This window comes from Lactuca saligna, chromosome 9 (assembly GCF_052625555.1).
Source record: "Lactuca saligna cultivar CGN05327 chromosome 9, ASM5262555v1, whole genome shotgun sequence".
In the NCBI taxonomy this organism is placed as follows: Eukaryota; Viridiplantae; Streptophyta; class Magnoliopsida; order Asterales; family Asteraceae; genus Lactuca; species Lactuca saligna.
This window is the reverse complement of record NC_136425.1, coordinates 1,375,447-1,447,535: the sequence shown is the minus strand read 5'-3', so window position 1 is coordinate 1,447,535 and position 72,089 is coordinate 1,375,447. Positions and strand designations below refer to the sequence as shown.

Here is a 72,089-nt window from a genome sequence, read left to right as displayed (position 1 = left end):
TTGTTAACAAAAATTCAATCTTCATGAATATTAAATAGTACTTAATCATTTTGGTCATCGTTTTTTCCAGGTACAACAACATTCACGAAATTCATAACAACCATATTTTCTGTTCTTACTCTCAATTCTGAGTCTTATCCGATTAAAGATTGGGAGTACCACCCAAATACTTTAATCTGAAAGTGAAACCACAATTCTCAGGAATTTCCAAGCCTTTCTATACCCCAATTTCTTACACTATTTGCTCTATTTTATCTGATGCGAGAGAAGTCTTTGTCTTAATGACATATACTCCAAATAATATGTCATTGCGTTCATAAGGGTAGTAACATCAATAATGATACCCATAGTCTTACCATTCTCCACAAGAATCACCAGCGAGGATAATACTTGGAACCAGGCACCTCTCATAGTTTCTTTACTACCCTAACAACACACTTAAATATGGGTAGGACTTCACCAAGTTTCTTCCTTATGACCTTGTTACACAAGGCTTCCTTTTCCAGTCCAAAATTGCCAATGACCTTTCTACATAATTCAGACACTCATTGACCTGAATGTCGTCTAATGGAACCACTGATGTATCATCTACCAAGCTCGGAGGTGAAAGACATTGAAAGTGCTATGAATCTAGCGAAACTCCTGTGGTAAATCCAATCGGTAGGTTTTATTGCCCACCCTGGCCACGACTCGAAATAGTCCGATGAATCTAGGGCCCAACTTGTTGGATATATGTGCCCAAGAATCATTGAGTGATATTGCTAATAATATATGATCAGATAGGGTCACACCTTAATGACATTGACATATTTTGTAAATTTATTATTAATATGATTATTAATAAATAATATCAAATCTTGTATATAATTAGGGAATAATTATTGTTTTGTGAAAATAATAATTAAAAGAGACTATAACTAGTTATTATATCATATAATATGATTTAATAAGTCATGTACACAGTTTTGTATACTTTGGTTAACCATGATCAAATTTGTGAGTTTGTATACCATGGTCAATAAAGTAACAAACACATTTTGTCTCTTATGAGACCATACTCACACAACTTTTAAGAGGTAGGGAGGTTGCTTGTCAACCTATATACCTTATCTCCCATGCCTCTCTTTGTAGAGTATTTTTTTTTTGAATAAAATAAGAGGTAGCATTTATGCATACATGAGATATATAAGAAAGTGTTTTTCTCAAAAGTTTCTAATTTTTTAGTCTTAATGTTCTCTCATTTTAGAAGAACTCGTAGCCTCCTTCTTAGTCCCCTCCTCTTTCTCTTTTGATGCTAGTTTGGTGAATTAAAGCTCCATTGAGTTGTGTCATTTAGTACATAGTCGAGTTAAGTGCTTAAATGCTTAATACACTCAAGAATATAAGAAGGAACTAGAATTCCAAGTGTCATGTCTTGATGGCAGATACTTGTAGAGAAAATCACACACTTTGATTTTTCTATGTTCATTAACACATTCTCTAATCAGCTAGATCCTATTGAAATCCTTTACGTTTTCTTCTTGTTAAATTGTTTTTTTAATCTCAACAATCCAAAGAATATTTTATAAATAGTTAAAAGTGATATATTGTATAATAATTATTATAAATTGGTTAATAATGTTAAATTAATGCAAAAACTAAATTCTAATAATAAATTAACTTAACTAAAATATTAAAATATCATATTTTACTTCTATTTATAAAATTATGACTTTAGCTTTTTAAAATATTATAGTTAACTTATTAGTTTAGATATGTTGTTGTATGTGAGCAATTGTCTTTTTAACGTCTCAAATTTTGTATAATTTTTGATTTTATGCAAAAAGATAAATTATTAATTTCATTATAATGTTAAACAGTTAACTTAAATCAAAATTTCAGTTATACTTGAAAAAATAGAAAGACTATTCTATAAATTGTTAAAAGTTATAAATGATAGTGTTAAACCTAAATTATAATCCTAAATTAACAAAAAAAACCATGAAACTATTTTTTATAATCATTAAGAATTTTCAAATAAGTTGATTAAATATAACTTACACTACGAATAGTTAAAAGTAATATTATATAAAAAATTATAAAGTTATCTTTAAAAACGAAAATAATTTTTGTTGTTTTAAATAATCACAATAAAAGAAACTAACAATATTCATCAAATAAATTTAAAAAAATTTCAATTTTTGAAATTAAACTAAAATAATTAAGAGTTTCCAAATACGTTTTTTAAAATAACTTACAACAACAATAGTTAAAGGTAATATTATATACAAAAATTATATTGTTACCTTTAAAACAAAATAATGTTTGATATTTTAAATAATTACAATCATAAAAATTAAACTCTTGAGTGAACAAATGTTTTAAATTAATTAATCATAATAAAAACTGTAAATGTCATTAAACAATATATTATATTTAATTTTATTCATTAGTAATCCGCAAGTAGAGATCATTGAGATAATTAGGATTACAGTATTTTAAAAGATGTCTACATTATCATATAATTCAAAACAAACAATGTTTATACTAATTTATTATAAGATTTATTAAATGAAAACTAACACCAATGTCATTGATATATTTAAAATATATATATTTATAAAGATTTCAAATATATTATTACTGCGCAACGCGCGGGTATCCGTTATATATATATATATATATATTAAATGAGTGGGAGTTGGTGATGACCGATGAATTATGTGAATTGAATTGAATGCCGTCACCCCGGAAAGTGTGTAAAGAAATTAAGAAAGTGGATGGATGGGCAGAGCCAGAGCTTTTGCATTTTTGTGTATCCATGATTTCCTTTTTTTTTTAATTAGCTTCTCACTTTTATCCTCTTTTTCTTTTTTTGTTTCTGCTACTCTTTCACAGTTTATAGATTTTAGATTTTACTTCACTTGCTTATATTACAACAAAACAGGGCGACTATTTAATTAGTAAATGTACGAAACAAGTCTCACAAAAAGAGCCAAAGTAACCATTTTTACTTAGTTTAGGTGGTTTCTCAAGGAGATGACCATTTTCCGGACATCCATTCCTTTGAAACAAGGGATGACCTTACGAAATAGAAAAAAACCAACTTGGTTTTTGTCCATTTTTTAAGATACCATGGTTATCCGTTATATCTACCATTAAAAGATTGAGATACTTATAATTTGTAACATGGTTATCCGTTATATCTACCACTAAAAGATTAAGATACTCATAAGTCACAACTATATCCCTCTTATTGTTTGATTATTAAAATAATATATATAATTAAATTGTAAAGAGATGGAGAAAGATAGAAAGAGAGAGAAAAAATTGTTTGAGTGTGGTGGTCCGTCCTACTCATCATATCCGACTATGAAAGTTATCTATCACTAGCCACCACTAAAAATAAAAACTATATTGTTTTGAAATTTCAAATGTCCTATTTTATGCATTGAAAAAATGGTTATCAACTTCAAAAAAACATATTTATCAAAAGCCAACTTATAGGTAATTATTTATAATTTTTTTTCAGAAAACAATATAATTTCAACTAATAAAAATATTTTAAAAATTATATAGGATATCTAAATGATAAACTATAGTATCTTTTTAACGAATCCCTCATTTCTTAGGATTTCATGAGATTTAAAAAATTACTGTCACAACCTCTTTAGATTTTATTTTTACTTTTTGCATCTTCTTTATCATCTTATACGTTTGAAAAGTATCAAAATGCCGAAAAAATATGTCATACATATGATCATTATTATTTATTTTTGTTGAAAATGGTGATCTAGCATATGGAAAAATGTTTGATTGTTTATATTTTATATTCATAGATATTGTGGAGGATTGTTTGGTTAAATCGATGAGTACAAATATTCCTTTGGTTGTGTCGTGTTGTGGTTGTGGCATCAATTCTTATGGAGAGGTGAAACTTAATTTATCAAAACTTTTTATAGTTTTTGGGTGGTTGGGTTCATTGTATACAATCGTGTGACGTCGGCAATTTTGTAACTTGCTTTTACCTCTCGTAAAACGGGATTTCATTTTCTTTAAAATATATATTTGAACTTTTTGAAACAAAAGTTAGTTATTTTAGTGAAAATTTGTCTAACATAAATGTATGATTAATACCCAAGTTATACTTTCATGCGTATAAGCTAATCTATCATTGTATTTATTACAATATAATGTTTGATAAAAGTTATTGATCGACTAATAAGTTTTTTAAATATGCATTTATCCTTTCTCTCCCGAAAAAGAAAATTATCAATTATGAGAAGTAAAATCTTTCCTATTTTTTTGATTGACCTCCTCATTTTTTTGATACTATACAGAAGGTCAAAAGTGCTTCAACCGAATTCGATTGAAGAAGAACCGAATCATGCTCTGTAGGATTTGAACATACGACATCGGGTTTTGGAGACCCACGTTCTACCGAAATGAGCTAAGAGTGTTTTCTTATCATAAAAGTGGGTAGATGAGTAGTCAAGTAGAGGAGAGCGATTGGAGGTGGAGAAGAACATTCTCAACTCTTGGCTTTCTTAAAATTTTTGGAAGCTTTCTTTTGTAGTGAACAACCTGATTGTTAGAGGTGGATTATATCTCCTCATAGTATGTTCACACTTAGTGACACAAGGAGATGAATATATGGTATAATTTTGCCGAATGTTAATGCTCAAACTCAATGGAATCCTTATGTTCCTAGGAAGGTAAACATTCATATTTAATGTGTCTTTTTGGATCATATTCATACTAAGGGAAATATGGAACTTTGCGGTATGGATATCTCCATTGGTATTGTGCCCGTTGTACTCTTTGGAAGTTGTGCAGTTAAGCATTTATTTGTGAAGTGACTGTTAGAATTTGGAATGAGATTTTTAATTGGTTAGATATTGCACCTATGAGTGTTTTGTTGGTTAGGATATATTTTCGTGACCGTGAAAAAGAAGAAGAAGGTGATCGAACTTGTGTTTTTCACAAACGTATGAGTGATTTGGAGATTTCAAAATGTTATGATATATGATATAGAAAGATTAGAAAAAAAATATTATTATTGATTATATTAAGGATTTTTTTTTTTTTTGATTTTTAAATCTTAACAGGAAACTGAGTTTCGATTTTAATGGTCAAACCTGAAAAGTCATATTCAAAGTCAAATTCGGAACTCAAATCACCAATGATACGAATATAAAAGTTCAATACATATCGATTGAAGGCAAACAGACAACAAGCTGCGCCGCTAGCCCTTTCTGGATGGCAAAACCAATTCTTTTGAAAACAACATTTGTGGATCTAGGAGATATGACATTAGAATGCATGACCCGTTGGACTCTATTAAGGAGCTCCACCGCCTCTGGTGCGAGAAAACCAAATGTATCAAATTCAAAAGGAACAAACACATGTTGATTTTCTCTACATGCATTCTCGTGCTTTACCACTTTGCACGCAACGACTTTCAAAGCGGCATGCCCAGCTGCAAAACCCCCGCTCCCCAAACTAACGAGAGGAGAGACCCCAGTAAGATCCACGCACGCATGCTTCCCTCTTATCTATCCAAAGACCAAAATGTCAGCCGATCTAAGTGTGGACCTGCCATCCTGCGGGTCCGTCAAAAATTTCACTGGCGCTTCTTTCTTCATAGAAATACCAGCACTCCGACAAACATCAAAGAGAACATCCCGAACCACATCATGTCTATACTTGAAACCAGGGAGCTCTCTACAATGAATCGCGTGTTCCCCAAAGGTATCCAAACATGCCTTGCGACAAACTGGGCATATCTCGTCAATTGGGAATATGGGAATCATGAGGCGGTAAAGAAGGATAGTTCGGTACTCCAAAAGAGACATATGATGGTTGAGACCATCAATAGGGATAGTTAGTAGAAAATCCTGAGCATGAGGCACCCGCAGACACTCAAAGACTGCTTTCTGTCTGACAGTCATGTCGAAGTCGACTTCCATATCTTGGACGATTTTGCTAAAAAGGGCACACGCCAAAGCTTTTTGGGTTTAGGGGGGTCGGTGTCCTTATTAGTGATACCGCTACAGTTAAATCCTGGAATCGTATCGCGAAGACGAGTCATAGCACATAGGTGATCCGAGTCCATGCCACATATGCCACTGTCATGTAAGATGTGGTCTTGTAATGCCCAAGATTGGGCCCTCGAGGCTACAAATGCGTAGGAGGAAACCTCGTAGGCCGAGTACAAACCCAAACCACTTAAACGAATAGGTAAGGAAGCCAAGCGCCACTGAATGTCTCCAAAGAAGGGGCCTCCACATACCACCATATCCTCGATAGACCTGCGCAATCCTTTATCAAAGAATAACGTTGCCTCTTCTATGTGTAACGGCTGGCATGTCCTTAAACCAAAGAAAAGTTTTGCAATGCCCATACATGATCGAAGCAAAAGGAGCTCCCTCTACGGGTCACATAGTTGTGGAAGAAGGCCCATCAAATCAACAACATTGACCGCTCTCTTCATGGCCAACCCACTAATAAACCCCGCGTCTCTACTAATAGCCCCCTAAGGAGCGTCACCCCCAAAGAAGTTCTTCCTATATCCGTTGGGAATAAATCGGCACGAAGCTTTCTACCATCACATGAGGGCCAAAAAATCTCCGTTTTCTTGATGTTTAACTCAAGACCCAAACCTGGACCATGCAACCGAATTATGTTCGACACTCTATCCACCTCCTCTAAATCCCCAATGACAGTCCCATCATCTATATACCAAGTATGGAGAAAGAGCTTACAATTGTCTCTAATCTTGTGCACAAGCGGGTGCAAAAGGAGGGCAAAAAGAAGAGGGCCCAATGGGGTCACCTTGCTGCACCCCAGTGGCCGACCATATATACTAGTCTCCGATATAAAGTCTCGGTGCTTGCCCGTACAAGAAATTCACTCACAAAGAAATGGAAGGGCTCATCTTCTTAAATTGAGTTGTCTGGTTAATTAACCCAATTAATGCTTTGTGATCATGGAACTCGTTGTTGGTGTTTGTTTTAATTGAATGTTTTCCTTTTTCTAAATGATAATCTTTCTTATAGGTTTGAATGGAGCGAATTTGTGTTTGCATGTTTGGTTCACAAAGGCACCAGGATCTTAGATATTAACTTAATATGTTTTTTTATTTTTTAAAGTAATCTAAATAAATGTGGTAATAGCATTTGTTAACGTATGATTAATCAATTTGGTAGAGGCTTTGACTTTTAGATTGAGGTCCTGAATTCCAATCCGCATTTTGTACTAACTTCTAATCACTAAGCAACCTATATATATATATATATATATATATATATATATATATATATATATATATATATATATATATATATATATATATATATATATACTCATAAAATATTCAATAGACTTTATAATATATACTGGTACTGCATGATTATTATGAAGTATGAGATTACCAAGTTAATAAATACTAGTCGTTTTAAAAACGTCTTTTGTTGGTAATACATTGGGTTCACTTACGCCTTATGGTTACCGTACTATATAAGTAGGTCACGAATGATTAATATAGTCCTAAAATGATAATTTTATTAGTTTTTTTTTTCTAAAATTCTATTTATTATTATTATTTTCCTCATACTTTTCCATAATCAAATCATGAAACAAATTTCATAGGTTATTCAATACTTAGGTAGTTTAGCCTTCCATTAGGCTAATACAAACAAAATTATAAATTATGAACAATATAAATTAGATAAGAGACTTATAAATTATAAGACTCTCAATAGAATGTTGGTACTCCAAACTTCAATTATTTATTACAAACAAAGAAGGGTTTTTATAAGAGAAATAGAAGGGAGGTCAGAAAACTCTCCCTTAAAATGAAACATACAATTTCTTATATAAATGCGGAATTCAAACCAAAATTAAAACTAATTTAAACACTTACTATAGAGGCCTTATCATATGGCCGACTAAATTATATCTCTGATAAAATGATTCCATCTAGTATGCTAATGGAGAGCATTATAATAGTAAAGTTTAATTATTAGACTTTACTTTTCTTCTAATAGGGTGTATTGTGATGTTGATCATTTATCTTTTGAAAGATTATTTCTGAGTAAATTTTCTGATGATATCAAACATATAATCAAGGGGAATTGTCTCCTCCATTTGAGATTCACCAGCAAAGCATTGAAACTGATTCTCATCTTTAGTTGAAATCATTGAGTTGTCTGATTTTGTAGATTTGGGTTGATCAAAATTTTGATCAAGTCTTCTTTGACTCGTGCAAGATATGCTTTAATCATATCTTGTTTAGATGGAACCTTATAATTCTTGGCTTTTAAATTCTCTTCTATTTTTTTAAAAAGATTGTCTTGATCGTTATCTTTATTAGAGAATTCCTTTATATTGTTGAATTTTTTGTTTGATATTATCAACAGTTTGTTTGGAATTTAATCCCTTTGTTTATGGATCTTTCCGTAACATTTTTTTGCCAGAATTTGGTGAGATATAACCTTTGTAATGAAATGAATTTATTTGGACTATAATCCACTTGAGGAATCATTTCCATATCCATGGTATAGAAAATACAATAAAGAAATGTAAAGAAGATATGACATATGTTCCACCCTTGGTTTGGATTGAAGCCTCTTTATATTTAGGAGAGATTGAGATCCATTCAGCATATAATTGTCTAAATGGATCATCAGGAAGAATATCAATACTTGGACCATATGATATTCACTATTTTGGTCAAAAATCGACTGATGAGATATCAACCAAAGTGTATGAGATGCTGTGGAGTTGTAAGTGAAGTTATTAGCGAAATTAGAACAAGATTACACAAGAGATTTACAAGGAAAGCCCTTCATCCTTGCTAGGATTTCTAACATAAAACCTTGGGAGGTGATAATGATCACCTGCCTTAATGATTTTATTGATTGAAGGGAAAATGTAATGAATACGAGTACAAGTGTTAGTATACTGCCAAAAACTTGTGTGTTGTGTGATTAATACAAGTGATATATATAGTCTAAAGCTAATAATAAGAACTCCGAAAATTCTAGGATCCTCTAAGATTAGCTTATAACCGTTTCTTGACTTGGTCCTCCAGGTCTTTGGCATGGTTGTGATGACTATTCATTAAGAATATGACTTTGACTAGTTATTTCTGCACATGTGAGAAAGACAAGAATATATAGCCGTTATAAATATTAAAAAATATCAATTAGGATCCTAGAGTATATTTGGGATCCTGAGATTCGAAGATCCTGAGTTCTTGAGGATCCTTAGACTTAAGGATCTCATAGCAGTTTGGAGATCCTAACCCTAACAATCCCCCGCAAATTACTCATGAAAAATATTTTGGAGTTAGTTTGCCAAAATTCAAAGGGATAATTTAAAAATAATTGAAAAGATAAGTTAATGGGTAGGTTAAATTTTGAATTCCAACGGTTAGAATTCTAGCCGTTTGGAATGGGTCACATCAACCTTTTACTCCTTTGAACTTTCTATATAAATAGGACTTCCTTGTGACAACCCGAATCTTTTTCTGTCACCGTTAGACAATTTCTGTTAAATAAATTATGTATTTTATTTAAGTCCCGTTTAAATTCCTATGATTTGGAAAACCATTCAGTTTTATGATAAAATTTTATATATGAGTTGGACCCAAAATCGCACGTAAGACCCGAGATTTCCCCGAGAAAGTTAACAGTTCAAGCCTGATCGGTGTTCACGACCGTGAATCCGATCACGACCGTAAACCCGATTACGGTTGTGAACCCAATCACGGTTGGACCCTACCACTGACCATACTCCCAGCCTATATATACGTGACTCCTACCCTCATTTATATTTTGCTGGCTGCGAACACCCTTTCACTCTCTAAAAATCATCACCCGAAAACACAAGAAAACGTAAGATTTCTCTTCATCTATCACTCTATTCGCCTTGGAACTCATTTTGGAGCGTCAAAACATTTATTTTTTTTATTAAGATCGAACATTGTTGTTCTTGAATTCACGACTGTGAACCCTTCGAATCCTCATAAGTCTGGCCATGAACCATTCAAACTTTCAAAGACCATGAACCAATCAAGGGCAGTGACCAGTTCACGACCGTAAACAGTTCACGACCATAAATAGTTCACAGCCGTAGTCCCCTTCACGACCACAAACCATCCCAAAACCGTGAACCGTGGCTGAAAACCCGCTTGGTCCGATTTAATCGAGTTTTGGTAATATTCCTTAACCGAAAGCAAGTGTTTTTCTAACACTATATCTAACGAAATCTCTAATTTAGATGCATATTATGTATTTATTTGTTATTAGGATTCCGTTAACTGCCGCATACATCAACTCGAGGGTCTTCATTTCCAGTGTCACTGTCCAACGCTTTCGCACAACAAACAGTGAATTCATACCCCTATGCTTTTATCATTTCTAACGTTTTCAGGGTGAGAATACAAGCCAAACACAAATGATTTTGTGAATTTATACAAAAAGATTTCAACACACTTAAAACTGATGCAAATATTATAATTATACAGTTTCCACATCTTTATAAAATATATAGATATTTTATCCCTTTTGTAACATGTTGTGCATAAGGGACGTTTTCAACTTATAAGCATAATTGCTTAGTTTTTTCGACCAATCCATAAATCAAGTACGTAACATACATACAAATTATAATATGTATAGTTTGGGAATTTAATACACGGTTTTACATATACGGGCACACACAGTATTATAAGTATACAGTTGTAGGGAACGAAAGCATTCTGTTTATACACTTATCTGTTATTTATAAAAAGGATTTCGAATTATTACTTGTAAAGTCGTTAATATAGTTTGAGTGACACATCTTTGGGTACTTATACATGTACTAGTGGAAGACTACCCTTATGAACTAGAGTCTCCTCGAGGGAGAGCGTGAGTTTGTGTATATATCTATACGGGACTGAGTATCCCGCACCTTGCTACTAGCTACAGTAGGACCGATAGGTCTACGGGTGACAAAGTCATTAAGGATATTGGCGTTCGATTCACATCGTATCATTCAGTATGGTCATAAAACTCACAAAGAGATATCAACGATATATTTACGTAGTAATATACTTTTCATGAACGATACGTTAATAACATATGTATGGAAAATACATGGTTTTATTCAGAGTTTCACCTTAAGTAGTAGAATATACTATTCATGTTAGTGGTAGCCAGGTTTTTCAACACAAAACATACTATACATACTATGGTAGCCAGGGTTTTCAAACAAAATTCAGTAACAAACATACATGTTAGAAAATGTTGGATTTTCTTGGAAACATACAAACTTTTTCATTGATTCATTAACAGGTTTTCAGTTCAAAAACATGCTTATGAACTCACCAACTTAAATGCTGATCCACTCTTTCAAAATAACTTGTATTCTTAAGAAATCAGTAGACAGGTACTCCCGCAGCTTTTAAGAAGACAGAGCATATAGAGTCACGTCTTTATATTTTGCTACTGTTGATGTATATGAATATAAATTAAACAGATGTAAATACCTTTTATGTATTCAATGTGATGGTTGTGTTTACTTTGATTACTATGATGCAATTGTTGTGATACTACACATGACGTCCTCCACCCCCAAGCGTTTCCGCCGTTTCGATTTGGGGGGTGTGACATTCCTGTAACTCAGTTTTGCCTTACTCTTTTAGCTCCCACTTTTGACATTTATTGAATATTACTAGAAGGTACTTTTCTCATTTTACTTTCTCGTTTTATTTAATCTCAATCGTGGGTAAAAAAATCTACTCGATCTTGTGGAACCATCATTGCCATACCTGATGATGATTTCATAGATCAAAAGATTTTGTCCTACGAGGAAACTTGCACTTTTCCGACGACGGCATTGAGATGTTGAATATGTCTAAAACTTTTCCTATTGGCACCATTTTTAGGACCTTTGATGCTAAGATCCAACCCGATTTCATTTCTTCTACCTGGGTTTGTCTTCTCGAGTACCCTTTCACCCTTGGGATTTCCTATCCTTTCTCCAGAATTTTTTCTGAGTTCTTCGAGATCATAAAGATCTCATATATCCAATTTATGCCAACAATATGGATGATCCTCTATTGTATCGATCATTTGAACAATTCTATGGATCTTTCCATCGATCTGAATGCATTAGCTCACGTTTACGATCTCACAACTTTTGGAAACTCCTGCTTTTAGTTGAAGGTCAAAGCCGATAGATTTCCCCTTGTATTTAAGTTCAAGCACAATGAAGGTGCTTGGAAAGGGAAATATTTATTTGTCAGACATGACTCCATTCCCAATGGGAATCTTTTACCTCAATCTTGCGTTAGAAATGATAGGATTCTACATTTCTGTTAGGAGGATCCCAGATTTCACTTCTCTTATCTTTTTTGGTGTTTTTGCAGCCGTTAACTTCGACAAGCAATTTCCTCCTATTGAAGATACAGAGAACAAAATAAAAGCGTTCTTCACTTTGTTTGAATCAGAAAGGTCTTTCAAGCTTAACCAACTCGATCTTCAAGAGAGCTCATCTAACACCACCTCCATGTCGAAAGGTAAAAATACAAACTTTTCCTTTGTTATTTTCATATGAGGGGTCCTGGCTTATTTTTCGGTTCAAGATCCAAAAGCACTCGTTATGGCGGTCATTTTACCATTGCAGATTTGGATACAACGATGTCTAGTGGTTAGATGGTGGTGAAGAAAAAGAAGAATTTTCCCTCCATTCCTACTATGAGAGCCGCTATAGATTTGACTGTGAAAACTCCATGGTCTCAAAAAAGAAAGACTTCTGAGGTTGTGGATATGTGCCTTGAGAACCTCAGTATCAAGGATTCCCTCGGGATATTGACTTCCTTTTCTCAAGATGTGAATTAATTTAATTATATAGTTATTTTTATTTACCTGTCCTCTCCTTTACCTTTATTGGAGTTATACTTATTTCAAGTTTCTGTTCATGTTTCTCGGTTCACCACCGATCTTAGGATCTGTGCTGAAATAGCTGAACATGCTTTGAAGGAAAAAGAGAAGCTCTGGAAGGCAACTAATGAGGATCTTCTTCGGAGGGTGGAGATGCTGAGCAAACAAAAGGCTGAGAAGGAGGAAGAGAATATCTTGGAGATCGTGGGGGTTATTGCCAACACAAAGACAAGTGCTACGGTGGCTATTTAGGAGGCCAAGATCAAGATAGAGGAGGTTCTTGAGAACCCAGGATCTTGGAATATAGTTGGATGATGCGTGGAATTAGCCAAAATAACTGGCAAGCCTGCCACTGCTACTGAGGATACTATGTCGAATCCTGCAGAGGAGGAGAAGGGAAAGGATGCAACCGATAATGACCAGGTTAAGGTCTAGGCTTGCAAAAAATTAGTTTGAGTAGATTTTTGGTTTCGTCAATAATATAAAACGATTAACTTTTTGTTGGGTTGGTGCACATCCCATTTTAATTTAATGGTTGTAGTTTTCTTTCATATTCCTTTCTTGATTATCTTGCATAACTATTATGGTACTATGATCCTTAAATAACTAGGATCCTAAAATCTTGGTTCTAGCGAACAATCCTAAGGCATAACTCTCTTAGTAAATAAAGTAACCCTTTTAAACTCAAAGACTTAAGTTTTGATAAGCAAATAATTACTATTTGGGATCCTAAAAAGTTTAAGATCCTCATACTTTATTTAGATTTTTTCAAAAATAAGAATAGATGAAACCTGATGATCATAGGAAAATTTTGAAGTCATGAATTCCCTACCTTCGTATGATCTTGATGTTATCATGTGAAAAGATCTTTGCTTTAGAAGCTTGTTAGGAAGGATCTTCATTTGTCTTTATCTTGTCAAATTTCATGAAAGATCCTTAACTTTAGCTTGAGGAAAGTCTTTGCATGATAACGTTATGAATTCTTGTTTATTTTTTGGGTCCATCTTCATCTAATGTCATGGCAAGTTTCCGGAATTAATCCAAAATTAAGGTAACATGTTAATTTTACAATCTTTGGTGAATTATGGGGAATAATCCCAAACGTATGACCAAAATGTTATAAGCCTAATGTATTTTTCCGGGGAGGATACCAACTTACGAATCATGTAAATGTTATAAAAGTTAGAAATTTTCTTGGGAAGATCCCAACTTAAGATAACATGTAACTGTTATAAACCTTAGGAATTTTCCGGGGTAGATCCCAACTTAAGATAACATGTAAATGTTATAAACCTTAGGGACTTTCTAGGGAACATCCCAACTTAAGATAACATATAAATATTATAAACCTTAGATTCAAACTTTAGGATCTTAACTTATGTTAAAAAAAGAGGGTTGCCAAGTCACTATGGCGTGAAATGACCCCCTTGTTCACATCCCATAATTAGATATTGTGCGTCCAAGTGAGGTGTGTAAACCTTAACTCGTGTGAAAGAGGTAATTAACTCTTTAAACCTTATACGGGATTAAGTATCATTATTCGTAGGAGAGATGATAAGTATCTATTCTTAGGAGATTCATACCGTGAATCGTCGGATGTTTTCAGTCACGGGGTTCTTGCATGCCAGCTGTCCTTTCGATATCAGGATCTCTATACATACATCTGTCAAAATCCTTGGAGGCCAGGATCCTTAAGTGTCAGAATCCTTAGAATCTAGGATCCTTTAGCGTTTGGATCCTTAAATGTTAGTATCCTTAGAGGTTAGGATCCTTGAGCATCCAGATCCTTTAGTCTCTACATGCAGCAAACGTTAGCTAGGGGTGGGCGTTAGCCTAGCTAATGCCCCTCCGATGCTTAAGTTAGTATTGATATTTGAAGAAAACAAATAATGAAAAATAAAGGATAGAATGAGTACCTTGAGCGTATCAGGAGATAACCAGTTTTACTTACATGAAATAGGTTTTGAAATATATAGCATTCTAGGATCTTGGCAGAATATTTCCATCTAGGGTGGCTAACCAATATGCCCCCTTTCTTGCTTCAGCATCTATGCGATATGGCCCTTTCCACTTAGGTGCCAATTTACCTGCACTAGGATCCTTGGTATTTTGGAATGTTTTCCTTAGTACCAAGTCTCCTATTTGGAATCTTCAGACGGTTATATATTTATTTTCCGCCTCGGTGATCCTCTGTTGATAAGCAGTAATACGGATCTTGGCAAGATCCCTAATTTCATCTATAGCGTCAAGATCCACGACTAGGATCCTATTGTTGTCCTTTTGGTTTTGGAGTAGGTATCTTGCTGTGGCGATCACCACTTCAGTAGGGATCATTGCTTCTGTTCCAAACACTAATGACTATGGGGTTTGGCCCATAGCTACCTTGGAAGTGGTTCTATTTTCCCATAATATGAAAGGAATTTCTTCAGCCAATCTTTCTTTCTTCTCATCCAACCTTTTCTTCAAATGGTTGACTATGATTTTATTGTTGAATTCTTCTTGGCCATTGGCTTGAGGGTGGATAGGAGTAGACATCACCATCTTGATTCCCCAACTTGTGCAAAAGTCCTTCATCCTTTTTCTTATGAATTGGGATCCATTGTTACATATAATTTCGGTGGGAATCCTAAACCTGGTTAAGATGTTACGTTTGATGAAGGATAGTACCGTTTTGTCTCTTACTTGGATGTATGCTTTGACTTATATCTGTTTTGAGAAGTAGTCAGTCATTCCTAGCATGAAGACTTTTCTTCCAAGGGCTACTGACAGTTTACCTACTATATCCATTCCCCATTTCATAAATGGCCAATGAGAAATGATGGCATGTAGAGGTTCTGCTGGTTGATGCAGGATATTGTTGTATCTCTCACAGGCATCGCATTTCTGGGCATGAAGGAAGAAGTCTTTTTTCATGGTTGGCCAGTAGTATCGAGTCCTTAATACCTTGGAACATAAGGATCTACCCCCAGTGTGGTTGCTGAACTCTCCTTCGTGAATATCCTTTCGTACATCTGCATCTTCGTGATCTTCCAAGCACTTGAGGTATGGTCAGCTATAGGTTTTTTTTGTACAACTTACCTTGGATTATAAAAAACCTTTAGCTTAATCCTTCTTGGATACAATTCTTATTAGTTTTCCATAAGTATATTCTTCGTAAGGAATAATAGAATTAGAATATCTTAATTGTTTTCTAACTCTATCAACAAATAAATTTGGTAATCCATCAATAAATTTTGATTTCCAATATACACTATTACAATCTCTTAATTCCATAACTCTACTTAGAAAAGTATCTTTATACCATCTAAAAGATGTAAGTGTTCTACACCTTAGTCCATTTAATAATGATATAATATTTTCTGAATTATATAACCATCTTCCTGTAGAAGGTGCAATTATGTTTACCATTAGAGTATAAACTGCCTTTAAGATAGCAATTCCATCTTTAATTTTTACTGTATTTAATATTAGTTGTTGATCTTGGATACTCAAATAACTATCCCACCATCCTTTTAATTGACTTGTAAATCCATGTATTAGCATTTTAACAACTTTTTTATCATCATTTCCGACATTTCTAGCAATTGTGCTATACATCATCATTCTATGTGTCATACTGTATATTTCTCTTTTTGTATAACCATCTAAATTCCATTCATAAATATTTTTTCCTTATAAGTATTATTTAATATATATTCTTCTTCTTCATGAAGAACATCCCATGGAGTTGGCTTAGGGTAATAGTGTTGGATTAGTGTCTAAGTCCATAACTATTTTGGTATGTACTTGACCCGATGGTGCATGGTCCTTTTGGGTTGCCTTCACCAAAGCAACTTGATTGGAGAAATGAATAAAGAGAAAGAGGATAATATGATTTATTAATATGTTATAAGAATAATATATTAAAGGAGAAATCATATTTGTTTAATTAATATTGGTCAATAATTAATTAAGAATTAGTTTTGTGATCAAATGTAATTAATTAAACTAGAGGGGCTGATTTGTAATTATGTGATAGTTACAAAATAAGGTAAGGATTATCTTATTTATATGGTGGACGAATTTAAGGTTGGAAAGCCTTAGAATTCGAGTATGATAAGGATTCAAGGATTATCTTATTGGTTGCTTAATGGATAATCAACTAGATAAGGATAATGACTGAAACCCTATCTCTACACCTATATAAACACCCCTAGGGTCATGAATTCGTGAATCCCTTCCCAAGAGGTCCTAGATACGAATTCTAACCTCTCACCTCTCTCTTTATACCTTCTCCATTTGCTTATGGTGTTTGTGAGCCATTAGAGGAGTGACACTTGTGACTCTAAGCATTCCAAAGTCAATACAAGGAGATTTGGGATTGTTATTGCTACATAACAATCAAGGTATGTTCTTAAACCTAATTATATGTTAATGTCAATTTCCATATGTTAGAATTAGGGTTTATAGTCTTGGATTCAAAGCATGTACAATTGAGAAACCTAGATCCAAGCATTAGGGTTTGTATGAGCACATAGGATGTCTTATGACCAAAACCCATCAGTGGTATCAGAGCCTAGCTTGGTTTCAATTGTATTGATGCATTGTATAACTGGAAAATCATTTTTTTTGGGCTTTATGGCTGAGAAACTCGACGAGTACAACAGTGTACTCGGCGAGTAGACCTCAACTCGGCAAGTACAGTGTGGTACTCGGCGAGTTCGAGCGTCAGATAATGCTTATCTCGGGATTTCTTGCTGTTTTTGCATTTGGATAGTTACCTTATCATGTTAGATCAATATAAATCTGATTTTATGATATATATGACTATATTCTTGATCTAATTAAAGATAATTATCAATTAAAACGATAATTGTTTCCTTATAAGATAATTGATTAATTATTTTGAGTAAATTGATAAATTGTTTTGCAAGAAATCATTAAACAAATGAAATATGGATAATTATGTGATTAAATGTTAATTTAAAATTATTTGTTATTTGATCCTTGTTGTTATGAAAGGTTTCATATTTTCCCCTTTAGGTTTTATAGTTTAAATTTGAACCCAAAAGTTTTGGAGTTTTGAAATTTAAATAGTTAAAACCCTAATGTTTTGAAAAAGGTTTCAAAATCTGCCCTCGAGTTTTGGAATTTAAAGGTTGATTAAAAGTTTAATTAGAAATGTTAAATTCTAAAACCCTAGTATTGTTTTGAAAAGTTCAAATCACACCCTTATGGTTTTATTAATTAATTAAGGTGTATAATTAAAAGAGATTTAATAAATCCATAAAAGTTTTGGTTTGCAATTTAATTGAATTAAAGGTATAATTATTAAATTTGACTACCTAGTATTTTAAAAGTATAAAATACACTCTATACTATATATAACATTAAAAGTCTAACATTATATATATGTATGAGTAAAAGTCAGTCTTACCGTTAGTATGCCTCATTCACGAAGCTGGTCTATAAGGGGTGTTTAAGGAAATTGCCTATAAAATGGCGATTGAATGGGTATCCACTCTTACCCACCGCACTCTTGACTAGTGGAGGGTCGTTAGCCGAACGGGTAGGATAAGACGAAACCTTCCATTATAAGTATAATGAAATACAAAGTAACTAAATGTTTTTCAAATTCCCAATCTTAGTTACTTAGGCAAAAGTGAATTGATGCAATTCCATGAAATTACACTTTGTGCCCTTGCGAAGACGTTAGTGGAGCGTGTGTGGTTTACCGGCACACTAAATGGTTCTAAGCAAAGGTTGCAAAGGGTGACTCAATGTTTGTCATAGTTCGGTGGAGCGTGTGTGGTTTACCGGCACATTGAATAGGTGATTGTAACATGTGAGGGCACCATGTAACTTTGCATGGTTATTCACACCCGCTTTGTGATCCTCGGCATCCCAGTCACAAACAAGAGGGGCATATCGAGATTTAAACATGCCATTGAAATGTTCAATGAATCTCAAAGGATCTAGGAGTTTTCATAGATTTAAAACTTAAATTTCTTTTTCGTTTTTCATGGTGGAAATTAGTGAATCGTCATTCACTTACCTTCAAATGTTCTGCAATTTGGGTTACGGCATCCCTCTCCCGAGTTGTAGGATATTGTGTTGGGTCCTAGCCTTGGAATTTCATTTGGGTGATTTACCAAGGACTCAATCAATCAACTAACTTGAATTCGTTTTTCTCCTGATGTCAAAGTTCGACAACTATGGTCTTCTCAAATCCCGTGGAACAAGCATTCCACATGAAGATGATATTCCACGATTCGATTGAGGAACAAGAATTCATGCTTCACATCCTCCTCCTCCTCCAATTATTCTCCCTAACCCACAAGATTGTAAAATTGAAAGGTTCAATATCACTCAATCCCTTTTGGCAAGTAAACATAAAGAGGGCAAGTCGGTGTGTGCACACGTCTTAGGGATGAAGTCACACATTGATAGGTTAAGAATGTTGGGATCCGTTGTCTGTGAGGAAATGGCTGTTGATTGGGTTCTTCAGTCACTCCCCAACTCATATAGTAAGTTCGTAAGAGGGTACTATATGATGAGCTACGACGTGACCTTATTGATCTCACCTATATGCTTGTTGCTGCTGAATCAGCAATGGTTTGGCGCAATAGAAAAGCAAAGTTGATTGGTAAATCTGCCTTCAAGACCTCTATGGATATAGACAATGGCAATGAAAGACATGCAATGATCGAAAAGTTTGATCATAAGAGAAAGGCGATGTCTGAAGTAGTTCCATGTGTTGTTCCAAAGGAGTCAATTTGCTTTTATTGCCAAGAGAAGGGGCATTGGAGACGAAGTTGCCCTATTTACCTAAGAGATCTAAGAGATGGGAGAGTCAAAAGTATGACTACGCTTTAGGTAAGAATCCACTATCTAACTCCATTAAGTTCCTATTCATTGATTCTTAATACATTGTGTGATAAGATTACATTTGAATGTTGTGTAGGATCGGTGAAAAGAAAGGAAGCTTGATAAGAGAGCAAGATGAATCTAATCACAAGTGATGGATCTCGATCTCATGGACTTGAAGATTGGATTTTGAGCTTAGATAGTTATGATAGAGTTGTTAGAAATTTTCCTTTTACATAGTTTTTCAATGGATTTTGCATTGTAAGGACAAATGTTTTTCCGCTGCTTTTATAAATAAAATAAATTTTGACTCACTTATTTATTTGATTATTTCCTTGCAATGAAATCGTTATGAAAATTGATGTTTGAATATTTCTACAACGAATGGATATGATTCTTAGTTATGTTATTTATGGAAATGTCAAGAATTTACCAAATAGGGAGAGTTTCTCACCGCCCAAGTTTCAATTGGACAGAAACTTGGAATCACGCAACTTGGTTGCATGATGACTGAGAAATTTCATATTTGGAAATTAGACTAATTCATTGACAAAGTGTCAAGTGAAGGACTAGGAGATCGAGTACACAAAGTTGTGTGTTGATCGAGTTCACCATAAGAGTAACAAATATATTCGTCATGATTTACTAAAGGCTTAGTAAATATGATTACACTTACAAGATTAAGTGTAATTTTGAATTGATTAAAAGGTTTAGATCAATAGCAAAACGAATAAGAAGAATCAAGTAGGCAGAAAGATAAGAGTTTCTCCATTCTAAGAAGAAGGGAGAGTAGCTTTTATGCTTTATGATAGGTCTTAATGATTTAGAACCATATCTCAATTGATCCTCTAAGTGAGTCTTGGTACAATTGTATGTCCAAGAAGAGGAATCAAAGATTGAAGAAATGGTCAAATCAAGCAGTCAATCATACTTCGTTCCAAAACAAGTCTTAAAGTCAAGATTGTGACATTGAGTGAATAGTATTAAGAAGGTTTATAACATTCATCAATTGTGGAAAGTTGTGATGTCTTGGATAAGACAAAGACCAACTAAGACCATTTTATGAAGTGTTTTGATAAAAGCTACACTAACTCCTGAATATTTGGTTGTCAACAAATGTTTATTGACAAGAGAATCTTATATGTCAAGGAGTCAGTGGGAGTCTTAATGGTCTTGAAAGGTTTCAAGAACAAATCAAATAAACCTTATTGATTATCACTAGCACACGAGTTGAGGTTTACAACCTATCATGAAGACATTATTTTGTTTCTGTGCCAATCCAATCGAGTTAATTATGCATGTGAGTCCTATGAGTTCTCATCTGAATGCATAAAAGGCAAGGACCTTGATCAATGGAAAGTACATTGATAGGAAAAGGTGAGCTGCTTAACTACTTGGAAAACATGGTGGGCAGCTGTGCTACCATAAGGCAAGAAATCAAGATTAAGAAAGTTCGATCCATATGAGTTTGAATTTGTCGTAAACTTTGGTTTTTAACAAATTCACATGGATAGGAACACATACACCGTTTAAATCTAAGTGTCATAAGATTTCCTCCTTCATGAAAATGATTGTGAGAAAATGCTTTCACTAAGAAAGATTTTTAAGATAGTGATTGTAAAATTGCATTCTCGAATTCGATCATGGTTACGGCATCCCTTTCCATAATTTGAATTGCGAGGTTTGACAATTAGTCTTAATTGTTAAGACACACATATGAACTATCTAAGGCAAAAGTGTATAAGTTCAAGAAGTCTTGATAAAAGATTATCAAAGCACTAAGTGTTAGAAACATGAACTTAAGAAATTCAATAAGTATTGTTTTTCTGAAAGTTAAGATGTTTATGAATACATGTCGAAGCTAGTGGGAGCATAAGTGTTATGTTTTATAATAATCATCATGATAGTGGGAGCATAAATGTTATGATTATTAAGGCACGTATTGCATTGTTGGCAATATTAATTATAGAAAACAAGAGTCAAACTTTGCAAAGTTGTAAGGGTTGTATAGTTGTTTTGCTATAATTAAGGGAGAGAATATTATGCTTCATTTCAAATCTAAAGGATTAGGTTGTGGAAATGTTAATAAATTTAGTCAAAGGTACATAGTGTGTTCTTAAAATTTTGATTATGATTATGGCATTCCTCTTCACAATTCGAATTTTGAGAACATAGAAAATAAAACATTGTGCGTCGTGTCCGATACGCTTCGGGTATAGGATCGATTGCAAATGATTTAATGTTTAACCATTCTAAAATTTTCCAAATGTCTAGTGCATTTAGAGGGAAAAGGGACTAGAATCGGATTTGACTAAAATAATTAAACAACTATCAAAGGACAATCCAAAGTTCGACGAGGATTGGTCGCTTGTGAGTAGTTGGAAGTATAGTATTGGAAATTATGGAAATGTTTCCATATTGGATGGACAATATCGACATAATTACGAATAGATAAGATTCTATTAAGAAATGAGTTGTCATATGGAAAATATGGAAGCGCGTCCATATTGGGAAGTAAATATTGAAAATCTATGACTAGATTAGAAACCTTTATGCAAAAGGATATTCAAAGGAATGTACTTTGAGTGAGAGACATCGTATCTAAGGAATTGTCTTGTAACAATCTCCGATAGAGGACTTTGTAATATCATTGGCAATAGTCTTTGAGACTTTGGTGCAGTGACATTACAAAAGGATCGTTTCATAAAGTGTTAGAATCTAGTAGATACTATAAGTTACAAGAAATTTGATATTCTTACACTTAAGAAAATGGATTTGGAGTTGTAAAATGAGAATGATTGGAAACGTGTTCAATTTCTCTATTTCACAAAAGTAAGAACCATAGGTAAACATTGTGTGCATGCTAAGAGCATGGGACAAGTGTAATAATTCAAGTAAAAAGTTTATTACCCGAAACGACAAATAATGAGTAATCGATATGGTGATAAATAAAACGTGTTTTGTTTATACTCAAAGGTTTGAGGCCATATGGGATTAGTATTATTCTTGTGTTTCACTTTGCATGTTTTGACTTCCAGAATAATTGAGCTTATTAAGAATAATCGAATTATTCAAACGGGCCACAGTCGTTCATATGTTGGAAGTAGATATGAATGAAGACTGTCGTGAATTGGTGTGTGGATTGTCTAGAAGAGTATTAGACATAAGCAAATGTTTGCTGCAACGTTCATGAGTGCTTATGAATATGATTTGAGCATTGGATTAAACCCACGCTCACTTGGATCACTCCATGAATTGTATTACGAGTGATTAGTTAGACGATAACATCTTATATTCTTGAAACCGAGATGTGTGAGTTGTATCTTGCGAATTGGTTGCACATTGATAATATGTAAACGCACCAGTAACTTGGTGTTATAAAACATATTGTTGTGTGTAATTCGGTGAGTGAGTGCAAGCGAGCATTGTATCAAAGTTTATCCGTTCCTCTTATCCAAAGTAGGATAAAAGCGATATCTTTGGGCCCCTCGATGGTTTAGTGATGACATACGTAAATGCTCGGCCGGGCTAGGGCTAATTTGATTTGTTCAGTTAGTCTGTCGTCATAAATCGGAAATCGAGATATAGTACAAAGAGAATGATTTGAAATCATATCTCATACGATATCTAGAATGGAGGAATATATGATCCCTTATCTAAGGACACACGTATCTGATAGGATCAGAGTTGACAGCGGCTTTGGAAAGCTACGATTGCAGATTAGGATCTGAAGTCATACGCAGAATAGTTGTTAGACTTATCCAAGTGGGAGACTGTTGGATTAGTGTCTAAGTCCATAACTATTTTGGTATGTACTTGACCCGATGGTGCATGGTCCTTTTGGGTTGCCTTCACCAAAGCAACTTGATTGGAGAAATAAATAAAGAGAAAGAGGATAATATGATTTATTAATATGTTATAAGAATAATATATTAAAGGAGAAATCATATTTGTTTAATTAATATTGGTCAATAATTAATTAAGAATTAGTTTTGTGATCAAATGTAATTAATTAAACTAGAGGGGCTGATTTGTAATTATGTGATAGTTACAAAATAAGGTAAGGATTATCTTATTTATATGGTGGACGAATTTAAGGTTGGAAAGCCTTAGAATTCGAGTATGATAAGGATTCAAGGATTATCTTATTGGTTGCTTAATGGATAATCAACTAGATAAGGATAATGACTGAAACCCTATCTCTACACCTATATAAACACCCCTAGGGTCATGAATTCGTGAATCCCTTCCCAAGAGGTCCTAGATACGAATTCTAACCTCTCACCTCTCTCTTTATACCTTCTCCATTTGCTTATGGTGTTTGTGAGCCATTAGAGGAGTGACACTTGTGACTCTAAGCATTCCAAAGTCAATACAAGGAGATTTGGGATTGTTATTGCTACATAACAATCAAGGTATGTTCTTAAACCTAATTATATGTTAATGTCAATTTCCATATGTTAGAATTAGGGTTTATAGTCTTGGATTCAAAGCATGTACAATTGAGAAACCTAGATCCAAGCATTAGGGTTTGTATGAGCACATAGGATGTCTTATGACCAAAACCCATCAAATAGTACATTTTTTGGATCGGTTTTCTAGCATATTTATCCAGTATATTAATTTGGTCACTTAATATGTATGAGTTATACCCAAAATTATTTTTTTGATATATTATAATTTTCTGACTCTTCTTTAACTACATATATACTTAATTTATTCATTTTAGAGATCAGTGTTTTCACGTGATCATATATTATTTTTTCTAATTGAGTATAATCTTTTAATTTATAGTCTGCAATATTAGGAAGTGGTTGGATTGTAGCTGATATCTTTTATATTTATTAATAATTTTTTCTTCATGATTTAAAGAATCTTGTAATGTTTTTTTTGTTCATTTGATTAGTCTTTTCATTTAAATTTAATATTTTTTCTCCTAATATAATAGAATAAAGATTTATATAATTTGTTTATTGTACAAGTTTATTTATTTGTTAAGTTGTAGATATATTATTTTCAATATTCTTTTGATAAGCTGTAAATTTGAAAGTTATGTCATCTTTGGGAAAGCCGTGGTGGTGGAAATATTCATTTTGAAGTTTGGGTATTAATTAATTTATATTCTCTTTGAATGATATTTATATGGTTCATACCATATGTATTAACAAACCTAGGAACAAAATACATTATTTTGTTTATTGGAGATAAATAATTATAAAATGTTTATTGTATTATTTTTAATTATTCTTTTGAAAATTTTTTAAATAATCACCTTTTAAATGGTTATCATTCTATTTGATTGATTTTTTTTTTGGTTCTTGCCATTGCTCATGGATTAAAATATATTGTTTCTTTAATATTTATTAAATATAAAAATTTGCTGTAAATTTGAAAGTTATGTCATCTTTGGTAAAGCCGTGGTGGTGGAAATATTCATTTTGAAGTTTGGGTATTAATTAATTTATATTCTCTTTGAATGATATTTATATGGTTCATACCATATGTATTAACAAACCTAGGAACAAAATACATTATTTTGTTTATTGGAGATAAATAATTATAAAATGTTTATTGTATTATTTTTAATTATTCTTTTGAAAATTTTTTAAATAATCACCTTTTAAATGGTTATCATTCTATTTGATTGATTTTTTTTTTGGTTCTTGCCATTGCTCATGGATTAAAATATATTGTTTCTTTAATATTTATTAAATATAAAAATTTACTTCTGAAGCAGTAGGATCATCATTTTGATATATACATTGCATTATATTATTCTTAATATTTAAGTGGTTAGTTTTTTCATCTACCTCTTCTCTCATTTGAGAAGTTAAAGCCCTTGATGGCGTTTCAGTCCTATACTCTATTATTCTATTGGAGAAATGTAAGAATAAGATGTTCTTTGAGACCTACTTCTTCTAATTAAAGTATTTTCTTCTATTTCTTGTTTTCCTTTTTAAAATTTTATATTAACTATTCCATTTGATGTTTGAATTATATTTGTTATTTTGTTACTTATTATTGGTTGATCGGGAATTACTCTATCTAAAATCTAATTTTCAGGAAACTCAATTTCATTCCATTTTATAGCTTCTTCTAGTTGTTTGTAACGTCCCAAAAATACTTAGTAAAATTTCAATTTTTAAATAAATGAAAAACATTCATTCATTATCCCAAAAGATGATCAGAGTAAAAATATTCCCAAATAACATAGTAAAATCATAAACAATCATTACAGAATAAATCTATAGGGGATGTAGTGCGATCAAGTCACACTCTTCATTTTGAAACTAGAAGTACCTAAAAATGTTTAAACAATAAAACCGTAAGCACAAAGCTTAGTGAACTTCCTTTGATACCACATACAACACACACACACACACACACACACACATATATATATATATATATATATATATATATATATATATATATATATATATATATATATATATGAAACATCCCAAAAATATAGTCCAAAATTTTCGTTTTTAAATCATTAATAAAACCATAAATCATCTATAATCATAAAGAAAATCAAGAAACACATATCTCAAATATCATGTCAAATACTGTATCAAAATCAAATGAGAAAATATCAGAGTCTAATAAAATCCCAGGCTGACACGGTGGTGTGTGCCATACGATAATCCTGAGCCCTTCCTCTTGCTAGTGGAAGTACCTGAAACCAAAATTGAAAAGTATAAGCAGGAAGCTTAGTCAGCTCCCCCAAACTACCACATACTATAAAATAACACATCATAACATACACTGGGCCTTGCCCACTACATGGGGCCCCGCATGGTATCAGACTAATCCAGCATCGGGCTCTGCCTGACATCGGACTAATCCGACATCGGGCCCCGCCCGACATCGGACCTAAGTATGGCATGTGGCCACCCCCGGTATCGGACCGAATTCCGGAATACATATCATAGCAACAAGCACATAACAGATAAGCATATAACATATGAACATAACAACCTTCACTGGGCTTGCCCCGTCATCGGATCGAAGTCCAGCACACATAACATAGAAGCTATTTCTACATCGGGTTTACCCTGTCATCGAGCTTGCCCCGGAATACATAACACATAACATGCATGAATCACAAACACATCAAGCATACATATACTCTTCTAATGGCCCATTAAAGGCCCACTAATGGACCAAATTTCTAAATTGGGCCCAACTTCTCAAATTGGCCTTCTCTAAACCCAAACATATTCTTAACCCAAATTATCTGATTCTGCTGTCCACTAAGGCCCAAAGACCCAAAGTCCAAAGTATGGTCCAAACCGAGGCCCAAAACACCAAGCCCATGTATGTTGAGTATGCGAGGTGTACTTCTATGTACGCCAAGGGTACTAGCTAAATGGCATGTATGCTGCGCGTACCTGCATGTACACCCAACGTACTTCATTTTTAAGTCTCTTTTCCCATTAAGTGCTTAATACTCTACTCCAAAGGCTAAAAACACAGATCCAAGTCCTCTTCAATGTCTTGATCCATAAAGTCGATCACTTGGTGGTTTGCAATCCACCAAATGAACCTAACATGGAACAATAACAATAAAATTCTGTGGAAATGGATAGATCTCATGCATGGTTACATAAAGGCCTTAAAGGTTAAAACTTTTCTGCTAAAGGAATGCTTTGAGCTCCAAGGGTGGAAACCCTAAGCTCAAAAGCGAGTTTGCATGAAAAAGATCCATCGTTTGGACCTAAAAAGGTCCAAAGCTCCATAATCCCAGATCTAAGCTTCTAAGAGGAAAGACGGAAGCTTTATACCTCCTTTGAGTGCCAAAAGATGAAATGGTTCCTGATCCTTGAGCTAAAGATACTCAAGTTCTTCTTCTTCAACTCCTATTCTCTTCTTCCAAGCTTTTATTAACCAAAAATGAGCTCAAAAGGTGAAACACACACAACAATGGAGTATGAGGGCGTATTAGGTTTTTCTGAGGGTGACAGACTAGTAAGGAGGCTAAGTTTTGAGCCATAATGGGATATTTATATGGCTTAAACCCTAAAAATTAGGGATTTAAGTCTGCTCACGTATGCTGTGCATACGTGCATGCCCTCCCCCATGGATCTTAGGCGCCTCTACTCCCCGCGCATGCCTGGTTACGCCCATCATATGACTTATGGGCAGCCCAACTATTTGTCCCACTTGATAAGGTGTAGTCCATAAGTCTATTTGTCTACTTGTTAGTCCAGTAACTAATATTAATTACTTAAATTAAATAATACATCGAGAGATGAATGTTACAATTCTCCACATTTATCTTAGACTTCATCCTCGAAGTCTGTTGTCTCTGAAAACAATTCTGCATAGTGCTCCCTCATCTCCTCCTCATGCTCCCAGGTCCACTCCGAGCCTTTGCGGTGCTACCACTGCACCTTCACTAGCTCGAACCTCTTGTTCCTCAGCTCCTTCATCTTGTGATCTAGATTCGACACTGGTATCTCAATGTAGTTCAGGCTGTTATCTCTCTACATATCAGGCTAAACCTAGACTTGTGGGCCCCTTCCATTAGCATCTGCCATACCCCGCCCTAGTACGGTACCCAGACCCTCCCATGCAAGTTCAACAACCCACGGCTGTCATAGTAAAAGGAGGCAACTTGGCCTGTAATCCGCTCACACTTCCGGCGCTCCTCCTTCAGGACCTCAACCTGCGCCTCTCAGATCTAATCCAATAATGTAGTAATCATTGTCATCCTCAGAAAGATGTCTTGGATCGGGGCCGCCACCGCCTTGTGGCTCAGGGCACCAGCCACTACGTTGGCCTTGCCCGGGTGGTAAAGGATCTCACAATCGTAATCTTTCACCACATCTAACCACTGAATCTGCCTCATGTTCAGGTTTGGTTGATCCATTAGGTACCTCAAACTCTCATGATCCGGATAAATGGTACAACGGACCCCATAGAAGTAGTGTCGCCAAATCTTGAGGGCGAATACCACAACCCCCAACTCTAAATCGTGCGTCGGATAGTTAGCCTCGTGGGGGTTCATCTTTCTCGAGACATAAGCTATCACATGACTCCGCTGCATCAACACTACTCCCATGCCTATGATCAAAGCATCACAGTGGACTACGAAGTCATCCACTCCCTCTGGTAGAATAAGAATCGGCGCCTCGCACAACCACCGCCTGAGCGTCTCAAAGGCTGCCTGCTTCTCATGTCCCCAGCAAAAAACCACTGACTTCTTGGTCAGTCGGGTCAACGGAACCGCAATCTTGGAGAAGTCCTGGATAAATCTCCTGTAATACCCTGCCAGACCTAGGAAACTCCGAATCTCAGTTGGAGACCTCGGAATCTCCCACTGCATCACGGCCTCTATCTTGGCCAAATGTACCAAAATACGCTTCGGGTCGACGATATGACCAAGACACTTCACCTCACGCAACTAGTACTCACACTTGGAGAACTTCACAAAAAGTCTCTACCTCCTCCGTGTCTCTAACACCTCTCTTAGGTGCTCCTCATGCTGCTCCTGAGTCTTGGAGTAAACCAAGATGTCATCAATGAATACTATTACAGACCGATCCATCATTGGCCTACACACGCGGTTCATGAGGTCCATGAACGTGACTGGAGCATTAGTGAGCCCAAACGGCATCACCACGAACTCATAATGACCATAGCGAGTCCTAAAAGCAGGCTTCTTCACATCATCATCCCTCACTTGCATATGGTGATACCCTGACCGTAAATTAATCTTGGAGAACCAAGATGCTCCCTGAAACTAGTCAAACAAATCATCTATCCTCGGAAGTGGGTAATAGTTCTTCATCGTTACCTTGCTGAGCTCCCAGTAGTATATGCACATGCGATGTGATCCGTCCTTCTTCTTCACAAACAGGACCAGGGTCCTCATTGTGAACTGCTTGGTCTGATAAAACCCTTGTCTAGCAGCTCTTGCAGCTGTGTAGACAACTCCTGCATCTCGAGAGGAGCCAACCCATATGGTGCCTTGGCTATCGGAGCCGTACTAGGGACCAGGTCAATCCTAAACTCGACCTGTCTCTCCGGAGGTATCCCAGGTAAATCCATAGGGAATACTTCCGGGTACTCTCGCACTATCGGTACATCATCAATTGTAGCCTTACCCTTATCCCGAGTATCCATAACATAGGTGACGTATCCTGGACAACCATACTGAAGATGGTGCCTCGCCCTCGCTGCAGAACAGAGAACCAATCTACGTTGTGGCCTCTCGCCTTGGATCACTAACCCTTCCCCACTAGGAATGCAAACCCTCACTAGATGCTGCTCACAATCAATCACTGCCCCATTGGGGCTCAACCAATCCATGCCCCCTATAACCTTACTCCCATGCAGGGGAATAGATACCAGGTCTACTAGAAACTGCTGATCGAATAATTGTAGTGTACATCCTTTGTGAACCCTTGTGAACCTGCCAGTCCTGTCATCTGCTTTCTCAATATCTAGTAGACAACCTAGCTCCCCCGGAGCTCCTACAAGTTGCTTGTTGAGCGCGAGCGACACAAAAGATCGGGTGGCACCCAAATCAAATAGTACCAAAGCTGATATATCGTTCACTAAGAACGATCCTATAACAAAACATATAAAAGTAAGTAACAATCAATATCAAATAAGAGATAAAAGACAAATATTTACTAGTCACCACATCCGGAGCTGCTCATGCGTCTTTGGCTATCAACTGAAAAGCCCTGCTCTTTGCCACAGGTGTCTCACCCTGGCCCTGACGGCCATCCATAATCCTCAATGTTGCAGGGGCGGGTGCTGCCACCTTTCCTGCAGCTGCTAAACTTAGGCAGTGGGACCACTTGTGTCCCCTATGATTGCACTGAACAAAAATCAGATATGATGTTGTAGTGATGGTGGTAGTAGCTGTACAATCCTTGCTCATATGCCCAGTTCGGCTGCACTTGAAGAAACCTATACTCCCTTCCTTGCACATCCTATTGTGCAACTTGCCGCATTTGCCACAACGGCTGTAGATCTATTGGCTCCTAGGTCTGTGGTATGATACCTTGGGCTTCTTTCCCGAGCCCCCTGACTGAACCCCTTTGGGTTTTCTCTTCCTCTCCATCTATAAATCTAACTCCCTCTCTCAAGCGCTAGCAATCATATCCTCCAGCGTCTTACAGCTGGAGCGGCTCACAAAATGGCGGATATCACTCCACAACATATCATGATATCGGGCCTTTTTCATCTCCTCGTCCGCCACATACTATCGAACGGGAAGGGTCGTCTCCCTGAACATCGCAGTGATCTCCGTCATTATCTCGGTCATCTGCTGGAGATCCTGGAACTCCTTGGCCAGCTGCTGCACCTCTATCACGGGGGCAAACTCGGCCCTGAACCTGGTGGTAAAGTCACTCCAAGTCATCACGTCAAGAGCTGCATCATCACCAATGGCATGTCCGACTTCCTCCCACCAGTCGCGTGCCCTGTCCTTCAGGACACAGGATGCAAGTCTAACCTTATCCCCCTCGGGACATCTGCTGCTGCGGAATGCGTTGGTGACATCCGCCAACCATCTGGTGCTCGTGATGGGGTCTTTGGCCCCATGGTAATTAAGAGCTCCACAAGCTCTGAACTCTCTGAAATTCAACGTGTGTGACCCCATCATGGCTGCTACGTCAGTGCGGAAAGCACTCAATCTCTCATCCAAAAGATCAAGAATGCCCTCCTTGATCATGCTAAAGATCATAGGAATCTGGTCTAGTATGCTACTCGTGATCTATGAGGAATTGAACTCCCTAGTCTGCTCGTCTAGCTGCTCAGCTCTAGAGCCTGAGCATGATCCCTCACCTGAACTGCCAACTGCTGGTCTAGGGTGTAAAACCACCATTATGAAAAACACATAAGAATAAACATCGGAATACTATCATAACTCGATAGATCACATACACTGCAAGTTCCCTGGATTCATCTCAACCTTCCTTGACTCGAGTACGGATCCTATGCTTTCATTAGTACGGGCCCATATTACCTTCCACATTTATCCATACTTTCCTCGAGAACTACATTGACTTCACCAAGTCCCTTATAATACTAATGCTTCATGCGCTACTCTCATCCTAGGCTTGCCCTAGGGTAATCACCATCTCACTTTCCGCCATCAGCTTGCATAAGAAGTCCTTGTTATATTCCCCTAACTAGCTCGCGAATACTATTACATATCACTAGGACTAGATAATTCTTTGAATAAGAGGTTCTACCCTACAACGGTTAGACTCAAACGAGAGCTACAGAATAAAGCTAAACCTAACCTTCTGAAATTATTTAGTCCTTGCAATATGTAACTTAACATATTCATTTACTAGTTAGTAAAAGACAACTAGAACTCCTAAAAGCACAAACAACATTCGAGCATTGTGTACATATAATCAACATATACTAATCAGGCTATCATACTGTCTAATCTATACTAGCATGCATTTCATAGAGCTGATACACATATAACAAACATCTTTCCTAGATCCTTGGTCCTAATCTAGCATGTTTTTCTCATCTAGCTGATAAACATATCATACCATAAGCTTGTATGGGTAATTTGGGAGTACTTACTTGAGCTCGGTTGATTGCATGCACCACAACCTTTTCTCTTTTCAAAGTTATTTTCTCAAATTCTTTTCTTTTCTCAAAATCCCTTTATAAAAATGGTTTTTCTTTTGAAAATTTTATACCACTTCCTTAGTTTGAGTTCAGAGACACCCGAAAGTGTGCATGAATCCCTCAAACCAAGGCTCTGATACCAACTTGAAACATCCCAAAAATATAGTCCAAAAATTTAATTTATAAATCATTAATAAAACCAAAAATTATCCATAATCATAAAGAAAATCAAGAACCACATATCTCAAACATCATGTCAAATACTATGTCAAAATCAAACGAGAAAATATTAGAGCTAAAACAATCCCAGGCTGAAATGATGATGTGTGCCACGCGATCATCTCGAGCCATTCCCTTTGCTAGTGGAAGTACCTGAAACCAAAACTGAAAACTGTAAGCACGAAGCGTAGTGAGCTCCCCCAAACTACAACATACCATATAATAACATATAATAACACATACTAGGCCTTGCCCACTGCATCTGGCCCCGCCCGACATCGGACTAATCTAACATCGGGCCCCGCCCAACATCGAACCGAAGTCCGCCATCGGGCCCTGCTCGGCATCGGATCGAAGTCCGGAATACATATCATAGCAACAAGCACATAACACATAAGCATATAACATATAAACATAACAAACTTCCTCGGGCTTGCCCCGACATCAGACCGAAGTCTGACACACATAAGATATAAGCTATTTCTGCATCGAGCTTACCCCCAGCATCGAGCTTGCCCTAGAATACATAACACATAACATGCATGAAAGGCAAATAGATCAAGCATACAAATACTCTTCTCGGAACCACCGCAGCATCGGACGAATTTCGGAAACATATAATCTACATTGGGCTAGCCCCGACATCAGACCGAAGCCCAACATACTCTAAATACTTAAACGGGCCAACATTGGTGCCTTCGAACCGTTCCTACTGGACGAAAGCTCACCTCTCAAACTGAATGCTGAACTCGTGCATGGCGAATCTCTACTAGCTGCTCCCACGACTACCCGACTATCACTATACAATAATACTTAGTCAGATAAACTGAGAATCCTTCTAAGGGTAAAATAACCATTTTACCCATGCTCTGATTTGGGCCATAATTAAGGCCCAGTTCCATCTAAAATTTCTAAGTCCACTAATATCCTATTATAGGCCCACCAATAGCCCAATTTTCTAAATTGGGCCCAACTTCTCAAATGGGCCTTCCCTAAACACAAACATATTCTTAACCCAAATTATCTGACTTCTTCTATCCCACTAAGGCCCAAATACCCAAAGTCCAAAGTATGGGCCAAATCGAGGCTCAAAACATCAAGCCTATGTTTGTTGAGTACGCGGGGCGTACTCCTTTGTACGCTAATCGTACTGGCTAAATGGCGTGTACGTTGCGTGTACCTGCATGTACGCCCAACTTAATTCACTGTTAAGTCTCTTTTCCCATTAAGTGCTTAATATTTTACTCCAAAGGCTAAAAGCACAGATCCAAATCCTCTTCAATGTCTTGATCCATAAAGTCGATCACTTGGTGGCTGGCAATCCACTAAATGAACCCAACTTGGAAAAATAGCAATAAACTTCCATGGAAATGGCTAGATCTCATGCATGGTTACATAAAGGCCTTAAAGGTTGAAACTTTACTGCTAAATGAAAGCTTTGAGCTCGAAGGGTGGCAACCCTAACCTAAAAAACGAGGTTGCATGAAAAAGATCCATCCTTTGGACCTAAAAAGGTCCCAAGCTCCATAATACTATATCTAAGCTTCTAAGAGGAAAGATAGAAGCTTTATACTTCCTTTGAGTACCAAAAGATGAAATGGTTCCAGATCCTTGAGCTCAAGATACTCAAGTTCGTCTTCTTGAAATCCTATTCTCTTTTTCCAAGTTTTTCTTCACCAAAAATGAGCTTAAAAGGTCAAACACACACAACAATGGAGTATGAGGGACCGGTAAGGAGGCTAGAGTTTAAGCCATAATGGGGTATTTATATGGATTAAACCCTAAAAATTAGGGTTTTGAGTTAGCTTACGTACACTGCATGTACTTGCATGCCCCCCCCCCCCCCCCCCCGCAAATCCTAGGCGCCTCTATGCCCAACGTACGACTTATGGGCAACCCAACTATTCGACCCACTTGCTAAGGTCCACTCCATAAGTCCATTTGTCCCAATGTTAGTCCAATATCTAATATTAATGGCTTAAATTAAATAATACCTCGAGAGATGGATGTTACAATACATACATATATATAACAAAACTTGGCAGTGTCAGGTCCGTACTAACCCTTGGTCTGAATCAATCCCTAGTCCATAATGGTTGCATGTAACAACGTGTATGAAGGTTTATGTCGATTTGATACACTTCAATATAACAAACAAGAACAAAATTACTAAGCAATTAAAGAATAGTAAAATAAATAACACAGAGGATTCACCAAATTTTCTTATACCAAGAAATGAGTTTTTTCACCAAGAAAATGAGTTGTCATAAAGACGGTCACTAAGACGAACTCAACATTAGAGTTTACCCTAATGTTGATTATATACTAATCTATACAAGTATATCCCTTTATTGAAGGGATTATATCTCATCTATATTAAGCATTGGTCCTCATCATAAATATATCGGACGTGGTATCTATTGTATGCATATTTGTATCATTACCTAATATACAAAGGTTACATAGAATAACTATTTATATATTGACGTTGATATACTTGAGAAGCTGACGTTGATGGTGATGTAGACGTTGACATTGACAATTTGCATGTAGAGTGTTTGACCCATTTAGGGATGGCAACGGGGTGGGTTTGGGACGGGTTTTGGTAATCCTGCCCCCACCCCCGAATATGAAAATTGATCCCATCACCGACCCGATTCTCAACGGGTACCCGTTTACTAAACACTATCGAGTCTGCGAGTATCCCAACGGGGGTAACGGGGGTCCCAATTTAACATTCAAATTAAGAATAATTTTGATACACTGAGAATACAAAACCATTAGACTTAGTGATGCAAGCATAAATTCATATTAAGAGCAGACATATTTGTTTTGATACATAAGTGGTTAATAGTGGCAAAAAAAAAAAACAATAAAAATATTAGCATTCATAAACCATTATATCACTATTACTCTAAGTATTATGAATAAAAAATATCAAAACACTAGCACTACAAATAAGCAGGAAACTATTTCGAGAAATTATCTTTAAATCATTCACAAAAAAGAAGATAACCCAAGGATATATATATATATATATATATATATATATATATATATATATATATATATATATATATATATATATATATGAACGGTTTCAGGTAACGGGTTTCGGTTTTGGTTTTGGTTTCGGGTAATTGGGACGGGTATTTTGTTTACCGTCCCCGTAACCAAACCCGTGAAAATTTTCTAAAAGCATACCAAACCCGATATCGACCCCGATTAACCGACCCCAAACCCGACCCTTATATGTCGGTTTTCGGTTTTCACCAACAGGTTCGGTTTCTTTTGCCATCCCTAGACCCATTAGATCATAAGATGTGACGTTACAATCTCCCCTATCTGATCATAATGAGACAATTTCAAAATTTTGATAATTTGTAAATCTCTAAAACTTTGATGTGATTTGTTATAATCTAGAAATAAATATAATTATCCAAGACTGAAATGTTTATTTTTACATACACTTTTTACTTGAGGATTTTAATTACTATTTACCCACATCTATACTTTATGAATCTGGACATGCATCTTTGTCTAGCTTTAATAGGCATTTAGACCTTAGAGTTATTATGCTGGGAATATAGATGCGAGATGATTTTGATGTGTTTCTTTTATTAAATATCATATTCCTATCTTAATTTTATGTAATCAAACCTTCCTGTGGCTAATTCTATCCCCAGGTCAATGATAAATTTTTTTGAGAAAACCAAAGATAAAGATGAGAGGGAAGTTATGAACGCTTGAATTTTTGAACATAGCTATTAGGGATGTCAAAGTCAACAAGCTTGTTGAGCTTCAAAGGTAACCTTTTATGTTGATTTTAAGTTTGAAGAACCCATCATCTTTTCTTTGTCAATGTTTTTACTGAATTTGTTGGGGGAAATAAGCTCATGATTTTGGTAAGATAATAATTTGATTTTATGTTGTGACATTTTGACATTGACTAATTGTTTCTTCTTATTTTCTTATTTTTATAGAACAAACCCAATTTTAGGGGTGTTTGAGATTGCTTTTTGAATTCTAAAAGTTATTTTGGATAAAAGTGCTTATTGACTTATGGTGTTGATGAAAGAGGTAAGATTGGATGAAAGCATGTGGTTACTTAAAACTAAACTGCACAAATAGTCCCTGTGGTTTGCTCAAAATTACCACTTTGGTCCAAAAAAGTTTGGACTAGCACCAGAGGTCCAAAACTTTCACTTTGTTGCGTTTTTGGTCCAATCTATTATGTCTTTTTTCAAAATGATGGATTTACCTCTATTAATATAATTTTTTTTTTCTTATTTGCTTTTCTGATATTCAGATTAAAATAAATAAATAAATAAATAAATATACAACTAATAACCCTCCAAACCCTACCCCACCTCTCTCTCTCTCTCTCTCTCTCTCTCTCTCTCTCTCTTTCTCGTCAAACCCGTCAGAACAGGAAAGCAAAAGCAGTAGGGGTGCCATTGCCGCCCTCCGTCGCCGCTGCTGTGGAATCCCATCGGACACTACCAACCTCTTGACACCACATGAAGATCCCACCTCGATGCATGTTCACAACTCAGCTCGTCGGAACCCTAGTTGTAGGGATGATGAATCTCGCAGGGCTTCATCCTGAAATTCCATGGACATCCCCCAAATTCAAAGTTACATTTGATACTTTTGTGATTTGGGGAGTCATCGGACCTGAGCGAATCTTTGGTTCTGGAGGTTTGTTTAGAAATTTGATATGGATTTTTCTAATCGGCGGTGTTGGATGCAGGGACGACATTTATGGGTGTGCTGTTGTTCTTCGCCTTGCAAAATGAATGGGTTAATTTGAAGTCCCCTACGCCCTTTTGTATCTGGTCAGAATCGACGATGAGCAGCAAGGTGGCGGCGGCGATCTAATGTGGTGGTCAGAGTCCGTTCCAACGACTCTGGTTACTATGTATCGGGTCGGAATCGCGGAGAAAGTGAATGGGTTTGGAGAGGGCCCGGTGGCGGCCGGAATTTGTGGCTGCAGGTTGTCTTCCTTGCTGGAAAGTCTCCACCTTCATTGGTGGTTTTATCAATTCAGAAAAAAAAAACGAAGAAGGAGGGGGAAATAGATTAGAGGTCAGGGGATATTAGATTGTGGTGGGTCACAGTGGTAGCGGGTGGTCGAGGGTGGTAGCCCTTGACTGCCCTTGATTCCCTCTTCGATCCTTGACAATAATTCAGTGAGAGGGAGGGAAAAAGAAGCAAGATGGTGAGGTTATTTTTTTCCAACAATGGAGAGAGAGAGAGAGAGAGAGAGAGAGAGAGAGAGAGAGAGAGAGAGAGAGAGAGAGAGAGAGAGAGAGAGAGAGAGAGAGAGAGATTTATTTTCTTGTTTTAGAAAGAGATTTATTTTTATTTATTTATTTATTTTTTTAATTAGTAAATCAGAAAAACAAATAAGAAAAAAGAAAAAATCATATTGAAAGGGGTAGATTCATCATTTTGAAAATAATCTGAATAGGTTGGACCAAAGATGCAACAAAATGAAAGTTTTGGACCACTGACGCTAGTCCAAACCTTTTTGGACCAAAGTAATATTTTTCGACATACCACAGGGACCATTTGTGCAGTTTTGTCGTTACTTAATACATTAAGTTTTCTAATTTGCCAACCTTCAAACTATTTAGCTGACTGATGTTGAGACTTTTGTATAGAAATGCAGGATATAATAAGACATGAATAAAGATTAACAAAAAAAGATGAGACGGTCAAAAGCATTTTATTTTTGCGGTAATACATTTTTAAAGTTTGTTCTTTTTTTTTTATTAGAGGTATAAATGTTATTTCAATTAAGAAAGAAAAAAAAATATTGATGATTAAAAATGATAATAGAAAATTAAAAAGTTATAAAATTTTATTAAACAAAGTTTATTAAAAACATGATAGTAAAAAATATTTTGTAAATAATAATGTATATACAAATTAATTTACATTCATATCTTGAAAAAAAAACTGAATTGAATTTAATATTGAATGAAGGAGAGGTATAACTGAAAATTCACTTTGATGTAAAATGTTTGGTAAATGTGACACGTGGATAAAATGTTTCATTTATTAAACAGGTATATATATATATATATATATATATATATATATATATATATATATATATATATATATATATATATATATATATATATATATATATAATTTCTAAAATCTAAACATCATAATATATTTTAAATAAACTTTTTAAATATCATATCGGTTAACGTCTTGTTTATTTTTTTTATTTTTTTTAAATTTAAAAAGTTTTACAATAATTTATAACTGACAAAACATTTCATTTTAATTTAAAGACAAAAATGCTAAACCATTATTGTTATGGTTTCATTTCATTTTTTTTTTTTTTTCTCTCAAACGTTATTTTAAATTTAATTTAATATAAAATTTTATATAAACTTCATATTTTTATTTATTTATACTAAAATGTTGAAATGTCCCTTGGAGTTGACGTAATTTTACAAATTTAGGATTACTTATTTTTTCCTCAAAAAAGGTATCAATTTCAATTTTGGATAACACATCTCTCCCTCTATTAGGTTAAGGGGAATGATAACACTTCTAATATCTCGCCACATAAGATTTATTGAAGCAATGTAGGATAAAGAGAATGGTAGCATCAAATTGTTAAAACGTAAGGAATGGTAGCATCAATGTTCTAAATAATGTAAGACATGGATTGACGGTAATATCAAACCTCAAGTTTTTTCGAGCGGTGACAAGTCACGTCGTTTGTAAGGTGTGACTTAAGTCGGCAAATTTGTATATAATTAATAATTTAATAGATATTTTCTGTTGTCATTCATTTTTATGTACATATAGGAATTAAGATGACATTTTGTCAAAGCTCAACGGAAAGTACAAGTCTTGGAGCAATGACGAACCATGACGAGCTTTTTAGAATCTTGAGTAATATCCTAAATGCTATGTTATTTAATACGTTTTATTTTTGAAAAAACAAAGAAAAGAAGAAAAGAAAATAGAACAGCTAATAGGAACCATCTTTTCTTCTTTTCTCTTTGTCTTTCCTCTTGTTACAAGGATGGCAAGACATTGTTGGTGATGCTTCTAACGAGTTTGATGGGAGTGGTTTTGTAACACCGTAAAATTTTAAACAAAAATTTCATTTTAAAACACAATAAAACTAATGTATATTTTCTCAAAGGTCAGAAATATCTCAAACGTCAACATATCCACAAGTAAAAATCACAATCCCAGAATCATAAAAATAATCTCTCTCCAGTGTGTACTATCAAGCCGGTGCCTTCTTACGATCCTAAGAGATACCTGAAACACATAACACATAACACGGTAAGCACGAAACTTGGTGAGTTCCCCAAAATACCACACACAGCTCATTAGTCACTCGAGGCTATAACTCAATAAGAATCTTTGATCAATGTGTCTCAGTGGGACCCTGTAGTCCCACAACTTGGGTGGACCCTTTGGTCCTAACTTAGTAGCTCAGAATAATATATAACACAAATCATAAAGACATAATGCAGGATACAATACTCAATATAACACATAAGACCCTCCGGTCACACAAAGATTACCACTCTATGTAAAGTATAGTGAGAAGACTCACCTCGTAGCTAGCAAGTAATACTCTCGTACACGAATCTCGTACTAGCCTCTGCCTAAAAGATAAGATAATAATATCTAATTAACACTTAAATCACGACTCGAAATAAACTAGGTTATTGTCTCTCTCAAACTCTTGGAATGGGTAAAAGACCATTTTATCCCACCTTAGTTCCCCTTCTCACTACCTTGACCAAACCCTAAAGTCAACATAAGTTAACTCTCGAGTCAGCTGTTCATCCTGACCTGACTCGTCGAGTGCATCTATGTGACTCGCCGAGTCCGCCTTGTTTCTTCAGAGCATTGCGAAAATCCAACTCAACTCGTCGATTTGTCCCGTCAACCCGTCGAGTTACCCGTGTCCAGAGCCATCGGGGAAAATCCTAGCCGACTCGTCGAGTCAACTCGTTGATTCGGCGAGTCCCTTCAGTCTGAATTCTCATTCAGAGGTTTTAAGGCAGATCTATCACTCTACACTCTAGATCTAGGCTCCCAAGGCTCGAATGTCACGTAAAGCTTCGAAATTTACGTTCATGCATGGCGTATTTTTCTCCAAAATGTCATTATAACTCTAATAAAGATGTTTAGTTCAATAACTGTTATATGGTTAAATAAAGTTGGGACCTTTGGACTCTATGGACCTCACAAGGTACAGATCTGAAGTCTAGACCTCCTGATAGACTCAATGCACTCAATGTCCCAGTAAAAAGGTGGTCAGAACCCTAAACTTCCATAATCATGAGATCTAACCATCAAGATGAGAAACGTGTAGGCTTTTTACCTTCCACATAAGTTTTGGACAATATAGCACTGATTCCAACGGTTTCTCCTTGTTCCTTGCTGTATAACCTCATTCTTCTCCTCAAAAGATGCACTAAAATACTCAAAGATTAGCCTTAGAACTTTGTTATCTCACTACACACGTTTAGGGTTTCACACAAGGAAGTTGGGCAGCTGGTGAGGCGCAAATGAGGTCATATGTGCTCTTAAATAGGCCCCAACCCCGGGGATTTAGGGTTTCATCTCACAGAGCCAGCTCGGCGAGTCGGTTATTAGACCAACGTGGTCGATCAGTCTCTACTTGACGAGTTGAGGCACCAACTCGTCGAGTTGCTCAATAGATCTAAAAAAAATATACCTAGAAGTCCGAATGTTACAATTCTCCCCTACTAGAATCAAACTTCGCCCTTGAAGTCATGCTTTGGAAATAGCTCTGGGTACTGCTCGTGCATCTCGGACTCCGACTCCCACATCCACTCGGATCCCTTCCGATGTTGCCACTGGACCTGAACCAGGGGCACCTCTTTGTTCCTCAGAACCTTCACTTTCCGATCCGATATCGTAATCAGCCTCTCAATATAATTCAAGCTCGCATCCACCTGAATGTCCTTTAATGGAACTATTGTCGACTCATCGCCTACACACTTCCTCAACTGAGACACGTGAAAGGTGTTATGAATCTAACTCAACCCTGCATGTAGCTGCAACCAGCATGCCACCTTACCTACTTTAGCGGTCACTCTAAAAGGACCGATGTATCGGGGCCCCAATTTGCCCCTTTTCCTGAATCGGATCACCCCTTTCCATGTGGGATACCTTCGGGAGGACAAAATCTCCAACCTGGAACTCTAACTCGGATCCTCGCCGATCTGCGTAACTCTTTTGCTACTCCGGGCTGTCAGTAACCTCTGTATGACGTGTTGAATCTGCTTGGTCATCTTTAGCACTATCTCAGTGCCACCCATCACTCACTGCCCCACCTCTGCCCAATAGATGGGAGTCCGACACTCTCTCCCATATAAGAGCTCGAAGGGAGGCATGAAAACACTGCAATGGTGGCTGTTGTTGTAAGAAAACTTAGCCAAGGGAAAATAGGTGTCCCAACTTCCTCCAAAGTCCATAATACATGCACACAGCATGTCCTCAAGCGTCTGAATTGTCCGCTTGATCTGTCTGTCCGTCCGCGGGTGGTATGCGGTACTAAAATGCAAGCATGTACCCAAGTCATCATGAAATTTCTTCTAGAACCTGAAAGTAAAACGCACATCTCGATCTGACACTATTAAGGTCGACACTCCATGTTGTGCTACTACCCCCTCTCACATAAATCTCGGCCAATTTCTCTGTAGAAGAGCTCTCACTGATGGCAAGAAAGTGAGCACTCTTCGTTAACCGGTCTACAATCACCTATATCGCGTCAACCCCACGCACGGTCCTCAGTAGCTTGGTGATAAAATCCATCGTAATCTATTCCCACTTCCACTGGGGAATCTTTAGAGGTTTTAATGGACCATGTGGATGTTGGCGCCCCGCCTTAACACGAAGACAGGTCAAGCACCTCTCAACTACCCATGCTACATCCTTCTTCATACAGGGCCACCAATAATCTCTCTTCAGGTCCAAATACATCTTAGTGGCCCCTGGATGGATCGAAAATCTCGATCTATGCGCCTCCTCCATCAATATATGACGAGCTCCACCTGGCACCTGTATAGGGCACCCAAATCCGCCCTCAGAAAGTCATAAGCCCACGACTATCCATCACAAACTCAAAAACCTACCCAATCACCTGCTCCCTCTTGCAGGTCTTCGGTCTCACAGCCTCCACATGGGCCTCTTGAATGGTGTCTAAGACTGGATTCATCACTATCATCCTCAGGCACACATCTCGAATCGGAGCACTCGCTGCTTTACGGCTCAGGGCATCGGCTACCACATTAGCCTTGCTCGGATGATATAAGATGTCACAGTCATAATCCTTGACTAAATCCAACCACCTCCTCTACCCTATATCCAGGTTGGGCAGATCCATGAGGTACTTCAGGCTCTTGTGGTCCGTATATATGGTATACCGGACTCCATAGAGATAGTGATGCTAGATCTTAAGGGTGAACACCACCACCCCAACTCCAAATCGTGGGTGGGATATCTCGTCTCATGAGGATTTAACTACCTCGATGGATAAGCTATCATGTGTCCCCTTTGCATAAACACCACACCCATCCCTGATATAGACACATCAAAATAAAATACAAAGTCCTCCACTCCCTCAGGAAGGGCTAACACTGGGGCTTCGCAAAATCTCTGGCGAAGAGTCTCAAATGAGATATGCTGCTGGGGACCCCAAGTAAAAGTAACACCCTTCTGGGTCAACCTGGTGAGAGGAACAACAATCTTGGAGAAATCTTTGATAAATCTCCGATAATAGCCGGCTAAACCCAAGAAACTCATGATCTCGATCGGGGATCTCGACACTTCCCATATCATAGTTGCCTCGATCATGGACGGGTCGATCAATATCCCATCATGATTAACGAGGTGTCCCAGGAACTTGACCTCTCGTAACCAAAAATCACACTTGGAGACTTTGGCATAAAGCCTCTCCATCCTCAAAACTCCAAGAATCTCTCTAAGACGCACTTTGTGCTGCTCACTGGATCTCGAATACACCAGGTTATCGTCGATGAACATGATCACCGATCGATCCAACATAGACCTGTATACCCAGTTCATGAGGTACATGAACCCTGCTGGTGCGTTGGTGAGCCCGAAAGGCATTACCACAAACTCGTAGTTCCATAACGAGTCCTAAAGGCCGTCTTCTAGATATCCTCCTCTCGGAATCTCATCTGATGATATCCAGAACTAAAATCAATCTTGGAAAACCAAAACGCCCCTGCAACTGATCGAACAGATCGTCGATCCTCGGTAGTGGATAACGGTTCTTGACTGTCGGCTTGTTCAACTCTCGGTAAGCAATACACATCCGATGTGAACCATCCTTTTTCTTGTCAAAAAGGATCGGTTCACTGCACGGCGAGCTACTCGGTCTGATAAAACCCTTCCCCAGCAGATCCTGGAGTTGTGACGATAACTCCTGCATCTCTGGTGGCGCAAGGCGATAAGGTACCTTGGCAATAGGCGTCTCTCCCGGAACCAAATCGATCCGGAACTCCACTTGCCTCTCGAGAGGCACTCCTGGAAACTCCTCAGGAACAACATCCAGAAACTCAAACACTATTGGAACCTCGGCAATAGAACTCGACCTCTCTGTGGCAACCCGTGTATCCATCACATACGCCAAAAACCCCATACAACCCTGTTGTAGACTCTGTTTCGCTCTGGCAGCAGAACAGAAAGCTGATCCAGATATAGTACCGTCGCCATACCCCGTAAGCACTCCCCCATTAGGGTCTGTTATAGTCACTAACTGTCGCTCACAGTCGATCACAACTCCAAATTAACTAAACCAGTCGATGCCCACTATGAAACAGACAGCATCCATTGAGATCGGTACCATATCTATCGGAAAGTCAATACCAAAGATCTCTAGTACACACCCCTAGACCGCATCAGTAGCAAAAACCGCATGCTCTTCGGCTATATAAACTCTCAGAGGTCGACTCAACGCCTCACGTCGGATACCAACGTGACAACTAAAAGCTAAAGACATGAAGGATCGACTCGTACCCGCATCAAATAACACCAAAGCAGGTATAGAACCCATAAGAAATGTACCTACATACAACATAATATAAGCACAACATATGTCAAAGAATATAATACAGTATACATACCGGCCATGACATCAGGTATGTGGCGGACCTCCTCCGTTGTCAGCTGAAAGGCTCTCCCACGAACCCTTGGTGTCTTGACCTTCGCTGGCCGACTCTCAGTAGCTCGTATAGTAGCAGGTGCAGATCCATGTGCTGATCCCTGAAGAAGTTGGGGGCAATCCTTTGCCATATGATCCTCTTTGCCACATTTGTAGCATATCCTCGCTCGACATGGTCCCTCTTGACTCTTGCCACACATACCACAAGTTCGTCCCTTTTGGACCCCAGTCCTCGTATCAGCGGGATTAGTCTGCTTCTTCGTTGGCTGCGACTGCGCTGGTCTCCTGTCCCTCCCCCGGGACTCCTCATCCTCTCTTGTTTGTAACTCTAGCTTAATCTCCCTACACCTGGCATTGGTCTGAAGCTCAGCCAATGTCTGGTATGATGACTTCGCCACAAATGTCACACCCCCAAACCAGAATGGCGGAAACATTCGGGGGTGGATGACTTCACGTAGTATCACAACCATTGAATATTGTAAAGAAAGTAACATAACCATCACGTATATAATGAAAACGTATATTGTTGCGTTATACATATTAGCAAAAGAATATTACAATATGATGATAAATGTTCAATAATAGAAACATCCTTTGTGTTCCTTCTCCCAAAAGCTGGTAGTTACCTGTATCACTGATTCCCTGAGAAATACAAGTGGTTTTGAAAAAGTGTCAACAATTAAGTTGGTGAGTTCATGAGTGTCTCGAGTTGAAAAGTATATCCTTTTTGGTAGGAAATTGGTAAACGAGGTTTTCAGAAAATCCAATATTTTCTTGTAAGTGATTCAAAAAGTTCCCAAAGTTGGAATATGTTGGTATCTTTTATACGTGAATGATAAAAAGACCTTTGTATGAAATATAATATAGAAAACTGCAATGCACATATGAATCCCGTAAATCAATCTTGTTTTATACTTTTTATGTGAGTTTTATAACCATGCTATTGACACTGACGGCCTGTAACAACATTCTTCAGGTGTTGCAGTGTTATGACATTTGTCACCCCAGACCTTCCGGTCTAACTATAGCTAGTAGATTAGGTGCGGGATTGTCAATCCCGTATAGATCTATACACAAGTATCACGCTCTCCCTCCAAGAGATTATGGTATATAATACAGGACTTGAAATACATACAAAAGTGTACGTTGAAGTTTGAATATCTCACATTGCCTAGTATAAGTAGATTTACAATGAAATGACCTTACTTCTTTTGAAAATGTTTCGTTTTTCGAGATGTATATGTAAAATGTAGGACTGACTTGTTAACAATATCCATTATAGTTTTTCAGATAGTATGTTCCATTTAGTAGAAATAACTTAGTGACATAATAGCTCTTGTATACATAAGATGTTTGTATCGATATTCGAAGATAGAAATTTCATTTAGGTTTATAAAACGATACTTTAACGTGTAATGTACTTGTATTTCCCCCCCCCCTAAAACATGAAAAGAATTGAAAAGTAGGGGTATGAACTCACTCGTTAAGTTTGAAGAGAGAGACTAGAGTTAAGTAGAACTTCGATCGCGGATAGTTGCATCGTCGGGCTCTTCGGGGATCTCTGCAACGTAAATCTTTCTTCGGGGGCTCGAGTGCGGAAACTGAGGTGAGGGGAGGGTCTCTGGAGCTTAGAAGTATGAGAGGATGACTGAGGGCTTGTGATTTGTGTGCAAAAACATGAGCTTATGCCTTCTATTTATAGGGCTGGAAACCCTCGTACGCGGCGCGTACCTCCGAAGTACGCGGGGCGTAGGCAGTACGCAGGGCGTACCTCGGTTACGCGGGGCGTAACAATGCGTCATGGCTTACGACTCCTGGCTAGCTAAGCGTAGCTTGGGCGGGCCGATGGGACTCGACTCTGGGTCTAGTACGCGGGGCGTACTCCCAGAGAACGCGGGGCGTAATCCGGCCTGTCCTCTTCTAAATTCCGTAACTTTCGCGTACAAGTTCCGTTTTCCGTGTTCTTTATATCCACGCGTAAGTGAGATTATGCTCTACAACTTTCATTTAGACTCCGTCGGCTAGTTTTGTCTTTATTTTTAATGATATATGTTTAATAGGTCGGGCCTCCTAAAGTTCGTTAAAAACTCATAGGTTCTTTATTCGACGTCGGTTTTCGTTTGTCTTTTTATCTTTTTATTACCACTGAGGAGATCTTCAACTTCCGTTTAGGTGGCGATAGCTAAATAACACTCGATCTTAAATCCGAGTTTTTAGCTCTCTACTACTGTTACGAAACTTCGAAAATTCGTAACTTCTTCATACGAGGTCCAATTTGGGCGATCTTTTTATGCACGCTCACCTTTTAACGAGATCTACGATTTTTGTTTAGATACTTAAGGCTAAAATGCACATTATTGAGATTTTACTTTTTACGTCAAATAATGTTTTAACGGCGTGTCGTAAATATACGAGTGGTTATAATTTCTTCAATATAACCCGGTTTTGAGCGTTCTTTATGTTTTCGGAAACCTTGACACGTTATCTAGTATTTGATGCATCCCAACTTAGATATTTGAATACTTTATTTTCAAGGTTAATTTAGTTATATTTGAATTTTGAGCGTTACATGCTTTTGGAAAAATATAGGGTTGTCATATCATCCCCCTGTTAAGGGAATTTCGTCCCGAAATTTAATCTAAGATAGAGTTTACAGTTTAAGGAAAAAGATGCGGGTATTTTTGTTTCATCTGATCCTCTCGTTCCCAGGTGTATTCAGGTCCTCGCTTGGCGTTCCATCGGACCTTTACGATAGGTATGCGGCTTTGTTTAGTTCTTTTGACTTCCCGATCCATAATCTCTACTGGTTCCTCTACAAAATGGAGGTTTTCATTTATTGCAATTTCGTCTAGAGGGACGACAAGGGTCTCATCGGATAAGCACTTCTTTAGGTTTGATACGTGAAAGGTAGGGTGTACGTTGTGGAGTTCCTGAGGTAGTCTAAGTTTGTAAGCCACTAGACTGATCCTGGCAAGGATCTCGAATGGTCCGATGTATCTGGGGTTCAGTTTCCCACGTTTTCCGAAGCTTATTAATCCTTTCCAAGGCGAGACTTTTAGTAGGACACGGTCTCCAACTTGGAATTCCAAGGGTTTTCGTCTCTTATCTGCATAACTCTTTTGTCTATCCCTTGATGCCTTTAGACGTTCTCGGATTTGAACAATCTTCTCCGTAGTTTCCCTTATGATTTCTGGCCCAGTAAGTGTGTTGTCAGTTGCTTGTCCTTTTGCTAGTTGTGTGTCCCCCACTTCGGCCCAGCATAAGGGTGACCTACACTTGCGGCCATAGAGGGCTTCGAACGGGGCAGCTTTGATACTGGTGTGGTAGCTATTGTTGTACGAGAACTCGACCAAGGGTAGATGTGTGTCCCATGCTTTGCCAAAATCGATTACGCAAGCTCTCAGCATGTCTTCTAGGGTTTGTATGGTTCTCTCGCTCTGGCCGTCGGTTTGTGGGTGATAAGCGGTACTCATGTCTAGTTTTGTCCCCAAACCTTTTTGTAGCGACTGCTAGAACCTTGAGGTGAATCTACTATCTCAGTCCGAGATAATGGATACGGGCACACCATGCAGTCGTACAATTTCTCTGAGGTATGTCATTGTTAACTTCTCCAATTTATCCGTCTCTTTGATTGGTAGGAAATGTGCTGATTTAGTTAACCTGTTGACAATTACCCAAATGGTGTCGAGTCCGCTTGTCGTTTTGGGTAACTTGGTTATGAAATCCATGGTTATCCGTTCCCACTTCCATTCGGGTATTTCTGGTTGTTGTAATAAACCCGAAGGCTTTTGGTATTCTATTTTGACCTTAGCGCACGTCAGACATTTACTCACGTAGGTAGCAATTTCGGCTTTCATGTTCGGCCACCAGTACAACTTCTTGAGGTCGAGATACATCTTGTCGGAGCCGGGATGTATGGAGTATCGTGTTTTATGGGCTTTGTCCATGACGATTTCTCTGAATCCACCAAACTTCGGTGTCCATATTCGATCCATGAAATAATGAACTCCATCGTTCTTGGTTTCAAGGTTCTTATCCATTCCTCTTAGGGCTTCTCCTGCCACATTTTCATATTTCAAGGCTTCTATTTGGGCTTCCTTGATTTGCGTGGACAGGTGTGAATGGATCGTCATAGTTAGGGACTTCACTCGGCGACCTGAGTATTCCTTCCGACTGAGTGCATCAGCCACTACATTAGCCTTTCCGGGGTGATATCGAATTTCGCATTCATAATCACTTAGTAGTTCTACCCACCGTCTTTGTCTCATGTTGAGTTCTTTCTGGTTGAGGATATGTTGAAGGCTTTTATGGTCAGTGAAGATCGTACATTTCGTGCCGTAGAGGTAGTGTCTCCATATCTTTAGAGCAAAGACGACTGCTCCTAGCTCAAGATCGTACGTTGTGTAGTTCACTTCATGCGTCTTTAGTTGTCTTGAGGCATAGGCGATGACCTTCCCTCGTTGCATCAGGACACACCCGAGTCCTTGGTTTGATGCATCACAATAGACCACGAAGTCCTCCGTCCCTTCTGGCAGGGTTAGGATGGGCGCACTACATAATGCTCGTTTTAGTGTTTGAAACGCGGCATCTTGTTTTTCTCCCCAGTCGAAGGTCACATTCTTCTGAGTTAGTGTGGTGAGTGGCTTGGCAATCTTGGAGAAATTTTGTATGAACCTTCGGTAATACCCGGCGAGTCCCAAAAATTGCCGGATCTCTGTAGGGGTTCTTGGAATCGTCCAACTCTCTATTGCCTTGAACTTCGAGGGATCCACGTGTATTCCCTCCTTGCTTACTACGTGTCCTTGGAAATCCAACTCTCGAATCCAAAATTCGCACTTGGAAAATTTTGCGTAAAGTTTCTCTGCCCTTAATGTTTCCAGAACCTGGCGAAGATGTTGGCTGTGTTCTTCCTGGTTTCTAGAATAGATGAGTATATCATCTTTGAACACGATCACGAATTTGTCCAGGAAGGGACGACATACTCGGTTCATTAAATCCATGAACACTGCTGGAGCGTTTGTCAATCCGAAGGGCATTACTACAAACTCGTAGTGACCATATCGTGTTCGGAAAGCCGTTTTGGGGATGTCTCCTTCCAGTACTCGTGGTTGGTGATAACCAGATCTTAGGTCGATCTTTGAGAAGTAGCTCGCTCCTTGTAGTTGGTCGAACAGATCGTCTATACGTGGAAGGGGATATCGGTTCTTGATTGTCAGTTTGTTCAGTTCTCGATAATCGATGCACATGCGAAAAGATCCGTCCTTCTTTTTCACGAATAGGACTGGTGCTCCCCATGGTGAGAAGCTTGGTCTGATGAATCCCTTGCTCAACAGCTCGTTCAATTGACTGGACAGTTCCTGCATCTCGGCTGGAGCTAAACGGTAAGGTGACTTTGCTACTAGAGTTGCTCCGGGGATTAAGTCGATTCTGAATTCGACTTGACGTTCCAGTGGGATTCCTGGGAGATCTTCTGGGAAAATGTCTGGGAAGTTGTAGACTTCTAGAATGTCTTTAATGTTCTTTGGTTCTTGCTTCCGGTCTACTACGTGGGCTAGAAAGGCATGGTATTCCTTGCGAAGATATTTTTGTGCTTTAATACAGGAGATGATTTGCAAATTTGAACTAGGTTTATCTCCATATATGATAAGATTTTCATCGTTGGGCAGATTGGGACGAACGGCCTTTTCATGGCAAAGAATGTCGGCATGGTGAAGACTCAACCAGTTCATACCGATGATTACATCAAAACTCCTTATCGAAATGGGCATAAGGTCGATTTGAAATAAGTGTTCGTTTAAATTTAATGTGCACCCTACGTACATATCACTTGTGCTTTCTGTTTTTCCATTAGCCATTTCTACAGTGAATATTTTATTAAGTGGTTGGGGTCTTTGGTTAAGTAGATGTTTGAATTTATGACTCACAAAACTTCTCTCCGCACCGCAGTCAAAGAGTATGCATGCATAAATGTTGTCGAGGAGAAACGTACCCGTAACTACTGTTGGATCAGTTATTGCTTCATTTTGACCTATCGCCAGCACTCTCCCAATACCACCAACATTCCTTGTCTTGGGGCAGTCCCTCTTGAAATGCCCGGTTTCTCCACATCCATAACATGCTTGGCTTACCCCAGTACCAGGAACTTGAGTGACTGGCCGCGCTGGCGCTTTACAGAAACGGGCAGTGTGCCCTTTCCTGTCGCAGTTCTTACAATACATCTCGCGGCAATTACCGTGGTGATGGTAGTTGCACTTGCTGCACTTTGGAAAGTTCCCTGCATATCGTTTTGTTGGCGCCGGGGTTGTAGGAGTTGTGGCGGGAGCAGTAGCAGCATGAACTGCCACTATTTGTTTCTTTGAAGCTTCTTGCGAGGTTTGCCCCTTTCTCTTGTTCCAAAATTTCTTCTTCTTGTTGTTGTTGGCATTGTTATTGTTGTCGTTGTTCCCTTTGGTTGGTTCAGCTACGATAGTCGTGACTCCTTGGCAGACACCATGATCAACGAGAGATTGCACCAGTTCCTTGGCACTGTCGAAGGTCATGGGCTTGGAAGCTAACACACTTCCTCGCAGTTGGGGTGATAATCCCCAGATGTAGCTCTCCACTTTTTGGCTTTCTAGAATCAACATCCCTGGACAAAGTGTTATCAAATCGCTGAACCTGTTGGTGTAGCCTGCGATGTCCGAGCCTACCATCGAAAGGTTCCACAATTCTTGTTCAAGCTTCTGAATCTCGCCTCTTGGGCAGTATTCCCGAAGGAGCATTCGCTTCAAGTTTTCCCAACCCATGGAGTTCGCCACCACTAGGGTTAGTGTCTTGACGTGGCCGTTCCACCATGTCAAGGCGCGTTCAGAGAATGTACAGGCAGCAAATTTTACTTTGCTTTTTCAGGGCATGCGCAAATTTCAAATACGGCTTCCGTTTTCTCTATCCATTGGGACAGAGCCAATACTCCCCTAGTCCCATAAAAGGGAATAGGTTTTCCATTGGTGAAGTCTTTGTAAGTGCAGACTCCGGAATGGCCTTGGCTTGGGCCATTTGTAAAGCTATTTATTCCTCCTCCTGACCCATTGTTGCTCATTTGGGCCATTGCCGTGGTTACAACGGCTGTTACAGCAGTTTGGAACATAACTGTATCCATAGTTGGAGGGGGTGGTGGAGGTGGTGCTGGAGTTGAGTTTCTGCGTGTTATTCTACGAGGAGGCATGTTCTGGTAGAGAAAATAAGAACGAATACTATAAGTTTCTAATGTTTTGACAATCGTGTAGTTGAGGGTTAGTCGTATCTTGTAATTTGTTTTGACTTTAGTTTTTGGTTTCAAATTTGATACAACAATTTAGTTAATTTCAGAGGTTTCGAGAGGTATTAAAGAAGTACTGCATATTTATATATATGTCACACCTAAGGTGTGTTACATTATGCTTCTAGTTTTAGGAAAATTTGACCTATCTAGAGGTCTCCGTTTACAGATACAAAAGAAAATAAGAGAAAAACTTTATCCGAGGTCCTAGTCTATATCAAAATTGTTGGAGCTTGAACAAACTCTACTTGTGGCGTTTGGAGCTGGATTCGGCATCTGACCGTTTGACTCCCATCAGGCGCCTCTCGAAATCTGCTTGTTGTTCTTTCATCTCTCTTATTTCATCTAGAGCTGTTATCATTTGGTTCTGAAGTGTCCCCGTGTAGATTTGGGTATTCTCATGTAGTCCTTCCAAACGGCGGATGTCAGCGGCGTTACCTTGGGTAGTAGCATTGATCTCGCGAACTCTGGATGCTTGTTGGTCTGCATGGTAGTTCTGGTTAGCTATAGTGTTCACGACAACAGGAAGTGCTCGATCAGCTGAGCCTCCCCCGCTGACGTTGTAAAAATTCCGACACATGCTGAATGGAGGGCGTACACCTTGCTGACGGCTCCAGTAGTAGAGGTGGCTTCCCCAGATGGGAATGGGTCCCGGTTGATATGGTCTGATTACGGGTGGATGAGGGATGGGAGGGTCGATTACTTCCGGTTCGGAGTCTGTTCCGCTAGAAATTTCCACGATCTCCTCGTCGACTTCGTATTCTTCTCCGACTTCGATTTCGAATTCTTCTTCGATTCCATCCTCGAACTCTTCTTCGACCTCTTCTTCGATTTCCTCTGGGTCTTCCTCCGGGTCTTCTTCTATCCAGCCACCGTTACCTTGGTTTAGGTAGTAGGGGTCTCCCGGTAAAGGAAATCCGGCCATTTGTCTGTACTGGGATAGAGGTATGAGATTTTTATAAGAAAAGAAATTTCTATTTAACGACTTCCTATGCCTATCTATATTTTTATGGAGCGTAAATATTTTAACGTTCAATTATTTCTAACAATAGACTTATAGTACTTCAATTTAGCGAATCTAGATTTTGGCTTGTTGACTACTACGACCATTCCTCGACGTACATTGGTCAAATCCAGGATAAATATAGTTGATCAGGCTATATTTATTCTTGACTTGATTACATACCCCGAGGCTCAATCGAGGTGTCGTAACTTGCCTTAATACTTTTTAGTAAAACTTGTTATGATATGAGATTTATGCATGCTTGTAAAAATGTATATCTTTTAAAAGAAAGTATTTTGTTCATGAAAATGTTTCGTCAGAGGGTTTTTGGTCCCCTTTGCATTTATAGTTTGTATATCGTATGTGGTTCGATATACTTAGTTCACTATAAACAATGCTCTGATACCAATCTGTCACACCCCCAAACCAGAATGGCGGAAACATTCGGGGGTGGATGACTTCACGTAGTATCACAACCATTGAATATTGTAAAGAAAGTAACATAACCATCACATATATAATGAAAACGTATATTGTTGCGTTATACATATTAGCAAAAGAATATTACAATATGATGATAAATGTTCAATAATAAAAACATCCTTTGTGTTCCTTCTCCCAAAAGCTGGTAGTTACCTGTATCACTGATTCCCTGAGAAATACAAGTGGTTTTGAAAAAGTGTCAACAATTAAGTTGGTGAGTTCATGAGTGTCTCGAGTTGAAAAGTATATCCTTTTTGGTAGGAAATTGGTAAACGAGGTTTTCAGAAAATCCAATATTTTCTTGTAAGTGATTCAAAAAGTTCCCAAAGTTGGAATATGTTGGTATCTTTTATACGTGAATGATAAAAAGACCTTTGTATGAAATATAATATAGAAAACTGCAATGCACATATGAATCCCGTAAATCAATCTTGTTTTATACTTTTTATGTGAGTTTTATAACCATGCTATTGACACTGACGGCCTGTAACAACATTCTTCAGGTGTTGCAGTGTTATGACATTTGTCACCCCAGACCTGCCGGTCTAACTATAGCTAGTAGTTTAGGTGCGGGATTGTCAATCCCGTATAGATCTATACACAAGTATCACGCTCTCCCTCCAAGAGATTATGGTATATAATACAGGACTTGAAATGCATACAAAAGTGTACGTTGAAGTTTGAATATCTCACATTGCCTAGTATAAGTAGATTTACAATGAAATGACCTTACTTCTTTTGAAAATGTTTCGTTTTTCGAGATGTATATGTAAAATGTAGGACTGACTTGTTAACTATATCCATTATAGTTTTTCAGATAGTATGTTCCATTTAGTAGAAATAACTTAGTGACTCTTGTATACATAAGATGTTTGTATCGATATTCGAAGATAGAAATTTCATTTAGGTTTATAAAACAATACTTTAACGTGTAATGTACTTGTATTTCCCCCGTAAAACATGAAAAGAATTGAAAAGTAGGGGTATGAACTCACTCGTTAAGTTTGAAGAGAGAGACTAGAGTTAAGTAGAACTTCGATCGCGGATAGTTGCGTCGTCGGGCTCTTCGGGGATCTCTGCAACGTAAATCTTTCTTCGGGGGCTCGAGTGCGGAAACCGAGGTGAGGGGAGGGTCTCTGGAGCTTAGAAGTATGAGAGGATGACTGAGGGCTTGCGATTTGTGTGCAAAAACTCGAGCTTATGCCTTCTATTTATAGGGCTGGAAACCCTCGTACGCGGCGCGTACCTCCGAAGTACGCGGGGCGTAGGCAGTACGCGGGGCGTACCTCGGTTACGCGGGGCGTAACAATGCGTCATGGCTTATGACTCCTGGCTAGCTAAGCGTAGCTTGGGCGGGACGATGGGACTCGACTCTGGGTCTAGTACGCGGGGCGTACTCCCAGAGAACGCGGGGCGTAATCCGGCTTGTCCTCTTCTAAATTCCGTAACTTTCGCGTACGAGTTCCGTTTTCTGTGTTCTTTATATCCACGCGTAGGTGAGATTATGCTCTACAACTTTCATTTAGACTCCGTCGGATAGTTTTGTCTTTATTTTTAATGATATATTTTTAATAGGTCGGGCCTCCTAAAGTTCGTTAAAAACTCATAGGTTCTTTATTCGATGTCGGTTTTCGTTTGTCTTTTTATCTTTTTATTACCACTGAGGAGATCTTCAACTTCCGTTTAGGTGGCGATAGCTAAATAACACTCGATCTTAAATCCGAGTTTTTAGCTCTTTACTACTGTTACGAAACTTCGAAAAATCGTAACTTCTTCATACGAGGTCCAATTTGGGCGATCTTTTTATGCACGCTCACCTTTTAACGAGATCTACGATTTTTGTTTAGATACTTAAGGCTAAAATGCACATTACTGAGATTTTACTTTTTACGTCAAATAATGTTTTAACGGCGTGTCGTAAATATACGAGTGGTTATAATTTCTTCAATATAACCCGGTTTTGAGCGTTCTTTATGTTTTCGGAAACCTTGACACGTTATCTAGTATTTGATGCATCCCAACTTAGATATTTGAATACTTTATTTACAAGGTTAATTTAGTTATATTTGACTTTTGAGCGTTACAATGATTTTGGAAAAATATAGGGTTGTCACAACAAACTCCCATATATCCCTCCTCATTATGCTCAGATATTGACTCATACACGCCTGCTCAGTAGATACGTGCTCAAGGCAGAACAACGCCCTCTCATGGAACATCCGTGTAATCTTAGTCACCGACTGTGTCTTCTGCTTGAGAGACAGAAACTCATGGGCCAAACGTCCCTTTCCACTGGGGGAACATACTCATCTCGGAATAACTGGGCGAACCTCTCCTATTTCACTGCAACATGATCTGCAGGAGTAAACCTGGTAGTCACAAACTTCAACCAGTCCTTCGTCCCCACGTGAAGCTGGTTTAGCCTAAACCGAACCCTCAAATGATTAGGACATGAACATGTGTAAAACACCCCTTGATATCCAAGATCCATATCATCGTAGCAATCGGATCCTGAGTCCCATTAAACTCTGGTGGCTTCGTGTTGCTGAACTCCCGAAACAACAACAAGTCACCTCCCTATGGTCTGGCAGCAGCAACAACCTCGGTAACAGCAGCGTACCGTTCATCAAATGTCTCGATCAAGGTGGTCTTGATAGACCGAAACATCTCCATAATCATCTCTCGTATGGCTGCGGCTACCTCATCGTGAATCATCCTACGAATCTCATTATCGCTAGTCCCACTGCTCCCTAGGTTGTGGCGTGTACCCACCATGATATCTTTAAAACACAACACAAAATCATCAGAGACTCGCTCGAGTGTACTCACACTCGATCACTTGCCCCTACTTGCTCCTTAGCATCCTAAAGATTCTTACTTGGGTTGCTTATAGATCCGGTGCTTTCAGTAGTATGGGGCCAATACTACCTTCCACACCGATTATCTCTCGACTCCGAACTCTATCTCCAAGTGATCCTGCTAGATACTCTCACTAAGCACATAATCAAAGCACATAACAAATAGCAATGACTCTTAGGCTAAGGTATCATAAATCAGACAACTCTAGCCCTAAATATGAATTACTTAGCCTACCCTCTAGCATGCATCACTATTATCTCATAAATATCCCATAAACAATTAAGTAAGCGTATTTTGGGAAATCACTGTTCGGGCTCTGGCTGATTGTACACACTGCTCCAACTCGTTTTCTCTTAAAACTCTTTCTCATTTTTAGAAAAATTTATTTTGTTTGAATATTTTTCTCAAATCCTTAGTTTAAGTCCAAACACACTCGAAAGTGTATCCGAATCCCTCAAACTAAGGCTTTGATACCAACTCATAACACCGTAAATTTTTAAACAAACTTTTCATTTTAAAACACAATAAAACTAATGTATATTTTCTCAAAGGTCAAAAATATCTCAAATGTCAACAAATCCACAAGTAAAAATCACAATATCATAATCATAAAAATAATCTCTCCAGTGTATACTATCAAGCCGGTGCCTTCTCGTGATCCTAAGAGGTACCTGAAACACATAACACATAACACGGTAAACACGAAGCTTGGTGAGTTTCCCAAAATACCACACACAGCTCATTAGCCACTCGAGGCTATAACTCAATAAGACTCTCAGGTCAATGTGTCTCAGTGGGACATTCTAGTCCCATAACTCGGATGGACCCTTGGGTCCTAACTCAGTAACTAATAATAATACATAACATAAATCACAAAGACATAATGCAGGATACAATACTCAATATAACACATAAGACCCTTCGGTCACACAAAGATTACCACTCTATGTAAAGTATAGTGAGAAGACTCACCTCGTAGCTAGTAAGTAATACTCTCGCACATGAATCTTGTACTAGCCTCCGCCTAACAGATAAGATAATAATATCTAATTAACACTTAAATCATGACTCGAAATAAACTAGGTTATTGTCTCTCTCAAACTCTTGGAATGGGTAAATGACCATTTTATACCACCTTGGTTCCCCTTCTCACTGCCTTGACCAAACACTAAAGTCAACAGAATTTAACACTCGAGCCAGCTGTTCATGTTGACCTGACTCGTCGAGTGCATCTATGTGACTCGCCGAGTCCCCCTTGTTTCTTCAGAGCATCGCAAAAACCCAACTCAACTCGTCGATTTGTCCCGTCAACTCGTCGAGTTACACGTGTCCAGACCCATCGGGGAAAATCCTAGCCGACTCGTCGAGTCAGCTCGTTGATTCGGCGAGTCCCTTCAGTCTGAATTCTCATTCAGACGTTTTAAGGCAGATCTATCACTCCACACTCTAGATCTAGGCTCCCAAGGCTCGAATGTCACGTAAAGCTTTGATATTTACGTTCATGCAAGGCACATATTGCTCCAAAATGCCATTACAACTCTAATAAAGATGTTTAAGCTCAATAAATCTTATATGACTAAATAAAGTTGGGACCTCGGGACTCTATGGACCTTACAAGGTCCAAATCTGAAATCTATACCTCCTGATAGACTTAATGCACTCAATGTACCAATGAAATGGTGATAAGAACCCTAAACTTCCATAATCATGAGATCTAACCATTAAGATGAGAAAAGTGTAGGCTTTTTACCTTCCACCGAAGCTCTGGATAATATAGCACTGATTCCAACAGTTTCTCCTCGTTCCTTGTTAGATAACCTTCTTATTCTCCTCAAAAGGTGCACTAAAATAATCAAATAACTCTCTTATCTCACTACACACGTTTAGGGTTTCGCACAAGGAAGTTGGGCAGCTGGTGAGGCGCAAATGAGGTTATAAGTGCTCTTAAATAGGCCCCAAACCCGGGGATATAGGGTTTCATCTCAGAGCGCCAACTTGGCGAGTTGGCTCTCTGACTCGTCGAGTCGGTTATTAGACCCACATGGTCAATCAGTCTCTACATGACAAGTTGAGGCACCAACTCGTTGAGTTGCACAATAGATATCAAAAATAAATAAATAAATAATATAAATGGGAGTCCGGATGTTATAGGTTTTGGTGAGGGTAGCGAACTGAAGACGATCCCCTAGCGAAGGCCACTCCCTCCAAACTTACCGTTTGGATCGCTTTGTTAACGAGTTTTACATGCCCCTCACATGAAGGACATTTCAACAAATTTAGGCCAAAATAAGATCACATGTGCATAAATTGTAATAAGTGAACGGTGAATAATGTTTCTTTACTCGTTAGTAAACATTAATTTTGGGTAACCATATTTTGTTACGTTAATTTGTATGTGTTTAAGGTCCTTTGATAGAAGTTATTTTAAAAAATAGCCTAATTTTAGGCCATTGGCCAACCATGATGAAGGAAACGTAAGAAATATATATTTATGCTAAAAACTAGACAGACACTTGTTATATATATATATATATATATATATATATATATATATATATATATATATATATATATATATATATATATATATATATATATATATATATATATATATATATATATATATATATATATATATATATATATATATGTGTGTGTGTGTGTGTGTGTGTGTTCAGGTTCATTTGAGACTATTCTAATTTTATAAAACCGTGAGATCAAATCTAAAAATAATTTTAAAATACAAAATAAATAAAAAAATCCAAATTTTTTTTTTAAATATTATTTTCGGAACTTGAATTAACTAAAAAAATATAAAAATCCGTTTTTTTTTTAAAAATACGTGAAATATTCTAATAGAATATTACATTGACATATTCTAAAAAATAATTTTAAAATGCAAAATAAATGGAAAAATCTAAAGTTCTTTTTTTAAATATTATTTTTGGAACTTGAATTAACTAAAAAAAGTCTCATTTTTTTTGAAAAATATGTGAAATATTCTAATAGAATATTACATTGTACATATTCTAAAAAATAATTCTAAAATGCAAAATAAATGAAAAAAATCCAAAAATTCTTTTTTTAAATATTATTTTCGGAACTTGAATTAATTAAAAAAAATAAATAAAAAAATAAAAATATGCGTCTCACGGTCTCACAAAATTAGACCGTTTCACATGAACCAAACCCTATATATATATATATATATATATATATATATATATATATATATATATATATATATATATATATATATATATATATATATATATATATATATATATATATATATATATATGGGAAAATGACTTAAAAGCCCAACGAAGTTTCAAAACCGTTCAAAAAATCCCAATCATATTTTGTCTGTTCAAAAATCGGAACAAACTTAACATTTTGTCTTAAAAGCCCAACTAAGTTACACTTTCCTGAAAGTCAAATAAGAGAAACGAATGACGTGGCTTATTACCGTATAAGAAAATTGTCTTGTTAAACCAACGAAGTTTCCAAAATGTTTAAAAAACTCCAATCATGTTTTGACTGTTCAAAAAAAACCCAACGAACTTAAACAAAACAAGATTGAGATTTTCTAAACGGTTTGGAACTTTGTTGGACTTTTTAGACAAAATTTTAAGTTCGTTGGGTTTTTTTGAACAGATAAAACATGATTTGGGTTTTTTTAATAATTTGGAAACTTTCATTGATCTTTTAAATCATTTTCCCTATATATATATATATCCCTTCGTGCCTTCGTGGACCATTACCGTACAAACCTAGAGACTCGCTTCGTTTGTTTACTACCAAATTTATGTAGAAACGTTTCTTTTTACATAATTAAGAGAATCCAAATTTAATTATCAATTACATTAAAGATAAATTAAGCCTGTTATGATGCATATATGAAGATAAAAACTATGCGAAGGATTGAAGTGAACACATTACTGAAACATCCAGAATGTTTCATTCCTTTATATATTTAAACACGCGTTTTTATTAAACATTCATTTAATTATAAGGATCCCCTTGCATACATGAGTGACCTTCATCTAGGTGTGATCCAACTGCATGCCTCCATGATCAACCACCTAACAAAACATATCAAATACGTGTGATTGGAGGCAACCACGACTCTTAACCATTTCAAATACTCTTTTCCACCATAAAACAACAACTGCACTTCACTTTGATTCACCCCCACAAGCTGCCACCAAACATGTCCTCGCCTCCTACTCCTCTTAACACGGTTAATTAGCTCTTGACGGATGACACTCCGAATGGATATTAGGTAGGTTTCCACGTCATGATCTCGCTGAATGCCTCCCTCTGAACCATACGCACACCTGTCTCTTAGAATATCTAAAGGGTGTGGTGTGTTCAAGAAAACAGACTGTGCAGCCATGGTTTGCTTGTTTGCATCGCCTGCACCTTCACACCTCAAAACATACAAACCACAACCTGCTGGGAGTAGCTCATGACTTGGAGAAACTTTTGCATCCGGCTGCAGGATCAAAAACTCCCCCATTGGAGCGTACAACAAATTCTGCATGCATGCATGTCAGTATGTCACAACACGTACACTCGGCCCATGCATGCCTTTTTAATTAAGATAACATGATATATATATATATACCTGGTTAGATAGGCAGGGGTGATTTCGAAAATTCCCATTTATGGCCTTGAGAATGTCAGCTAGCTGAGAGGGATAGTTGCATGAGAAGGCTCGGGGTACGATGTCACGATGCATGGTGATTCCCTGGAGATGGTTTCTTGGTAATCCAAGCTTATGAAGCAAACGATCTCCACCACACATAACCCATGGTGCTCCAAACGTGATTACCGGAAGTAAACATGAACGAGGGACCTGATTTCTTATTAATAACATGAGGTTTACAAGCAACGATAAACTTCCTCCAAGAGAATGACCAGTCAATCGGATGGTTGCACGTTTCCCATGGCGTTCAACGTGTTGATGGACATGAGGCAACAACTGCTCATAAACCACTTTTGCTGCCTCGTATATACCTCTATGGACAATTACATCATGGGCCTAATTTAATCAATCATATATATAGTCATTTTGTGTTGAAAAAAAAGGATGCTTAACTTCATCTAGCTATATATCTAAATGCATACACCACTTGTCTATAAATTAAGAAAGTTTTCACCTCAAACTGAACAGGCTCAAAGAGTATATTAGCGTGCCATGATGCAATCGATTCAGAGCCCTGCAAGAACCGATGTACCATTTATCATCATTCCATGCCATAAAAAATTTATATAATCTACAAATTAATCTTTTAACTGATATGTTTTTGTAGTGATACCTGAATGACGAAGTATCTCGTGATACCTTCATCATCATCATCATCATCATCATCACAAATGAACCATTCGCAAGGTGATGAACATAACAAGTTCAAATCATCTACAACGGACTGTTTCACTTGATCCTTTGCATCAGTCTCCAAGTTGATGTATTCTCCTTGTCGGACCTCCTCCGATGCCTTTTCTTTCTTGGATTTGGATGCCAGCTCAGCTTTCTTTTCTAGTGAAGACGTAACGTATCGAAGTCTATGACGTTTCAGGAGATTCCCAAGCTGTACATATAACAAATCGACATGATTCCAGAATATCGGATTTCTGAAAGAAAGATGAAATTCAACAATAAAATTTGACCTCCAACCTACCTTGATTTTTGGTATGGTGTAAGATAAGCTTCCCAAATAAGCCAATTGAGCATACAACCTTGCTTCCACCAAAGAAACCGACCAGAGCATTTTTGAAAATGAACCTCTATCGAATTTGAGTTTATCGTCGACATCATCGTCAACCCTGCATGCATCATAGTACTCTTCATCGATGGAAACCTCATTGTCATTCTGCACATGATTGTTAGCTTGTTCATAGCCATCTGTGTTCCAGAACGATCTAACTTGCAAAACCCTCAACACCCAATTGCCATTCTTTCCGTTCCTAACACTTTCTTCTTTCTCATCTTCTGAAACAATCACCGCATCGTAGCGGTTACAATCAGCAGAAAAGAAAGATGTAAGAGGATATCTCACAGCAAAACTCCATGGCCATGTTTTAGGAAGAGGAGGAGAATTTGATTTCTCTGACGTCCGGGACGAGGTAATATGAGATGGATTTGTACGGGTTTCACCTTGTGCGGTGATCCCGATAATCCAGGCGTTTAAGGAGAGACCATCCATGAGAAGGGTTTATTTTGGATGGAGAAAGGAATAGAAGGTCTGTTGTGCATTTATTACCTAAGCCTTCACACATGTTGTTTGAGTGTCTTTTTCCCACAATTTCTTTCGTTTTTGAATTGTAAACAAACAAACACGCACAAAACTCAAACCTATGATTGTTGTCCTCTTCCCCCCCCCCCCCCCCCCCCCCCCCCCCCCCCCCCCAATTTCATGCAAGTATTTCTGATAATCACGTGTGTGTATATATATATATATATATATATATATATATATATATATATATATATATATATATATATATATATATATATATATATATATATATATATATATATATATATATATATATATATATATATATATATAACTTTTGGTCTTTGTTACTTTTAAAATACTTAACTTTGATATTAAATACGTTTTGCTTCTCATAAACAATTAACCTATAATATATGAATTAACTTATAATATGTTTGTATAGATTTAGACAAAACTAGAAAAATACTTCCTTTGTATGTATTTTTTTTAGGTTTTTGTTTAAATATCCTCATTTTTGGCTTTGGCTTGATGGTCATTTTGAACTAGTTTTGTTGCGGATTTAATTTCTAAATAATAAAAAATCTAATATGTATTTATTATCTATTTTTCTTTCATTTTTATAAATCTAATATGTATTCATTTATTTAAATAATAAAAAATAAAAAGATCGCACCGTCTCTCTCTCTGGTAAGGAAGACACACATGCACATACATATTTACATGAAATAAGTATGTGGTTACAATTCACATATCCGTTTTGTGAATTTGAGTTTTGTTGATTAATGGGTCCTAAAATCTAATTGGTTTTTCTTTTTCAGGTGGTCTCTGCAGCTTAGTTGCCCGACTGTACAGATAATGAAATGATCAAGAACTTAATTATGGAAGAAATTGAGGCAACGAGGGATTGATCCCAACACTCCTAAACCACTTAGGAAGTCAATGATGATCGTAAAGATCCATCTGGGAGCAAGGAGAAGAACTCACAGGGGTCATTGTATCTTGACGAGAAAATAAAACCACCAATTTTAGCGATGACTTCATATTACCCTTTATATGACAACCCTCCACCGGTGAGACATGAGTTTTTCCTTAGCATGTTTGTAACGTGTCACGAAACTACAACCAAACAGATGGATTCCCATCATCTCTTTGCATTCATCCCTTTTAGATATACATAACAACGACCACCACTACCGACAGAATCTACTGATATTTTCTTCAACTAATACTGATTTCAAGCAATAGTTGGAGCTAATTACGGAATACACGAGTCGTATTTCCAACCCCTCCTCTCAGCTCTACGGCATAACACTGCCAAATTCCAGCAAAGGAGTAATTGGGGCAGTTGCAATAATGGAAGAAATAGTGGGTTCTCCTTAACAACGTTAGGTATCATACATGAGAATTGACAGATTGCAACAAAAATCAAAACCAAATTAATGGTGTTGAAGGTGAGCAATATTACATCATATGGAATGATCAATTTCTCTAAGTTCCAATTTTAGGGGTGTTTGGATAGGAAAAAAAAAGAGTGCTTATTGTTTATAGGAAAAAAAAAGAGTGCTTATTGTTTATTCTCACAACAGTAAGCTAAGTTTAAGTGTTTGGATAAAATCCTTAAAAATCAGCTTATCGTGCTAGGAATAAGCTAAATAAACTAATTTTAATAAGCATATCCCCTGCTTATTGCTTATTCCTACCACAAATAATATAATAAGCTAATCCAAACACCCTTAATGGGAAAATCATCGATTGAGACCTGAAGTCAATTTCGAAGTGAACCAACAACTATATCATGGTTAGCAAAGTGTGGATACTTACAATAAGAATTTTCAGAGGATTTCTTTTCTACAAGCTTTGGACATTTTCAATGGGTTCTCAGAAAGTTCAGAAATTCATTAATGGTGTGAGCCTTGTAGAGTTTTTTTCTTTTCTTTTTTATTTAAATTTGTGTAAATACGTGTGTTGATAGAGAGAGAGAAAAAAAGCTGGGGCCTCTTATTTTTTTTCAATTGCTTAAATAAATAAATAAATATTATATTTTAAAAAAATAAAAGAAAATTAGAAAATAAATACCCTAATGGTATTATAGTCATTCCAGTTTATCGAGGGAATAAAATTCGTAATGCAACTAATTCAAAAGGACCACGAATCCAAAAAATAAAGGTTTTGACGAAAACCCAAAAAAATGCATATCACAGAGATCATTTTTGCAGTATTATTGAAGATTAATTTGAGACTGAGTTTTTTATAAATCATATGACGAAATCCTAGCTATTTATTTTGAAGATCAAAAAGTAGAAAAAGAAAATCAGAATAATAAAAAATTGATAATTTTTAAAAAAATTTGATCATTTGTATTTTCCAAAAAAAATTAATATAAAAAATATTTAAAAATCAACGTCACAGAAAAATATTCTAACCAAAACTTTTTTCGTTATATTTTTTAAGTAATTATACGTGTAATATTTTATTATAATATTTTAATAAATTTTAAAAAGTTTATAACGTAATATTTTCGCTGAATAATACACATACGTACATAAACCTAAACATACGAATAATATTTTGCTAGAATATTACACATAATGTTGAAAAATGGTGAAATTTTTATATAAGTTTTTTGAAAACAATAACCAACTAATGTTTTAATTTTTTTAAATTTCTTTTTATTTTGCATTTTATAATATTATTTGATGACGCCGAAAGATATTTTAGAATCGATGGATGGTGGGTTACGGTTGGTAGGTGGTTTTAGCCGGGAGTCGGTATTGGTAGTGGTTGTTTTACAACCAGTATTTCAAGACTAAAATAAATCAAACATTTTTTGTTTTATTACACCATCATAATATATTTTCCTAGCAACCATTGTATAACTAAACCTGGTGAGGAAAATGTTGTATTAATGTTTAAGTCCATAACTATAATTGGTAGGACTTGATCCGACCCGGCATGGTCCATTTGGGTTGCATGACATCATGCATTTGGATAAGACTATAACGAGAGAAATAAGATACTTATGGTTATTAATATATTATAAGTTCTAGTATATTAATAATAAGAATAATAAGATTATTTAATTAGTATTGATCAAGAATTAATCTAGGATTAATTAAGTGATCAAAAGAAGACTAATTAAATATATGGGTTGATTATGTAAATCATCCATACTTGTATAGTGGGCTAATGCTTTATGGATTATCTAGTTGGGCCAAAACCCATATGATGCTCCATGGATGCTCTATGGTGTATTTGAACCCATGGATCCAAGGAAATGGAAAGTCATGACAATTAGGGTTTACCCTAATTGTAACACTATATAAAGATCTTATTCTTGATAAAATCGGCGACTAGTATCATTCTAGAGAGGGCTAGCCGATTTCATGAAGTGTAGAATTCTCTCAAGTTATTCCAAGTGTATTTGGTGTTGTGTGAACCATTTGAGGTGTCACACTTGGGACACTAGGCACTCAAGCTTCATGAAGACTTTCTACATGAAAAAAGGTATGTATTCTATCTTGTTATATCCATTGTTTTGTATGCTAGATTAGGATAATACCTTGGATGTTCATATTTGCATGTATAATAGAGAAAACATAGATCCAAGGTATTTAGGGCTGCATGTACACTTAGGAGTGTTAGAATGCTCAAAACCCAACAGTAGTATCAGAGCCAGGTTGTTTTCTGTTATATTGATGCAAATATTTTATTTTCAAAGTTGAAAAAAAAGAAAAAAAAAAAAACATGAAGTTTGTCAAATTTTAAGATAATTACTTGTTTTTGTGAAAAACTAATTATTTGTAAAATTTGAATAATTTGCTATATGAGTTGAATTAGGTCAAATTTAGTAAAAGATAAAATGATATGATTATTTTATTAGTTTTAAAAGTTTGATCTAAAGAGTTTTATTTTTTTTGAAACCTCCATAAGTTATGGATATGAAAAGGTTTAAAAAAAAATTGATTCAAAGTTTTTATGGAGTTACAAAATTTGATGTTAATGTTTTTAAGAATTCCATAACTTAAGAATAAGTTATGGATCACCAAAAGTTTTTTGTGTTACCTTGTTTTATGAGTGAATTTAGATTAATGAAAAAATTATGTGATAGTTGGTTTTAAATTCAAATTAATCTAAAAGAAGTTCGTAAAATGTGTTTATAAAATGTGTTTATGTAACTTAAAAGTCACATTTATTAATCTTAAAACTCATAAAAGTTGTCATAGGTTACAAAATGAAGAGTCTTTTTCCTCATTAAATTGTTTTATGATTCTATAACTTGTCCTCAAGTTATGGTGGTTCAAGAGTCTCTTCATTAAATAATTAAATAAAAAAAAGTGTAACCTTAATTAATTCCATAAGTTATAAAATAAAGAAAAGTTAATTCTTTTATTAGTTTAAAGTTTTCCATAACTTGTCCTCAAGTTATGGAACTTGAAGTGTTTTTGGATTAAAACTACTTTAAACACATAAGTTATGGAATTAATTAGTTTTGAATAGTTTCAAAACTTGCCCTCAAGTGTTGGAATTTTTAAAGTTTTCTTTTATGAATACTTTAATTTCAAGTTAGCCCTTAGAATTTTAAAAGTTAAAATTCAACCCTTATACTTTATAATATTATAAGTTAATAATATATATATATATATATATATATATATATATATATATATATATATATATATATATATATATATATATATATATATATATATATATATATAAGAGTAAAGTCAGTCTTACCGTTAGTACGCCTCATTCACGAAGCCGGTCTATAAGGTGGGTATAAGGTTGTTGCCTATAAAATGGCAACTTAATGGGTGTCCACTCTTACCCACCGCTTGCTTGACTGGTGGAGGGTCGTTAGCTGAACGGGTTTAACAGGACTAGAATTCTCCCTTCATTAAAAGTATTAATGATAAATACTAAGTAACTAAACTCTTATAAATACCCAATCTTAGTTACTTAGGAAAATGTTAATAAGGTGCTAATCCATGAAATTACACTTTGCACTTTGTTTAAGTCGGTTAGTGGAGCGTGTGTGGTTAACCGGCACACTAACTCGTATTTAACAAGGTAGGAAAATGGTAACTTAATGTTTATCATAGTATCGATGGAGCGTGTGTGGTTAACCGGCACATCGATTGAGGGGTAAACACTTAAGGGTACCAAGTAATTTGCATGGTTACTTCACACCTTGTTTTGTGATCCTCGGCATCCCAGTCACAAAACCTGAAGGGTAGACTCGAGATTGAAACATGCCATTGAACAGTTCAATGAATCTCAAAGATCTAGGAGTTTCAAAACCAATTAAAACCTAATTACAATTTCATTTTTCATGGTGGAAATTGGTGAATCATCATTTATCTACCTTCAAATATTTTATAGCTTGGATTACGGCATCCCTCTTCTAAGTTATAAAATAGTTTGTTGGGTCCTAGCCTTAATATTTGAGATTGGGTGTCATATTAAGGACTTTAGATCAACTATCTTGAATATCTCCCACAACATGTCTGGTTTAAACATTTATGATCTTCCCAAATCTCTTGAAACAAGCTTTCGTAAATGAAGATGGTGTCCCTTGGAAATCATACTTTTTTCACCTCCTCAAATTATTCTCCCTAACCCACAAGTTCAAAGTCACTCAATCCCTATTGGAGAGGCAATGTCTAGGTGTGATCACATCTTGGAGATGTAGTCACATATTGACAAGCCGGGAGAGAAGGGTGTCAAAGTCTTGAGAAAGTTGGTGGTTCAACTACTTTCTAAGTCACATAGTGAGTTCTTTTGGGACACCTATGAAACAGACTATGACAAGACCCTTAATGATCTTATCTATTTGTTAAGCTCAACTTCCTTAAAACTTGATGGACATTGACAATAGTGACACAGGAAATCCAGAAAAACATTCTCTTCCCAATGGAAAGGGATCGGCCATAGTCAACTCGGTTGAACAAATGGTAAAGAGAAAAGCTAAGTCTGTGATAGTCCCGTGTACCATTATCAAAGGGCCCATATGTTTATATTGCAAAAGGAAGGGGTATTGGTTGCGAAGCTGCCAAATTTACCTAAGGAGGTTAAAGTCAATAAGTTTGACTCTACTTCAGGTAAAGTCCACTATCTAACTCTGCTAAGTTTCTATTTTGAGATTCTTGATACATGATGTGACTGGGTCACATGGTGATGTTTTAAGAATCATAGAAAAGTGAAGAAACTTAAAGAAAGAATATGCTGAATCTGTTCGCATAGATTGATTTCTATCGCGTAGTTTGAAGATCAGATTCTTGAGCTACTTCTTAGGAGTTATGAGATATTGCTTAGGAATAGATAACAACAAGTTTTCATATGGATTGTAAGGATAAGTTTTTCCGCAAAGTTTTAAAATAAAAGGAAATTTTTGATTTTATTTATTTTAAAATGTCCTTACAATGGCATTTGAGGGAAAATTATTGCTTATATGATTCCATTAATAGCATGAGTGGAAATATGAAATTGATTCATTCATTTGTGGTAATGTCTAAATTTACCAAATAAGGAAAGATTCTCATCACCCAAGTTGCAATTGGACCGGAACTTGGAATCATGCAAGTTGTATAACATGATGAGTGAGAACTTTCAAGTATTGGAAAATTAAGACTAACTACTTATTCACATGGATGTGTGAGTCATGTAATGGACTAAGGGATCGAGTACATAGTCATGTGCACTGATTAAGTCCACCACAAAAGATTGATAAGACTATTCGTTATAGTTTACTAAAGCTCAGTAAATATGATTACACTTACAAGCTTAAGTGTAACTTTGAGACATTGGAAAAGGTTCCAATGTATGGCAGAGCGAATAAGAAGAATCAAATTAGGCAGAAGGATAAAGGTTTCTCAAATCTGAAAAGATGGGAGAGTACTTTAGTATCAGTTTTGTGATCATCTTAATGATTAAGAAACCATATCAAAATTAGTTCTCTAAGGAAAGAAGAGGAACTTGAATTGTTGAAGTGGTTAAATCACGAAGATGAGTCATACTTCGTTCCAATACAAGTCTTAGAGTCATACTCCAAGATTGTAATTTGAGTGACATGTCTTAGAGAAGGTTTAAAAACACAAGTCAAATGTAAGAGTAAAAGTTATCTACTATTGTACATTTGAAATTGGTAAGTGTGATGTTTTAGATAAAACAAAGACCAACTAAGACCAATTGTGTGAAGTGCTTGTCTTGATTAGAATCCGCAGTATCTCTTGGATGTTTGACAAGGGAGTCTTATAGGTCAAGAGGATAGTGGGAGTCTTAAAGGTCTTGAAAGTCTCAAGAACTAATCAAGAATAGAACCTGAAGTTCTTCACTAGCACATGACTTGAGGTTTATAACCTATCGTGTTGACATATTATGTGCCCATTCCAGTTAAAGTTGGCTTTGCATATGAGTTCTTAGAGTTCACAATGTGTTGCACAACAACTTGGAAGCAATGGCAGGCCATTGAGCTGCCAGGTATCAAGAAGTTAAGATTGAGTTCAGTCCATATGAGTTTGGATTTGTCATTATCCTTGTCTTGTGACTATGGTTTTGACAATTCACATGGATAAGAACACATACGCCATTAAATCTAAGTGTCATAAGGTTTCTCTCCGATTGATGAAAATGATGGTGAGGAAACACTTTCACTAAGTAAATTTTAGCTAGATAGAAATTGTGATATTTGCATTCTCAAAGTCGTTAGTGGAGCGTGTGTGGTTTACCGGCACACTAACCTGGACTTGTGAGAAGTGGCAAAAAGGTCTAACCATTATGATTACGACATCCCTCTTCACAATTGTTTAGACACACAAGTGTGCTATATAAGGGAAGGTGTATGTTTTTGATAAAGTTTTATCAAAACAATCTAGTATTAGAAATCTGAACTTTGGTAAGAAATTCAGCTGATTTCTGAGTAAATGTCAAACCTAGTGGGAGCATAAGTGTTATTCTAATAATCATCATGTTAGTAGGATCATGATAATTATGATAAGTATTGCAAGTTAGCAATGTTAATTATAGAAAACAAAAGGTTTCAATTGGGAAAAGTTGTTTTTGCTATAATTAAGGGAGAGGAAATTATACTTCATCTCAAATCTATAAGCTTAGATCGTGAGGTTTTAATCATTTAGTCAAGGAAATATATATGAATTTCAAGTTGTAATGGCTCAACATAAGGAAATTATGTATATGGGTCCATTATTTGCATTCTTAAATTCGATTATGATTACGACATCCCTTTTCATAATCTGAACTTGGCAAATAAAAAATGGAAATGTTATAGCAAAAGACTGGTTTAGTCTTTATGTGAGACATCATGAATCGTGTCCCATATGCTTCGGATATAGGATCGATTACATGTGCTATATTCATCCTTTCTAAAATTTTCCAAATGCCTGGGGCATTAAGAAGGGAAAAGGTTTAGAACTGGATATGACTAAAAGGATTAAACAGTTGTCGAGGACAATCTAAGGTTTACCAAAGATTGGTTGCTCAAGGACAGTTGGAAGTATAATGATAATTCTGGAAGGACCATATTGACATAATCTGTAAGGAGACAACTCTTGTTCAGAAGTGATAGTCAAAATGGAATCTGGAAATGTTTCAAAGTTAGAATTTTCAATCTGTTTAAGATTAGGAAACTTAATGCAAGAAGGATGTTTCTAAGGAGCTGATCTCCTTTGGAATACTCTGTAATGGTTGTTGTCAAGTGTTTCTGACTTTGTGCATAATCATTACAAGAGGATCAATGCATACAAGTTTAGAATCTAACAGATGTCAGTAAATGACATGAATTTGGAATTCTTATATTTGCAGTAAGGATTTGGGAGTATGAAAAAGAGAATTATTGAAGTTATGTTCAATGGATCTAGTTCACAAAGTAAAGATCATAGACAAACATAGTATGCATACTTGGTGTATGGCATGACTAGTGTTTAGAAAACATAGTGTACATGCTTGGAGCATGGGACAACTATTGTTTTAAATTCAAGAATAAAGTTGATAGTTGAAACAGTATACAATGAATAATGTGTAATCATATGGTGATAAATAAAAGGTGTTTTATTTATGTTCATAGGTTTTGATACCATATTGGATTCAATTATTATTGTGTTTCACTTTGCATGTTTTGACTTCCCGAATAAATTGGGTTATCCTTCCGGAATGACTAAGTTATTTAAACCATCCACAGTCGGTCATATGTTGGAAGTAGATATGAATTAAGACTTTCATGGGTTGGCTTATAGAGGTCTACGTTGTTGGACAAAGGGCTACAACACTCATGAGTGCTCATAAGTTCTGAGTATTGGACTCAACCCGCGCTCATTGGAATCACTTCATGGATTTTATCACAAGTGATCATGAGACGATAATATCTTATATTCTTCAA

General features: G+C 36.7%; 2 protein-coding genes across 3 annotated transcripts; both read right to left on the bottom strand.

The window, feature by feature from the left end:
* Nucleotides 1-52,231: 52,231 nt before the first annotated feature.
* LOC145014408 (uncharacterized) lies at nucleotides 52,232-58,813 on the bottom strand. 2 transcript variants are annotated; one of them, XM_078972773.1, is made up of 3 exons: nucleotides 58,198-58,813; nucleotides 57,420-57,471; nucleotides 52,232-57,118 (listed from the first exon to the last, which is right to left on the bottom strand). In XM_078972773.1, the coding sequence occupies exon 3, from the start codon at nucleotides 53,025-53,027 to the stop codon at nucleotides 52,347-52,349; it is 681 nt and encodes a 226-aa protein (XP_078828899.1). In that variant the 5' UTR covers nucleotides 53,028-57,118; nucleotides 57,420-57,471; nucleotides 58,198-58,813; the 3' UTR covers nucleotides 52,232-52,346. The 2 variants fall into 2 exon arrangements, with proteins under 2 accessions (XP_078828899.1, XP_078828900.1); XM_078972774.1 differs by having other exon boundaries at nucleotides 52,232-53,757.
* A 1,521-nt stretch (nucleotides 58,814-60,334) lies between these two features.
* On the bottom strand, nucleotides 60,335-62,795 carry LOC145018686 (phospholipase A1 PLIP2, chloroplastic-like). The gene is made up of 5 exons (XM_078976551.1): nucleotides 62,135-62,795; nucleotides 61,772-62,044; nucleotides 61,613-61,672; nucleotides 61,078-61,494; nucleotides 60,335-60,987 (listed from the first exon to the last, which is right to left on the bottom strand). Exons 1-5 carry the CDS (start codon nucleotides 62,657-62,659, stop codon nucleotides 60,490-60,492), a joined length of 1,773 nt encoding a protein of 590 aa, XP_078832677.1. The 5' UTR covers nucleotides 62,660-62,795; the 3' UTR covers nucleotides 60,335-60,489.
* Nucleotides 62,796-72,089: the final 9,294 nt, after the last annotated feature.

Excerpts from the sequence above, each read along its gene's own strand:
- LOC145014408 (XM_078972773.1), bottom strand. The coding sequence starts at position 53,027 with ATGGCCGGATTTCCTTTACCGGGAGACCCCTACTACCTAAACCAAGGT.
- LOC145018686 (XM_078976551.1), bottom strand. The coding sequence starts at position 62,659 with ATGGATGGTCTCTCCTTAAACGCCTGGATTATCGGGATCACCGCACAA. Across the intron at positions 62,045-62,134 it reads ACACCATACCAAAAATCAAG|CTTGGGAATCTCCTGAAACG; the intron begins GTAGGTTGGAGG and ends TTATATGTACAG. Across the intron at positions 61,495-61,612 it reads TTGAGCCTGTTCAGTTTGAG|GCCCATGATGTAATTGTCCA; the intron begins GTGAAAACTTTC and ends TGATTAAATTAG.